This window comes from Citrus sinensis, chromosome 6 (genome assembly GCF_022201045.2).
Source record: "Citrus sinensis cultivar Valencia sweet orange chromosome 6, DVS_A1.0, whole genome shotgun sequence".
NCBI lineage: Eukaryota > Viridiplantae > Streptophyta > Magnoliopsida > Sapindales > Rutaceae > Citrus > Citrus sinensis.
In genome coordinates, this window is record NC_068561.1 from 15,063,615 (window position 1) to 15,124,562 (window position 60,948).

General features: G+C 34.1%; 3 protein-coding genes across 4 annotated transcripts; all 3 read left to right on the forward strand.

Moving 5' to 3' along the window:
- The first annotated feature begins 2,055 nt into the window (after positions 1 to 2,055).
- LOC127903112 (uncharacterized) lies at positions 2,056 to 2,865 on the forward strand. Its single transcript, XM_052443778.1, has one exon. It carries the CDS (start codon positions 2,056 to 2,058, stop codon positions 2,863 to 2,865), a length of 810 nt encoding a protein of 269 aa, XP_052299738.1.
- Positions 2,866 to 37,906: 35,041 nt separating this feature from the next.
- LOC102620885 (uracil phosphoribosyltransferase) lies at positions 37,907 to 41,835 on the forward strand. Of its 2 annotated transcripts, XM_006493527.4 has the most exons (12): positions 37,913 to 38,203; positions 38,299 to 38,394; positions 38,463 to 38,541; positions 38,628 to 38,686; positions 38,994 to 39,071; positions 39,332 to 39,413; positions 39,776 to 39,824; positions 40,091 to 40,152; positions 40,571 to 40,638; positions 41,216 to 41,271; positions 41,354 to 41,401; positions 41,530 to 41,835. In XM_006493527.4, the coding sequence occupies exons 1-12, from the start codon at positions 37,946 to 37,948 to the stop codon at positions 41,579 to 41,581; spliced, it is 987 nt and encodes a 328-aa protein (XP_006493590.1). In that variant the 5' UTR covers positions 37,913 to 37,945; the 3' UTR covers positions 41,582 to 41,835. The 2 variants fall into 2 exon arrangements, with proteins under 2 accessions (XP_024949367.1, XP_006493590.1); XM_025093599.2 differs by lacking the exons at positions 40,571 to 40,638; positions 41,216 to 41,271; positions 41,354 to 41,401; positions 41,530 to 41,835 and adding an exon at positions 40,372 to 40,564 and having other exon boundaries at positions 37,907 to 38,203.
- Positions 41,836 to 45,359: 3,524 nt separating this feature from the next.
- Positions 45,360 to 46,316, forward strand: LOC107174655 (uncharacterized). The gene has a single exon (XM_015525719.1). The coding sequence runs from the start codon at positions 45,360 to 45,362 to the stop codon at positions 46,314 to 46,316; it is 957 nt and encodes a 318-aa protein (XP_015381205.1).
- Positions 46,317 to 60,948: the final 14,632 nt, after the last annotated feature.

Here is a 60,948-nt window from a genome sequence, read left to right on the forward strand (position 1 = left end):
ACAAGACTTCTCAAATAGTTTTGATTAAATAAAAGAAATTAAGAGCTTGTTCGGTATCATTTTTAGAGGCTTAATTTCATTTTGGTTTTAAGAGTACATATGTAATTCACGTTTGGTGGGATGGATTCAAAAAATGAATTATAAAACAAATAATTCATATTCTCTTTTATCGTTACAAAACTGAGAACGTCTTTAACATGTTTTCAACGAATCACAAATTAAATCATTAAAAAAATTGCAAAAAAAACCTAAGCCTTATCTCTTTATTCTAATCGAAAGTCACATCTCTCTCTCCATCGTAGTTCTTCAACCGTAATTCGTCACGGCCCTCTCTCTCTTCATCATAGTTCTACAACCAAGATCGATTGTTGCTGTCTCCCTTCTCCATCTCGACTGCTGCTGCTGCTGCTGCTACGGCGTCTTTGTTAAGGATGGACTGGTGTTACGGCTACTGCTGCGTCTCAACACCTATAAATTCAATTAGAAAATTCTTCATCTAGAAACCCAAGGTTTAGTTTGTGTTGGACACGGAGGCAAAGATTTAGATATACAGTGAAGATGAATTGATACTCTGTGATAGTTTTGAGCGTTTTGATTTGTGGGTTTATTAAATTGGGTCTTTGCAGAGAAGGTAATTTCATTCAGATGAGACCCGGAGGCGTTTATGATTATGGGAGCAATCAAATGAGTGCTAAGATCGAAGCCCTCGTCCGTTTCGCAGTTCAAGAACATAACAAGAAAGATGCCATTTTTATTTTTTTTCCATTTTGTGTTTCATTTTGTTTTAATGATTCTTCTTGAGTAGTTAATCAAATCAATTAATTACATAAATCATGATGATTTATATGTTGGTTTAAAAATTTGTTTGAAACTTAGATGTTTTTCCATAATTTACATAAATTTTGGATTATGTAGAATGCCCTTCTCGACTTTTCAAGGGTGTTGAAGGCCAAGGAACAGGTGGTTGCTGGCAAGTTATACTATATTACATTGCAAGTGATTGATACTGGCAAGAAGAAGATATATAAAGCTAAAATTTGCTGGCAAGCTAAGGAGGGGAAGCGAAGAAGAGAAGCACCGGGTTGAAATAATTAAGAACAGTGATAGAAAGTTTTATTTGAAGTAGATGGAGTGCTATAACTTAGCAATTATATTAGTATATTAAATAGTGTTGTTTGAGGCTGCTATGTTCAATGATACGATCAGAAATTTCATAACAATATCAGCCATAATTTTTTTTTTATTAATGCTAATATTAAAACTTTATCATAATTTAATTTTTTATAATTATTTTGTTTAAATTATTTATGATATGTATTAGTTAAACAATTATTTTCTAATTATGATTTAAATGTTTGGTAAAAATTATTTTTGAAAATGGTATTACGGAACACATATTCTCTATTTTCATCATTTTCAATTGTGTCTACCAAACGCATATTATTGTTTTCAGTTTTAGAATACAAGATATAGAAAATAATATCAAACGCATATTTAAATTTAAAATACAACAACTCCAAAACACCATTTTTATTCTCATTTTTATTTTCAAAAAATACAAATTCAGAAATAATACCGAACAATTATAATTTTTTTTACTTTTTATTGAATAGGACCAACTAATTTTTAATGTTATTAATATTCCCATCCAAATCACTCTATCTCTTTTGTTTTCTTTCACTTTTTAGTTTGTATATAGTCTTTCTCTTTTCTTTTTTAATCACAGAATTTTTTTGATATTTTTCTTAGCAACCTACAAATTACCAAATTACAAGTTTCTTTTATTCTCCTAATTCATCGGAAATGCCAGCCCTACTAAAATCCTATTCAAAGTCCACCCATTAACAAGCAACAAATCTTAAACAAGACTTGTACAATCAGAGCCGTTGAAAAATGCTCTCAACCTAAAACTCTCTCGACAAGACCAACCCCCCTCCCCTTGAGGATGATCGATCGGCCAAGAAAACCAAATTCAGAGCACAAGGGGAGGATGGAGATAATCCATCTATGCTATCCTTTCGAGATAAACTAATGGAACAACAAAGGGGGTGATTGATGCTGAAGTTGGTAGAGAAGAATTCATGGGGAGGGAAAATGATATTGAAATGGAAAAAGGAGGATGTGGTCATTGAACAGGAAGGCTTTTTACCTTCAATTTCTTTTTCACAAAAAGTCCATGAGCAACTCATAAAACCATGGCAATCTACTGTGGTGGTGAAACTTCTTGGCCGCATGATTGGATACAAAGCGCTTTGCTCACGGCTAGAAATCTTGTGGCCTAATATTGGCAGATACTCTGTTATAAATTTGGACAATGGCTATTTTCTCGTTAAGTTCAGGAAGGAAGGTGATGCTGATTTTGTTCTTACACAAGGGCCATGGATTGTTTCGGGGCATTACCTGACCGTTCAGCTATGGTCGCCTCATTTCGATAGTTCGAATGAAAAGATTGATAAAATCACTGCATTGATAAGGCTTCCAAGTATGCCTCTACATTATTACCATAAAAAGATCATTAGAATGTTGGGGCATGTTATTGGAAAGATAATCAAAATTGATTGTAATACGGAATTGGCGACGAGAGGTAAGTTTGCCCATATTGCAGTGGAAGTATCCCTTGAGAGTCCTTTAATCTCTCAATTTTTACTGGATGGAAGAATCCAAAGGGTTGAATATGAAGCACTTCCAACAATATGCTTTGGATGTGCAAAGTATAGACACACCTCTTCCTCATGCCTGGATAAATTGATTTTGGAAGCAAGAGGGGAAAAGATGAATGATATGGCTTCAGGTGAAACTACCAAGGGAAATTCAGATGTCTCGCCAGCGGTGGTTACTCCGGACAATCCAAGATTTGGTCCTTAGATGATCGTGGCTAGGAAAGAAAATTATAGAGTAAATAAGGAAAGAGCAAATGCAAAGGAGCCTACTCAAAATAGTTTTAGGAAACAGAGTATAGGTTCCAGATTCGGTGTCTTACGACAGGAAAGTAAGTTAGACAATGATTCTGGGGAAATTTCAAACGCGGCTATCACCATGGATAATCACGAGAAGACCATTGCTCCTCCTAAAAACAAGGAAAAGATGATCTCATGTGACTCCAAAGGCTCCATCCAAATGATGTTGTTTGGAAGCAAGGGAAACCCCGTGACAAGAAACAAGAATGCTGCCACGTCTGAACACACTACCCTCAAACCTTCACGTGAAATACACAATATACCCCCACAAGTGGTCCTAGCTCATCAAGTCAACACCCTATTGAGTCCATGGAAAAAAATATCTCACGTAACAAGTCCAAGTCATCTATAACTCATTCTCCTGAACCAACTTTAATCCCAACTTCTTTGGATCCTAAAGATCATTCTGCAGTAATATTAAAAAACAATTGAGAAAATAGGACCATTCAGGGCCCCCCATCCGGTTCCTCCCAAACCAAACCCCAATGAGGAGCCTCTTGATATAGGCGATAGGGATATGGATAAGGTAGATGAGGACTCATCAGATGGTGAATATATGGAGGAATTAGAGGATGACGAATCTGAGACATCAGATGAGTCTCAATTCTTTGTTGAGGAGGATAATATGGATGTCAATCAGCAAGGCGTTGAGCCTTTGGAGTAAGTTTGTCCTTTATTTCAATTTTTTGCTAATGAATCTGTCGTTCTTGTTTTGGAATTGCCATGGGGCGGCCTCGCAGTTCTTTAGACGAACGTTCAAGATGTTTGTTCAAAACTATAAACCCAAACTTGTGGCTCTTTGTGAACCTCGGATTAGTGGAATTAAAGCTGATGACTTTATTCATTTTAGTGGTTATGATCATTCCCATCGAGTTAAGGCGACTGGTTTCTCAGGTAGAATTTAGTTATTATGGAGAGCGGGTTTAGATGTCACCATCCTTATTAATCATAAGCAATATATTCACTTTCAAGTGTCTAATTCAAGGGGTTTAACTACCTGGGTCATCGCGATTTATGCCAACTCAGTTCATTCTCTGCGAAAATTTCTTTGGAAGGATTTAACTTATTTGGTTGAGACAATTCATGGTCCATGGATGCTAGCAGGTGACTTTAATGCCATTCTTTCAACCTCAGAGAGTAAATGAAGTACTAATAGTGGTAGCGGACCTTGTAAAAATTTTCAAAATTGGTTCCACAAACACGAATTTTGCGATCTCCATGTTACTAGACCAAAATTTACTTGGGAAAGGGGATCGCTTTATAAACGCTTGGATAGAGTCATTTGCAATGATATTTAGTTCAACACTTCTAACAAGGCACGAGTGTTTCACTTACCAAGATTGGGGTCTGACCATCGACCTATCCTTCTTAGTTTGAATAATGAGGGTACTGGGAACAAAGGTTTGAAACCATTTAGATTCCTTTCATCTTGGCTTACTGATAATCGTTACTCTGGTTTTGTGTCTTAAGTATGGAAGAAGGATGTTGATTATAATGTTTCAGTAAAGAAGTTTACTGAAAAATTTGATCATTGGAACAAGAATGAGTTTGGAAATATTTTTAAGCAAAAAAGGAAAATCTTAGATAGACTTGGTGGAATTCAAAAAGCTCTGGAGAGTCACCATTCCGATAACCTGTTAAATTTGGAGACTCATCTTAGTAAAGAGCTTAATGATATTCTCAATCAAGAAGAACTCTTGTGGCTTCAGAAATCTCGCAGCGATTGGATTCAATTTGGGGACAGAATACTTCATTTTTCCACCAGAAAACAATGACTAGGAGAACACAACCAAATCGTCTGGATGAAAGATGACAGGGGCCAGTGGATTTCGGATGAGGATGAGCTTAAGGCTCATGCTACTAATTTCTTTCACTAATTTATACACGGCTGACACTAATTCTATTGAAAGTTATTTTATTCCTAATGATTTTCCTTGCCTTGATACAAATAGGTACCATATCATGAAAAAATCTGTAGATGACGAGGAAATTCAAGACATTATTTTTAGCATGAAGCCTTTAAAGGCGCCGGGAATTGACGGCATGCATGTTATTTTTTACCAATCTCAATGGGAGGTGGTTGGCAAGTCGGTTTGCAAGTAAATCAAAGATGTTTTCAATGGAGAGACTGTTCCTGGAAATTTCTTGAAGATATTAATCATTCTTATCCCAAAAATTGACAATCCAACTAGTTTAAAGTTTTTCCGGCCTATTAGTCTTTGTACGGTTATGTATAAAACTACCATTAAAATCATCGCTAATAGATTAAAGACTGTTCTCCCTGATCTTGTATGTCCGCATCAAACTAGCTTTGTTCCAGGGCGGCACATCACCAAAAACATTATAATCGCCCAGGAGATTATTCATAGTATGAGACGGAAGACTGGCACACGAGGATTCATGGCTATCAAAGTAGATTTGGAAAACGCTTATGACAAATTAAGCTGGGATTTTATCTAGGAGACTTTGGTTTTTGTGGGTCTTCTTACGAACTTTATAAGAATAATCATGGAGTGCATCACCTTATGTTCCATGCAGATTCTTTGGAATGGCGAGCTTACAGATTCTTTCAAGACTTCTAGAGGGATTCACCAGGGGAACCCAATCTCTCCTTACATTTTTGTTCTTTGTATTGAAAGACTTAGCCACAGCATCAATTGAGAAGTGCAATAGGAGCGATGGAAACCCATAAGGCTGTCTCGGAAAGGTATACCCCTTACCCACATTTTCTTCGCTGATGACCTCCTTTTTCTTGCAAAAGCTTCCTTTGAACATGCGAAGATGGTGATCAAAACTATGAATGCTTTTTACAACATGTCGAGAGAAAAAGTTAGCAAAGAAAAAACCCGGTTATACTTCTCGAAAAATGTGGAACCTGCTCTGTCAAAGAAAATCAATTAACTAAGTGGCTTTTCAACCTCAAAAAATTTGGGGATCTAGGTATGCCGCTTCTTCATGGTTGGGTTACCAATAAAACCTATCAAGAGATTCTAGATCGAGTAGATAAATGTCTCTCAGGATGGAATGCAAAGCACCTTTCTTTTGCTAGAAGGCTTACACTTGCTCAAGCGGTAATCCAAGCCTTGCCAATTTACTCCATGCAAACCACAATGATTTCCGCGAGGCACTCAAGAAAAAATTAATCGCATTTCTCACTATTTTATATGGAGTGGGAATAGCGAGAGGAATAACATGTCCATGGCTAGCTAGGATAAAATCTGTCAACCTAAAATGGCAGGCGGTCTTGGCTTAAAAAATCTTCTCCAAATCAATGAGGCGTTATTGATGAAGATTGGGTGGAATATTATTGTTTCTCCTACAAGCCTGTGGATCAAAGTTTTATGCTCTAAATACGGCATTGAGAATGACAATCTCCCCACAGAGCTACCTATAAGACATGGTTCTTATGTGTGACGTGCAGTGGGTACGGTTTGGCAAAAAGTCTTGAATGGTATTCGTTGGCAAGTTGGAGATGGTTCAAAAATTTTTTTTTGGAAATATTATTGGGTAATGCAAAATGTCATTTTGAAGGATTATTTTGTGATGCCGATTCCGAGTAATATGCTTGACAACTCTATTAAGGAATATGTTGACAATAATGGACAATGGAATTGGGTTGCTTTCAGCAATTATCTCCCTCACAGGTTAGCGCTCACTATTGCTGTCATCATGCCTCCATGTGTCGGGGGGGTATGGATCGTATCTTTTGGGGCTTCTCGACTAAGGGCAACTTTACAGTAAAATCAGGATACCAAAGTATTTCAAGCAAATCCTCCAATCGTATCGGCTTAAGATGGGACCTTATTTGGAGCTGGAAATAACCACAAATTGTTAAAACTTTCCTTTGGTTTGCTATTCAAAATAAGTTAAAGATCAAAGCTGAGCTAGCTAGAAGACATATTTTGGTAGAAAATCAATGTGCGAGGTGCAAAGTTGGCGTGGAAGACTCTCTTCACGCCCTTAAAGATTGTGTGGCAGCCAAGCATTTTTTGTTAGCTATTGTCCCTTTTAGCCTACGAGATAGTTTTTTCTCTTTAGACTTAAAGGATTGGATTCTTACTAATTTAAAGCCTGATCGTTATGATAGTAATGGAGTGGATTGGTTTGTTATTTTTGGCATAGCAATCTGGCGCTTGTGGTTTTGGAGGAACCAAGCTCCGTTTAAGAATGTGTAGAGGAGTAATCACAACATTATTTTAGATATTATGACATAAAACTATGATGACTTTGATCAAGCCTGGAGCTTCAAAGATTGTGAAGCACTTTGGATGGAAACCACCTCCTGAAAATGCCTTCAAATTGAATACTGATGGGGCCTGCAAGAAAATGAACATGGCAGCTGTGGGTGGGTTGATAAGAAATGCTAATGGTAATTGGGTTGCTGGATTCTATGAGAGCATTGGCATTAGTTCGGTTACTCATGCTGAACTCTGGGGTTTATTCTATCGTCTTGATCTGGCTTGGAAGCTGGGGATTCAGAATTTGTTGGTTGAAGTTGATAGCAAGTGCACCATTGATCTACTTGCAAACAGGAGCAATAGGCCTAATAGTTTTTCTTCAGTGATTCAAAGCATTAGGAGGCTCTTTGATAGGGATTGGCATGTGTGCATTAACCACATTTATCGTGAAGCAAACTTTACAGCGGATTTCCTTGCAAATTTCGCAATGAGTCAAACTCTTGGCTTCCATTTCTTTCACAACCCTCCTCGTGGTGTTGTCCATTGTTTAATTCATGACATGTACGAGAATGCTTCCCCGCGTTTTGTTTCGGTTTAGTCTTGTTGGCTCCTTTTTATATAAAAATAAAATAAATCTTAAACAAGAAAATCCAAAACTTGTGGTTGACTCTTCTCCAAAAGCATATTCAGCAGATTTCTCACAAAACGCAAAAAGGGTTTACTTTGAATGCTTGAATAACCAAGCAATATGAAAATTGAGATGTTGCTCTGCTCCTTGTGTGCAGGTGCAATTTTTTAAGTTTATAGATTTTAGTAGCTACAAATTATTGACGCAATTGTCTGTTAATTGATATAATCAGTGGCATTTGTGGTGTTGGACTAGTGCAACTGAGAAATTAGGACTCAAAATTGGATCTTAATCCGCTATCTTAGAATCATTATAAGCTGAAGAAACACTACAGGTAGCACGAGTTTGATCGTATCATATTGTTTATACCACACAAGGGGCAACTAAGAGATAGTAGGTGAGCTGCAAGTAATCATCTTCACAAGCACATGCGATTAAAAGAAAAAAAGAATGATTTTCACAAAGATTTTGTTGTGAAAATTTTTAATATACTCGCAAGTATACGAATCTAGAGATAAAATAGTGGTAACGAAGTTGAACTCATAGAAATTGTTATAAATTGAAAAGTCTAATTTAAATCTAAAGTTAATATTAATTCTAACCTAGTTGAGCAAATTGAGTTTTTAAGAAAATTAAACTAATTAAATTAAGAAAATAATTAAAGTATAGGAGAATTCAATAAGACAAAAATTACCAAGGTTTCAAAATCCACCACTATTCAACTACTAATTATCTAAATATTAATTAATCCCCAATTTTACAGTGACAACTCGAAATCAATCTATGTCATCTAATGAATATAACAATTAAGCCTAATTAAAATTAATCTTGTGTAGGTTCTTTTTCTGCTTAATAGTATGACATTTAAGCATCCCATGTAAGCATATTGAATAACAAAGAATCAAAGTTTACCTAAGCACTCTGTATAAACAATTTAATAAAAGACACAGAATCAAAGATAACCATACATAAACTCTATAGACCCAAGCATATATTTAATCGACTATTGATCCTAACAATCAATAATACATGATAGAATTGAGGAAAAGATTTAATAACATCTAATTAATCATGTGAAACAAGAACTATAAACATTAAAGAACATATATAGGGAATTAATTAAATAAAAAGATAATTATTTCATTGAATAGAATTTCATTCTTAACCTCAGTATAAGAAAATTTATTAGACATACTTAAATTGGGAGCAACAAGATTAAGAAAATTAGCCATGGGAAGCCGAACTGTTACTCATTTTCTTCTCTCTGTTTTGCGGCTGCCCTTGTTTTCGTTCCTCCTTCTTGCGTCCAAAAACCAAAACCCAAAAACCAAAAACCAAAAACCAAAAACTTGCTTATATAGTCCTCAAAATGGGCCCCACCTTTCCAATTCTAAAGTCAAAAGTCTTTGGCCTCTCTCACACGCCAAATCCTTTGTATATTATTTCCTTATTAAAATTAGAAAGCTAGCCACACGTTTGACTTCCAAAGCAAAAAGCCAATTAATGATTTCTTCCTTTAATGCCCAGCACATGCATTCTAAATTGCTAAATAAAATCTTTCCTTAATTATCTTAAGCTCATGCGGAAGCTTTGGAACATAATCTTTAATTCTTCAATTCTTTCCTCTTATGGATCTTTTATGCACTTTTTGTTCATAATCTTAAATTAATTCTCTATTCAATACAATAATTCAATTAATTAAAAATAAAAAATAAAAATAACTAGCAAATATACAATAAAGGATAAAATATGTATATAAATTATGCTTATTAGATTTTCAGATGAATTTGTAAAATAAAAAAATATGTAGTTTGGTATTTTGTAGGTTGTTTGTAGTTTGGTATTTGGTAGTTCTCCATGGTGAATGATTAATAAGAGAGTAGATTCTAATTTAATTAAACCAATAAAATGTTTTAAATTTTTAATGGATGTTTAGATGAAAGTGCTGAAACTGAAATCTGATCGAGTCAGTTGGTAACTTGATACTAAATCCCTACATCAACATTAAATTATTTGGTGGAGAAGCAACTTATCAATCGTAAAAGGACATCCTGCGATCTTTAGTAAATAATATATGAATACCTGAAATTTCAAAGGACACTAAGAGGGACCATAATTTTTTCCAATGATAATCTTTTAATGCTCAAGTTAGTTCGTATGTTTATAGGAAAAATAAAATTTATAGACCTCGTTTGAACAACAAAAGCAGAGGGTTTAGGAGAATCGAATCAGAAAAAAGAAACCAAGTACCAATTAATCGGCTTAGCCCATGTGCCTTTGACAGAAACCAGTCATTGACTTGGAAATATATAGGAGAGGAGAGCCAAGAGTGACTCTGCTGCCCACTTTCTCTCCTCTTTTCTCCTTTTTCTCTCGCCTGTCCCATCCACTTTCCTTATTCTTCTCCTATTTTTTTCTCACGCCTGGCCCCTCGACTTTCCTTCGTCTCCTTTTTATCCACCAAACAGAAAGGAAGGGGCTTCGATTCCTTAAATTGGATACCGTATGTAGAGAACTCTAATCAATGAATTCAAAATCATAAGTGATTGCTTATTTATTTTTAAAAGGTAGAGAGTTAGATAAAGGATAAATCAACTATGTCTAGTTAGTTAAATAAAATTATTTAAAAATTATTAGGCTAAATTCTTAAAATATTTTTTTAAATGGCAATTATCCACCGATCACCTGTTTTGTCAAATTTTTTAAAAAATAAATAAATTTTTTTGCTGAATTTCACCTGAAATTATATTTATTTTGCACCTATTCACTTTCATCTGGAGACTGTTAAGAGAACTAACGGAATCTTGAGTAAATGATTGTTTTGTCCCCCAAATGAAAAATTACAATTTCACCCTAAATAAATACAAAAAATAATTAGATTTAATATTGCAGCCATTAGCTCTCAACGGCTACAATTTGGGTATATAAACACAAGAACCATAATACATGAACAAGTCATTCAACCATGCAAGCTACTCACAACCAACCATATAAGCTACTCACAACTAGCCATATAAACCCGCTCATACAATCTATTAAATTTTTTTTATGTAATCCATAACACATCATTATTGTACCATTCATTCAAACTCATTATCTACACATTGAAACATTACAACCAATCAACCATTCATTCATTCAAACTCAACACCTGCTCAACCATCATCCACATGTCACCTGCTCAACCATTCATTGAGACACATCATCCATACATTCAAAATGGCATCAAGTTATAACTCAAGTTCTGCAATCAGTGACAGCCACAAAGAAAAATTAAATGCATTCCCAAGTACTGTTGGTATGGCGTGCAAGCATGTGCTATGGTTACCACTACACCACAAAATCCTAATGCAGTGTTTTGGTCATGTAGGCTGAATAGATGTAAGTTTTGGCAATGGTCTACTACCGAAGCTCTCATATATCCTAGTAGTAGAGATCAAATGGTAGATAATCAAAATTTAGAGCTGAATGTAGTAAACTTTGGAGTTGATGAGATGATGAAGATAAAGAAAAGGCTTAGGCTCATTGAAGGAAAGCTTAAATATATAATAGTACTGCTAGTATGTCTCTGTGCAATTGTGTTTATTAAAATGTAATGTATCCTATAAAACACGCATTAATGAAATAAAAGCTTAATTATGACCTAATAGTCCTAGTATCTATCTTTGCAATTACATTTAAATACACCCTAAATAACATATCGTTAACCACAATAATTCAAAAACGTCATATCATAGTTATCCAAAATACAGCCAAAATAACCATTAATAATATAATCAAAATACAGCCCAAATGACCATTGATAGCCACATAATTATCCAAAATATAATCAAAATAACTGGCAATATTCCAAAATAACAACCAAAATGGCAAGTTAAAACAAGTTTAGTTTATTCCCATTCATTACAAAGAACTTGTGACAATTGAAGCTTGAGATGGATTTTTGGATTGGTTCAGTCCCGGACTTGATTCTTTTTCTTGTTCCAGGACCTCCAAAGCTAGCTTGAGCCCTTTTTTTTTCTTTGTTCTAGCATTGGAACTTTGACTTAGGCCACTAGGTATCTAAAATATATGTTATGTTAGTTTAAGAACATGAACAAAAAGAACAAAAATATACATACATACAACCAAGATAGCACATTTCTTACTGTTTCGGATGCAGTAGCTACTGGCTGGCCTGAACCAATTAACTTTGCTGCTGATGCCTATGAAATACGTTGATTTGTAAATGAATGTTATGTTATACATAAAACAAACCATATAGGCACAACAAATGAAATATAAGTGCAAGCAGTACCTGTTTTCTTCTCCGTATTGCCTACTCTGAAGCATTTAATGGCTGACTTAATATTGTTGATGCCTACAAAACATGATGATAGTATAAATATAATAAATAATAATAGTTACACATAATAAAAAATAATAAACATAATAAATAATAATAGTATATTAAATATACCTAAGAATTTTTGTTCCTAGCTCTATTTTCCCTTGCAATAGAAGGCCTTAATGGTCAAGACCTCACATTGTGATTAAAGCCATCACAAAATGAGCAAATGACAAAAAACTTTCTTTTCTCTTTTAAAGGCTCATTTGCTGCTCTTTTTTCTAGATTTTTTAGGCCTTCCAATTTTTTTTTTCAACAATTAGTGGGTCAATCAACGGTCTTCCTGTAGGCTCTCATGTACACTGATCTAGAAGGAGGCTAAACATCACTGAATATGTGTTAAGGTAAACATATCTGCTAAAACAAGCTTGAATGTACTCTTGAACTTCATGTCTTGCATATCCTATGGCAGTCATAACATGTTGACAAGGGAGATCGGTAATTTCTCAATAACTGCAATCACTTGTTCTGGACTCTAGCTTCACCATAGGCTCTATCCATGACTTTAAAATTTAGATCACCAGAAGCTTATAAAATTATTTTCTGTGCAATCTTATTTTTTTTATTCAACTTTTTCAAAACCTTAGATGTCAGCTATCTTTCCTAAGTGCCTACCTCATTTCTTCTCTTTGTAAACCGTTTCATAAGTCTACATCTAATTTCTTCGAGCATTGCCAAGAAAGGTCTGTCTCGATAAAGTAATATCTAGTTGTTGAAGCACTTCCATGCATTGTTATCAGTACAATCTACCATGTAATTTCTATTATATGTGTGTATCAACCAATTATAACTATGTAGTTCTCGTTCTAACCACTCAAATGCAACTTCTTTTTCGACTTTGATCTCTGTCATTGCCTCATCAAAATCATGCTTGTTATTGCTTTTGGTAGTTTTCTAAAACAACTATTTCAATTGTGCACCAAGAAATTACTTGGAAAGCTTAACATAAACATGCCTAGAATATGCCCCATGATAAATAGTAGAAATATGTTTGAAATTACATTAATTAGCCTCTTTTGTCTATCACTAATGAAAGTGACCTGCCTTCCACCATCCAAATAACTGTTCAAGTGCTCCATAAACCATCACCATGTCTTTGTATTCTCAATCTCACAAACACATATTACTAAAGGGACAATCTTATTATTATCATCCATGCCAATAGTAGCTAACAACACTCCACCACACTTACCTTTCAAGTGACATCTATATACTCCAACAAAAGGTCTACAACCATTAAAATTTGCATTTTTTTTGTTCAAGAAAGGCAACAAAAAACCTTTGGAATAATACCTTATTAGGAATAGAAACAATATCACATAACACCTTGCATATTGCTGTCGAATCAGCTTTGTGAATGGCAGCATCATAGTCAAATAATTTCTGATATCCCTTCGAATGATCCCCAAATATCTCAAGTCTTGCCTTTGCTATAGCCTTATACAATATCATCTTTTCAATCTTCAAACCATATGTCTATTGCACATAATTCTTCAAAATATCAATCTTCACATTAAGGTTAACAACACCCTAACCCTTTATTTTAGAAACAACCCAAAAGGAGGTAACTTTTACTGTCTTGTTAATAAGTCTACACTCATGCTTTTTGTTGTATTCTCGCAATATAAAACCAATTGCATCATTCAGTTTTGTACCAGCCACGTACCACGGACAGTTAGCTTCTTTACAAGTACCTATAAATTGTTTTGGCTCACTATATACTGTTTTAATGGCATACATTTCCTAACCATCACCTATGTAATATTTCTCTAAAATGAACAACATCTCTAACACACGTGCCCTAATGTTTAGCCTATATTTCCCATTAGCACCCATTTGGTACTCATGTTGTTATAAGTAATTAGTTAATTAGACAATGCCAAACTCAACATCACATCAGAAGAATCAACCACCATTTTTACCTCTTTATTAGCATCAGATAGATTGTCATCTGAATCGAATTCTAAGTGGCTATTTTGACCCCTTTTACAATCCTTACTATCCTCATCAACAATATTAGGTTCAGTATCATCATTAAATTTAGCTTCCATGAATTGTGTATTAACATTGTCGTCACTGCCAACTCTTTTGTCTGAATAGTCAGATAGCAATACATCCTCATCAGATTCATCAACCCCAACAACAGCTTGTCCCCAAATAGTAGCTAGTCTCCCAACAACAGCTTGTCCCCTAACAATAGGATATCCCCCAACAAAAGCATTTCCTTTAACATATTCATCCAACTAGGTAATCAGTTCATCAAGCAACACAACTCCTAGCTTAGTGAATAATGCTTGCAGTAAGGAAGAATCTTGAAACGGGGGTGAAGAATTAGTACAACTTTAATAGTAAAAGTATTGACACCCAAAATCTGATGAATTCTATGCAAAAAGTTCAGCCCAAAGTCTGAATCCAGCGCAACCTTCACCTTATTATTTGGGTTCATAACATTCAACATAATTTTTTAAGCAAAGTTTAATCCATATGGACTCGTAATATTTACATTAGCCTCTTTTATCTTTGCAACAGTACAATCAGGTTCAAGTAACCCTAAATTCTGCTTCATGCCTTGAAAAGATATCATTATCTTTAATTGTGGCATCTTGAATGTCCAAAACAAACAAACAGATTCACCATAACATAGTTAGATACATTGATGACGCATAAATGTAAGTGTATGAAGGAAATAAAATCAAACAATTAAGTTATCTCCTTATTGTATTCCAACAGCCATTATTCCTTGAATTAATAACATATTATTAACATATTTCAGGTAAGAAACTTAGAGGAAAGCCATGGAAACAAACATCCTGCAAGACTTTGTCAGATTATAAATTATAGTTTTTGAGAAATTCAAATTTCGCATGCTCATGCCAAACCTTCACCAAGGGGCTAGGGGATATGGATACATATTGATAATTTGTTTTAAAAAATCACGACCCATAGTTTAGCAACTAAAATTTTTCAAAAACCTCATATTTTGTAAACCACAGGCACATATACATGAATAAGCAATGGATAAATATGCATTCAACCAAACTAGCAACAACCTTTCATGCATGTGCTTTTCATCAACCTTAAAACACTATATTACTGCCCAATTTATCATTACCCTAAAAAGTTTACTACAAATCAACCTAATATGTACTCTAGGGTTTTAAAAAAAAAAATGATTAACAACATTATAGATACAAATCTTAAATAACATTGTTTCATATGAAAACTAAATGAAAATAAATAAATAAAACAAAACATACTTGATACTAGCCTCAAACCCTAGAAAACCTAAGTGTTGAGATTTCTAAACAGCTCATGGCTTTCCTCAATACCTTTGAATCTTTGATTTAACAAAATTTTTGAAACTCAAGCGTAGTTCATTGATGAAAATGGATGGAAATTGTAGAAAAATAAGCGGGAATTTGTTGGTTCTTCATGCATGGTGGTGGGTCACCTAATGTGTGAATAAACAATGGTTGTTTTCGTTGCTTGGTCTGCTCTGGACCACTTTGCCTTTTTCTTTTCTTTTTTCTATAATCAAAGTTGCGTTGTTTTAGGCTGTGCTGGTGAAATGACCAATTTGCCCCTATGACGTCAATAGTGTTATAACAGTCTCCAGAAGGAAGTAGATAGGTGCAAAAAAAGTAACTTCAGGTGGAATTCAGTAAAAAAAAAAAAGAATTGTATATTTTTGAAAAAGCCCCAAAAATAAGTTGTCGGTAGATAATTACCCTTTTTTAAATTTAACTTAATCTCAACCCAATCCATTCCCTAGCTGCATTACCTGCATCTATTATTAAGGCATAATATCTTCACCCATTTCTACCATTAAAAAATCTCAGAAATAGTAAAATGAGATGAAGAAATCAAAGAAACTGTTGAAAGGAGAGGGACTAAATAATAGCAAGAGAGGTATTTATTGAAGAAGATCATTCTGTTTCTATTTTTTTGGAAGAAAAAGAGGATCCAAACAAAACTGAGGGAACAAAAGAGATCCAAGTGCATGGAACAAAGGGGGAAAAAAAGCATGGTTCCACTTGCACTTTAAAGAGAATGTGATGTGAGCTAGGTTTGAACTTCAAACTTCTAGTTTTTCAACACAAAAGGTTTTAACAACTCAACTAGTTGGTCATACACAAAATCTTTTTACATTTGATTGATTTTTTTTTTTTAGAAAAAAAAGTTATTGATAATTAGTATATGCTCAACAGACTTTTAACATATTGATAATGATTGTGATTCCAACATTTTATAAATGATAAAATTAATATTCTACAAACTTTATAAATGATAAAATTAATATTTTATTGTCCATTAGATGAACTGTTATGATCCCAGATCTTTAGCATTACTATTAACATTTTTTTAAACAAATAAAAAAATCAAAGGAATATTTCACACCTCTAATTCAAATTTAAGATATACTTAACAAATAGTTTACTTTAAACATGTAAAAGCTAAAAGGAATTTAAGTCTATTACAAATAGATGTAGGCAATTTTAAAATCCTAAAACTGATCAACTTAAATAATTAAGTACAAAATTAATAAAAAAATATTTATTTTTCAAAACACAATAAAATTGTAAAAATTAAATGACACGAAGATTTTTACATGGTTCGGATTCATCAATCGTACATCCATGAGGCCACGCCTAGATGAAAAGCAATTCAGTAAGTTGAGATGTTACAACCTATGGATTTACCAAACTTAAGACTCTCACTTAAAGTTTATCACCATATAGCTTACTCAATCTTAGACTGAATCTACTTCTCTTGAATAATTGCTACCTCTCTTGATCCACGATCCTCAAGGCACTTCACAAAGTGATCAATATCAATTCTTCAATTTTTCAATGTTTAGTAATCCAGGATTAAGGATGGCAATATGGAGAGGAGGGGATCGACATCCTTTCACCCATCCCTGATATTTTGCATATATTCATATCCCCTCCCCGTCCTTGTCAGAATTGCTTGAGGGGATCCCCGTCCCCTCCCCGAATAATAAGAGGGGGTCCCCGAGGGTCCCCGATCCCCAAATAACTGATACGTTTTTAACTTCTGAACTTAATTTAATCATATTAAAATAAAATTTAAACAAAAGTAAGACTTGAAATATATCTTAGATTGATATTAATCCATTACAAAAATTACACTACAAAATACAAATCATCAGAATAATTATCTTCGTCAACCTTCATAATCCTATAATAAAAAGAAATTACTTTAATATTAATAATGAAATCAATGAAATGGGTATAGACACTGAAATTAATATTTTTAATAAAAGCATTTACTCTTACACCTCATGCTCATCATGTTCTTCCTCGAGGAATGTGGCAAATTGAGAGATAACATCAGATTTCAAATCTAAATCAATAAAAATAATATAAACAATATGACTCATAATCTAAAATAGTTTTGGGCTAAGGCCTTTGGAATAAGGTTTCGTCAAATAGTAATTCAGGATTACAACTATTTAATTAGGCTCAAACATTTTATAGTAGATTTGTATAAATATTTTGATATTTTTTATTTATACTAATATTTAACATTTTATAATTTAAATTTTATTATTCATTTATTAATAATTCTAAAAAATAAAATCAAAATTAAAAATTAAAGGAAATGGAGAAATGGGTAGGGGATGAAAATTGCACCTCATCCTTGTTCCTTCCCCGAATAAGAAATTGGGTAAAATATTATCCACATCCCTTCTCTAAATAAGAAATTTGGAATAAAACCATCCTCATACCCTCCCCAAATAGGGAAAATCCCTAAGGGTCCTTGTCCCCATAGGGATTTTTGCAATCTTTATCCAAGATCCACATATATCTCTACATAGGTAAAAAGAAATAGTCTTGTTACAAGACTTGAATGAAGAAGATAATAAAACAAATCAACACAACATTATGTGCCAAATTTGAATTCTCTAAAGGAGGATACCTCTCTTCATATAGGTACTAAGGTTTCACAAAAATTGCAAGACTTGGATTTTTTCCAAATAAGAGTTTATTTCCTCTTATAATTCCTATGAATTTGAATAGGAATAAACATGATATTTTGTCTTACTTGTCTCCCAAGAAATATCTAGAGATTTAATAAACTTCATGTTTGAATCAACTTCTTACTCTAAATAAATCTTATGCGCCAATTATGAAATCCTGTCATTAATTGATTTGCAATTTTAGACATTTAATAAAACTAGGAAAGAAATATTCCTAATAAATTGGAATATCACTAAATTAGGGAATTAATAAATTAATTCTTATTGCAAGATATGCAATAAATAAAATTCTAATTTAATTAGACTTCCCATAAGATTCCAACTGTATAACTAATGGACTTAACAAAAGTAAATTAAACTTAAAATTAATCTGACTCCATGGAGTATTTATTGAAAATTATAATAAATCTCTCCAAACTCCAAACACTTGATTGGAGAACATCACAAAACTACATTGACACGACTTAAAAGTGATTTCTAAGTTCTAAGTATAAGAGTATATTGTTATATTATAATTCAGTGAGTTCGAGGTCGATTCACAGAGAAATGATTTAATTTGTTTATTTAAGTTTATAAAAAATGAAATAAAATTTAAAAATATGCAATTTAATTTGAGAAAAACTATGAAATTGAATTGGTTAGGTTATGGATCCACTCCTAGCAATAAATACAATTTAATAAATTCTTTTTATTTTTATTTTATTTCCCAAAAGATTAATTGTATAAATTACAATTATTTTCCCATTAATTTTATTATGAATTAAGTACTTAATATGTCAAAATTAACTTGTCTACAATAAGTTAAAATATCATTTACCATACTTTATACTAAGATATTAAGAATTTATTGTACCAAACTCCCATATTTGTGTACAATAAATCAAAATTTCAAAATATAAAATATGGATAAATTAAATAAAAAATAATTTAATTTATATAATTAAAAATAGAATTTAATTAAATCATATTTTTCTACTAAAAGTTTCACCTCACCCTAACTATTACTATTTAGGTAAACATATTTGAAATAAAGGAAATTATTAAAATCGAAAAACACATAATTAAAAAAAATGATAATTGAAAATTGAAATAAAATTAATTTTATTTATTGAAAATATATTACAAAGAGAGATGAGAAGAAGAATTTGATCGGAAAGAAGAGAAGAGAATGTGTGGAGAGATGTGTTCCCCCCTCTCTATTTATACTAATACATGATTAATTTACACCACACAAATAAATAAAACTAATTACATCTTAACCTTACTTTGTCCCACTAATCAAACATAAACCTAACTTAATCCACTGAAGTACATTCAACATATTTCACTAACAATTACCATACCTAACATAGTAAAAACTTATAATTTCATAATTAACACATTTATCGTGTTAAAAACTTATAAATTTACAACAAAAGTCTCGGATCCTCCTTGACAATGACCCAATTTCTCAGACTTCTGGAATTCAAATTTGACATCCGTATATTTATTTGAAGCCTCAATTTGCGTGAAATTATTATTTTTACCTAATAAACACACAAAAATATACAAAATCAAATATTTAGAAAAATAGGTAGAAATTTGTAATATGTTACATAATTACAAATATATATTATAATATAAGCAAAAAATAATATTTTTACCCTTTAATAAATATACAATTTTTAACACTAATCATACGAAAATCTCAAACATTTCCCTGCGAAATCTTCCCCTGTGGTCAACCTACTAATGTTGATGATGTTGGAAATTGTGAGGTATTTTAAAATACTAAAATTAGTAATACACATATAGCCTTCACAAATGAGCTCACGAGCTTGGCCCATTTATTAGCCACTTGATGAAAACTTATACATTCGTTATCTTGGATTGAATAATCAGTTTTTTAAACTGTTTTGAATTGGTAAAGCTGAGCATATCCACATTCAGAGGACGTGCCTTGGTTTCAGCACTGCAGTTGCTTGATATCAGGCCTTAAAATCAGCTTCATGCACTCATTACTGGCAAAAATCAAGGAGATGATTGTTGTAATTTAAGACTATAAAAAGCCAGCTGCAGTGACTAATTGGGGGGAGGAAAAAAAAGAGAAAATTTTTTCTTATCATCTTCTCCATCTTCATCAAAGCTATACACTTTATCTGGAAAAACAAAAATATTAGTTGTTTGAATCAATTGTATTTTGGAGTGCGCCATTACAATTGGAAGAACATTGAATCCTAGAAGATCAGACTATCTTTGATTCCTTTACGCACCCAGAAATTATCCAAGAAGGCACAAAATATGTTCTTTAAGGACAGTGCTTTATTGGCACGCCTTAACTTTCTAATTTCATCACTTTCTATGTTTGTGTTTATCAATTATTGTTTTGCAGCTTCTACATTTATCAATTGGATTATTCAAAGAGTTGTTGAACTGAGGAAAAGTGAAGTTACTAGACAATTGAATTAAATTAGTTTGTTGTAGATTATTGTCAAACTTGGTGGCTTGAATTTTTTACTTAAATTTGGCTTTTAATTTATTAGTGGTGGGCCTTTCTTACAAAGTCACTTTCACTAATCTTCACTGTATTTTTTGCGGCCGTAGAAAGAGTTCTTGGTGGCTGGAGAATTTAGCTTTTAGATTTTTTTACTGTGAAATTTTACAAATATCAGAATTCATTGGTTTTTTAACAGCTTAAAGAACATACTCTTAACATCAAAATGAGTTTTGAAAATGTTCCAGCTCTTACAACAACTCCAGCCATGGCTTCCTCATCTTTCTTCTTTTGTCAAAGATAGAACCCTTTAATAGAGAACATTTCAAGCGTTGGCAAGATAAAATTCACGACCTTCTGAATGTGCACAATTTGGTTGAATACCTGACCTTTTCTCCCCCAGAAGAAGGCTGTGAAGACTTTGACAACAAAATGAAAACTTGGAATGCAAATAATAAAATCTGTAGGTACACGATTTTAAGTGCCCTTTCCAACAACCGCTATGACATATACTACACTTATAAGAATGCCTATGAAATTTGGAACCTGCTTAGTAAAAATATATTATAGAGGAGGCTAGATCCCAACAACACTTTATTAGTGACTTTCTGCATTTTAGGATGGTAGATAATAAGTCTGTTACAAATCAAATTCATGACTACCATCGATCAGTTGATAATCTTAAAAATGAAGGTATTATACTTCCTGCAAGATTTTTAGCTGGCTGATTAATTGAGAAACTTCCAGAATCATGGAATGACTATATCAAAACTGCGAAGCGTAAGAAGAAACCTATGAGCCTTGAAGATGTAGTCGTGCATATTAAGATCGAAGAGCAAAATAGGCTTAGAGACATGGCCAGAAACCTTCATTCTAATGCAAATATAATTGAGACTAAGCCTTAATCTGATCAAAGAAAGAAAAATCCCAACAAGAAATTTTTGAATAAAGGTAAAAATCCTATAGCTAAAAAGAAAGGTCAATGTTATGTTTGTGGAAAAATTGGACATTATGCCTATCAATGTAGAAATAAACCTCAGAGAAAGGGAGACAACAAAAATACTCTTAAAGCCAACCTAGCTGAAGGAGATGAAATTATTGTTGCTGTGGTTGTCTCTGAAGTGAGCATGGTTGCTGAATATAATGATTGGGTGATTGATTTTGGAGCCACCAAACACATTCGTGGTAACAGAAATTCATTTTTTTGAGTATACTCCAATGAGGGAGGGAGAAGAATTTATTTTCCTTGGTGATTCTCGATCAACTCTGGTCTTAGGCAAGGGAAAAGTTCTTCTCAAACTTACTTCTGGGAAAACCCTCTCACTGAGTAACGTTCTCCATGTTCCAGAAATTCGATACAACTTGATATATGTTTTTGTACTGGGCAAGGCTAGGGTTAAAGTGTCTTTTGAGGGTGAAAAAATTGTAATGACTAAAAATGGGGTTTTTAGTAGGAAAGGTTACTGTTCTAGGGAATAATTCAAGCTCAATGTACTGAATATTATCATTAATGAAAATGTTTCTTCTTCTACTTATATTTATTGTTTTGCTAATATTGTTGACTCTATTAATTTATGGCATAGAAGGCTTGGTCATGTGAATTTTTCTTATATTAAGAAAATAAAAGAACTTGGTTTACTGTCTAAATTGAACTTGTCAAATGACAAATGTGATGTACATGTGGAATCTACATTCACAAAGAAGACATGTAAACCAATTCAAAATAGAGAAACTGAACTTCTCAGTTTAATTCACATTGATCTTGATGACTTAAAATATACTATGACCAAAGGGGGTAAAAGGTATTATATTACCTTTATTGATGATTCTCAAGATATACAAAAATATATCTATTGAGAAATAAAGATGAAGCAGGTGAAAAATTCTTAATTTATAAAAGTGAAGTTGAAAATCAACTTAATAAAAAAAATCAAAAGATTAAGAACTGATAGAGGAGGTGAATATGATTCAAGCATGTTAAATGCTTATTGTGAGAATCATGGTATCATCTATGAAGTGACATCTCCCTATTCACCTGAATCTAATGCTGTGGCTGAAAGAAAAAATAAAACATTAAAAGAAATAGTAAATTCTATGTCAATAAGTTCTGGAGCACCGTTGAATTTGTGGGGGAAAGCAATGCTATTAGCTTGTCACATTCAAAATAGCATACCTTATAAGAAAACATGAAAGACACCTTATAAGTTATGGAGGAATTATAAGCCAAGCTTATCATACTTCAAAATATGGGGGTGCTTAGCGAAGGTTCTTAAATTAGTTCCTAAAAGAACTAGGTTGAGACTTAAAACTATTGACTGATTATTTATAAGGTATGCCTAGAACAATGCTACTTATAAATTCTTAGTATTAAGAGATGAGGGATATTCGTTTTTTAGGCAAATACCATCATTGAATCTAAGAATGCTAAGTTCTTTAAATCTATCTTTTCTAAGAAAACTAATACTAGTTGTTTACCCCATAAAGAATCAATTAGTGATCCTTCTGAGAGTTCAGATGTTAAACCAAGGAGCAGTAAAAGGATGAGAACAACCACTAATTTTGGTGAAGACTACTATGTTTTTCTTGCTGAGAATGATCCTCAAAATTTCAAAGAAGCAATGGCTTCTCGCGATGCACCTCTGTGGAGAGAGGTAATTAATAACGAGTTGGATTCTATCATGAGCAATCATGTATGGGAGTTGATTGATTTGCCTTCAGGTACTAAATCTATAGGGTGCAAATGAATTTTTAAAAGAAAATTGAAAGATAATGGATCAATTGATAAGTATAAGGCAAGATTAGCTACTGGACAATTGAATTAAATTGATTTGCTGCAGATTATTGTCAAAGTTGGTGGCTTGAATTTTTAACTTACATTTGGCTTTTTATTTATTAGTTATGGGCCTTCCTTACAAAGTCACTTTCAGAATCTTCTTTATATTTTTTGTGGCCGTAGAAAGAGTTCTTGGGGGCTGCAGAATTTAGCTTTTGGACTTTTTACAAATATCAGAATTCATTGGTTTTCTAACAGATGAGGCATCATGTTATTGTGCGGATAAAAACAAAATGGGCCGTGCACGCCGTAATTAAGGACCAAAAGACGGTGCCTACTGGTGCGGATTGGTACGGATTAGCATAATTATAAGCACCAAAGCTGGTTCTGGTTATTTATCTCAAATAATTTATGGTTTCATGTGTAAAATGCGCTATCGTTTTTTTTGGTTGCAGTGCAATGACATTTTTTTTTTCCTTCAATTTGATGCTGATTTGAAACTACAAATTAAGAGAACATTAATATGAAGAATAAGAGATATCGCATTGCAGAAAAGACTTGACTTGACTTGTTTTTTAGTGAAGTAAATAACTTCTAATCTGTGGCTGTTGAAGTTGATCTGTGTATAATGCTAAACAAGATCAACTCTACTGACCAGGTTGCTTTATAAAATCACTCAAGATTCAATACTCAATCAATTTCGATTCAAGAATTGATCAATCGATTAACAAGAACCCTAACTACCACTCTCAGGAATTGAAACAAAGATCTAGAAAACAGAAATCAAAGCAATCACTCAACAACAAATCAATTTACCCGATTCAGTCTTTTGCAAGACCTATATCCACGGGTGAAGCCATTAGAGAGTTTCATTGATGATTCAATGAAGGATTCTTTACAAAGCATGATAATCAAGTACAGTGAACAAGATTACCCTCTCTATCTCATAGATAGCCAACTGTAAATCAATCCACACGCGCCTGAAGTAAGCTAGATAACCAGCTGTAAAACTGAATCTGTAACAAACTTTTACTTCGAGATTGTACAGATGAAGGACACGTAGCTTAACGGTTTTAACCGTTCTTGAAACACTTGAGCAATCACGTGAGCAGCACATGAAATCATTTAAATGAAGCCAGCCCAAAACGCAGCCCATTTCATTTTTGCCGATGCCGTTTTAAGCACTTAAGTGACTCGCTATTAAGTCACGTGTGTATCTAAGCCAACACAACCAGCAAGAACGAAGCCGTTTCCTCAGTGTGTGTCTGCGTTCACTACATACTCAACAGTGGCAGTGCAATTTTGAGAAAATTTTTATTAGGAAAATGATAATCTTCCCGCATTTAACTCCTACCAAACTCCATTGTGGCCAATTGATTATTTATGAGGGGTGATATAATGATATTTTGAAATCTCATTGTATCTTATCAACCTTTTTTTTTTTTAATATAACCTCATTTATTTTAAAATTATCTGATTTTTATGTAAAAAAATAAAAATTAAATATTTACTACTATCAACGTGCCACCATGATTTTAAAAAGAGTTCCTTATCCAATGAACAAAGAAATCTTTTTTCTTCTCTTAAGTTCAAGTTAAATTAAAAAAAAATTAAAATAATTTAAATTAAATTGTGACCAACCGCTAAAGGCATTTGCAAGAACCTTCTGAATCAAGTAATGCGGCCATTCAAAATGTTCTCGGCATCTTATACTAACACCAAGTTTCATACCATAAAACTTATTAAGAACCTTTCGGCGTGAAAAAGGTTTGCGGCGTTGTAATAGGCCTCCAATAGGTAAGATAAACTCAAAATACCCTTCTTTTATCTCATACTATTATTTCCATACATAATCAAATATTTTGAAAAAAAAAAAACACTAACAATTTTCATATCGAATTCGAAGTGCCATGCTATTATTACTTAATATTAAGAATTCATATGGCGAAGGCATAGTCTTCTTTTTTCTCTCAAATAAAAAACTCATTGGCGCCAAGCGTGAGGGAATGCTAGACGTTTGGTACTTGAGGCAACGACCAAGCAACTGCATGCAACAGTCTTCTCTTTTTAAAAACATCACAAGCTTGATATTTACACAAAGAATACTTTGAGACATCCGAAAAAGAAAAAAAAAGTCGCAAAAACTCATTACAGATCCATATTTTGGATAAAAGCAAAGTGACGACATAGCTAGATATGGATGGAACTAAAACCACTATATAGATCTGAAAAATAAACTGCTTTCGCCCAAAAAAAAAAGAAAAAAAAGAAAGGGGGGGGGGGGGGAACTAAAAGTTATAAAGAGGATGTTCACTCGAGCAGTGGCGGATCTAGAAAAATAATTTACCAGGGGCTAAATTAGATAATAGTAAAATATAAAAAATTAAAATTTTGAATATATAAAATATTTGTTAATACATTTATAATTATTCTCTACGAAATTTCATATTTTAAAAATATTATGCAATAGACTTGTTATCAATATTATTAAATTTATTATTTCCTATATAAACAACCAAACAATCATTTATCTCATCCAATTCCAAAGATGATTATTCATGAGTTTCATTACGGAAAACGTTCTCTTTACTATTATTATAGAAAATATAAGAATTAATCTTATTTTTGAGAATAGAAAATATTTTGGGTAGAGGACTATCATTATTTTTAATTAAAATATAAGTTTTTATAATTCTTAAAAGTTAAAATTTAAATTTTATGGGGTTTATAATTTATAGTGACTATTTTAATAAATTTAATGAGGGATAATTAAAAAATAAAAATATTTTTCTCTTTTATTTTTACAATTTTTTTTTGGCCAATGGGGCCTTGAGCCCCCACATGCAGGATCCGCCCCTGCACTCAAGAACGAGAGAGCAAGAGCTCCATGAAATATGTGTGGGGGTGGGAGGGGGGGGGGGAGGGATAAACTAAAAAGAGAGTTGTGATTGATAATTAATATATTAAATCTCATGCATGCAGTTGCATTTAACATAATTTTTTCTCAAATTAATTTGAAATAATATAACCTTGAGAGAAAACAAACAAATAAAAACAAAGAGGATATATTTCAGAATTATTCTCGGAGACGGAACTTACAATGCCAACATTCAAAAAATAAGGAGTTTTAGGTAAAAGAAACAGCTTAGCGTCTAAATTCTAAAAAGCAATTTAAACTTACAGTAATGAATGTCAGATTCCATTGAGTTCTTACTGAAAATCAGAAATCTCATCCTCCAGAGCTATGTGCCCCACACTCTTAAATACTTTCCCGCGAAAACGACCCCCATGCCGCCGCCGCCGCGGCCCCCAGCCTGCTGTTGGTGTTGCTGATGAGAGAGCGGACCAAAGCCCCCTGTAAGCATTATTATAATAACCACAAAAAAAAGTAGACGATACTGCTTCTGGATAAGCACCCGGCTGCTCAACTGATCGAGATCTAGTCGTTGGCGCATCACACGGTGTCAACGAAAGACACTCGAGATGAACATCAACTCCACAAATCCAGCACCTGTAGCGCCAAGAACTGCACTCATCTCTACAAACCACATACCAAGTACAGGGGAAAAGGACACTGCAGCGTCAAGGGTTGCGCTGGGTCCTCGACGCGATGCACTTTCTTAGGTACAAGAAAAATAGTCTTTACTGACACTGAAATAGCGTTATTAAGCAATTTTAGTAATACTTCTTAATTGTGTTACTAATTTAACAATCAGTAGTTAGTGACATTAGTTTGTAGTTAGTGGCGGAGTTAGTAAGAGACAAGCAGGGGCAGCTACCCCGGTCTAGAAATTTAGAAGACATTTTCTTTTTAGCTAGTTAAATTATAAATCTGCCCCCGAAAGACTTATTAAATATATTAAATCTAAGTTCAAAGTGTGTTACAAGATTTCGCGTCTAAAATTTATTTTAAAATCACACAAATATTTACACACATGAAAAAAATGAGTGTATGTGTGTGTGTTGTTGGAGAATTTACAAATAAAACACACTATTTTATTTCTTCAACAACACTCTTCACCAATTACAACTTTTATTTTTCACTTTCTACACCTTAGAGATTTTGTTACTTCTCTTGATGCTTAAACCAAAGGGGAGAGGGGGTATTTATACATGATACAAACTAATCACAACCATTCATTTATTCAACTACTACATAAATCCTCACCATTCATTAAAACCTACCACTCACATACTTCACCAACCACACCTACCATACCTAACACAAATAATTCAAACTTCACCAATCATACCTACTCATGGAATCTTCTATGAGTTGAGCTTGAATTTATTCATTTTGGATCAAGTTTATGATCCAACACCCCCCCTTAAACTTGATCCTGCGACACCAAGCAAACTTCTGAATTTTACAAAGTCTTCTTGCTTAAGTGGCTTAGTGAAGATATCAGCTACTTGATCTTGTGATTTTACATACTTGATTTGCACTTCTTTTATTGCAATACACTCTCTTATGAAATGATAGCGAGTGTTTATGTGTTTGCTTCGATCATGAAAGACTGGATTCTTGGATAGGGCAATTGCTGATTTTTTATCAACACAAATCTCGGTTGTCTCTTCTTGTGACAAACCTAACTCTTTAAGCAAATTTCTGAGCCAAATTGCATGACAAACACTTAATGTGGCAGCTACATACTCAACTTCACAGGTAGATAGCGTGATAATTGGTTGCTTCTTTGACATCCATGTGAAAGCAGTATCTCCCATGAAGAACACAAATCTCATGTTGCTCTTTCGATCATCTACATCTCCACCCCAATCGCTATCGCTATATCCAACAAGCTTGTAGTCATTAGAAAATGAGTATAACAAGCCGAAATTAATTGTACCTTTGATGTAGCGAAGGATTCTTTTTGCAGCTTTAAAATGAGTGGTCTTTGGATTCTCCTTGTATCAACTCACAAGTCCAACGGCATAAAGGATATCTGGTCTTCTGCATGTCAAATAACGTAGGCTTCCAACCAAACTTTTAAAGAATGTTGGATTTATATCTTCGCCTTCATCATGTTTGGATAATTTAACTCTGCATTCCACTGGCGTGCTTATAGGCTTATAATCATTCATCTTGAACTTCTTGAGAATCTCCTTTGTATAACTTTCTTGGGAGATAAATATGCCTTCTTCATTTTGCTTGACTTCAATGCCGAGGTAATATGCCATTAATCCGATGTCAGTCATCTCGAACTCTTTGATCATCACTCTCTTGAACTCTTCAAACAAGCTTGGATTACTTCCAGTGAAGATGAGATCATCTACATACAGGCACACAATCAAAATATCTCCATCTTTTTCTTTGACGTAGAGAGCATGTTCATATGGGCATTTGGTGAAGCCTTTCTCTTGAAAATACTTGTCAATTCTGTTATTCCATGCCCTTGGTGCTTGCTTTAACCCGTAAAGAGCTTTCTTCAATCTCAAAACTTTGTTTTCATGTCTTTTCACCACATAACCTAATGGTTGTTCGATGTAAACTTCTTCTTCAAGGAATCCATTCAAGAAAGCAGACTTCGCATCCATTTGAAAAATTTTCCATTTATTCTGAGCAGCCAAAGAAATAATAAGTCTAATAGTTTCAAGTCGAGCTACAGGAGCAAATACCTCGTCATAGTCTACACCAGCTTTTTGACTATAGCCTTTTGCAACTAGCCTCGCCTTGTGCCTTTCAATTTCTCCCTTCGCATTTCTTTTTATTTTATACACCCATTTGACATCGATCGCCTTATGACCTTTGGGAAGAGTAGTAAGCTCCCAAGTATCATTCTTCACAATGGCTTTGATTTCTTCATCCATTGCAATTCTCCACTTCTCATCTAGTGCAGCTTCTTGGAAGTTGACTGGCTCACAATCAGTAAAGGGGTAAAAAAGAGTGAGATTATCATGTCTCTCAGTTACCTCATAGAGATCTTGAAGACTCCTTGTACGTTCTCCTATTCTTTCATTTAGGAAAAACGGCGGTGAATCTCCGCATGTGGTTGATGCTGGTGAGATAGGTGGAGTAGCAAGCTCTTGTTGTTCGTCTACTTGTTTTATCTGTGTATGATCATCTTCTTCAATGGGAAATAAGTTGAAGTCATCCACACTAGAGCCAAAATCTCATTCTCCTTCTTCATCAAAAACTACATCTCGACTGATCACGATCTTCCCGTTGTTTGGATTATAAAGCTTGTATCCTTTGAAGTTGTTGTCGTAGCCAATGAAGATGAACTTCTCACTTTTGTCATCCAGCTTGGCTCTACTTTCGTCTTGTACATGTACATGGGCAATGCTTCCGAAAACTCTTAGATGGGTGATACCAGGTTTTCTTCCACTCCAAGCTTCTTGTAGCGTCTTGCCCCACACGCTTCTTATTGGAGATTGATTGGATAAGCAGACTGCACATGCAACAGCTTCAGCCCAAAATTCTTTAGGTAGCCTCTTACTCTTAAGCATGCTTCTTGCCATGTCGAGGATGGTTCTGTTCTTCCTTTCTGCAACACCATTTTGTTGGGGGGATCTTGGAACTGTCAAAGGGAGTCAAATTCTATTTGCTTCACAAAACTCTAAAAATTCTTTGGAAGTGAACTCTCCACCTCGATCAGATTTCATGGCTTTAATCTGGTATCCACTTTCTTTTTCCACTGCAGCTTTAAACTTCTTGAAAGCTTCAAAGACTTCTAATTTTTTCTTCAAAAAATACACCCAAGTTTTTCGTGAAAAATCATCTATGAAGAGAAGGAAGTAGTTACTTTTACCAAGGGAGTTTGGCTTGAATGGACCGCACACATCAGTATGAATGAGCTCGAGTGGCTTCTGAGCTCTTGAGTTTGACTCCTTTGGAAAACTCTTTCTGAACTGCTTGCCAAGTAAACATCCTTCACAAAGTTGATCAGGGTGATTGATGTATTGTAAGCCTTTCACCATATTCTTCTTAAATAGTAGCTCCAGTCCTCCAAAGTTGAGATGCCCATATCGAAGATGCCAAGTCCAGAATTGATCTTTGTGACAGACTTTGAGATATTTTGTAACATCATTTTGAATATTTAATGGAAACATTCTATTCTTCGACATTCTCACATTTGTAATTATATTTCATTTATCATCTCTTAGGAAAAGACTATAATCTTTTAAGTGAATCTCATAGCTTTTTTCTAAAAGTTGACCCAAATTAAGGATGTTGCTTTTCATATTGGGCACATAGTAAACATTCGAAATTATTTGGTGACTATCATCTTTTGCATGAAAAAAAATGTTACCTCTACCCTTCACTGGTACTTTTGAATCATCTCCAAAAGCAACGCTGCCATTCACAGATTCACTTAGTTGCAAGAACATCCTTTTGTTTCCACTCATATAATTGCTAGCACCTGTGTCAAGATACCATATATTTTCTTGACCTCCAGTTGTGTCATTGCGTGCTAGTAAAAGTGTGTCATCTTCACCATTTTTTTCTTCAGCATAGTTCACTCTCTCCTCAATTCTGGTACTTGGAGCTCTGCATTATGAAGCATAATGCCCAAACTTTTGACAGTTATATCACTGTACTTAGGATTTGTCATACCTCGATCTTGGATTGCCTCTGCCTCGTCCTCTGGTTGAGCTTTCTCCTTTGGCATAATTGGAGTTGTTATTGTTGAAATTCCAACCTCGTCCACGACCACGACCTCTACCTCGGACATAGTGTCTTCTCTCGTTGTTGGAGCTTTCTTCTCTTTTCTTTGGATTGACTTCCATCTTGAGAAGTTGCTCTTCGATTCTTTACTTCTTTTTTTATTTTTCTTCATAGGCTTGCAACCTTCCTTGAAGTTGCTCGATCGTCATATCCTCTAGATCTCTTGTTTCTTCAATTGTCACAACAATATGGTCAAACTTCGAGTCTATTGATCGAAGTATCTTTTCAATGATCCTTACCTCTTTTAACTCCTCGCCATTTCTTTTTAATTCATTGGAAACGATCACAACCCGAGTAAAGTAGTCAGAAATTGACTCCGACGCCTTCATGTGTAAGGACTCAAATTCTCCTCGTAATGTTTGGAGACGAACCTTCTTAACTTGCTCCACTCCTTTGTAAGAGGTCTCTAATTTCTCTCATGCTTCTTTTGAGGAGTTTGTACCAGCAATCTTTTCAAAAGTATCATAATCTAATGATTGAAAGATGAGATACTTTACTTTATTCTCTTTTTTTCTTCAAGTCTTTTAAATTCTCCTTTTGTGCCGCAATTAAAGTGGCTTCATTTTCTGGCACAATAAAGTCTTTCTCCACGACATCTCATACATCATGTGCGCCCAATAGAGCCTTCATTTTAATACTCTAATTGTCAAACTTACTTCCCTTTAATTGTGGAACTTAAAATGACATCATACCACCGTTTGCCATAACTCACAAATTGAGTGAGAATTTGGAGGTTCTGAAAACACAGATGGATCTGGTACGTCGAAAAACCTTGGGGAAGACTCGAGTCAACTTTCGGTCAACGGTCAACGCTGGTCCACGGTCAACGTTCGGTCAACAATCAACGGCGGCTTGGTAGTCTTGGTTCGGTCCGGATTGGTTCAGCTAGAGTTGGCTCAGTTCGACTTGATTCGGTTCAGCTCCGCTCGGCTTCATTCAGTTCGGCCCAGCTTGGTTCAACTCAGTGAGTCGACTCAGCTTCAGGACAGAAAACTTCCGGCGGCAAGTGTGGGCGCGTTCGGTCTTGGATTGAGATGATTTTTGCGGCGTCACGTTCCTCCCGTCGAGATCTTCGATTTGATATGCTATATGACTATATATAGCATCAAGCACTAGCTCTGATACTACTTTGTTGGAGAATTTACAAATAAAACACACAAAACACACTATTTTATTTCTTCAATAACACTCCTCACTAATTATAACTCTTATTTTTCACTCTCTACACCTTAGAGATTTTGTTACTTCACTTGATGCTTAAACCAAAGGGGAGAGGGGGTATTTATATATGATACAAACTAATCACAACCATTCATTTATTCAACTACTACATAAATCTTCACCATTCATTAAAACATACCACTCACCTACTTCACCAACCACACCTACCACACCTAACACAAATAATTCAAATCTCACCAATCATACCTACTCATGGAATCTTCTATGAGTTGGGTTTAAATTTATTCATCTTGGATCAAGTTTATGATCCAACATGTGTATATATATATAACAATAAATTTTGGTATCTTATATGTTTTCTTCCTTGTTTGTATTTAATGTTGGTCATAAACTTTGTCCTCAGTTTATTTTTGGCTACACCACAGTTTGTGGTTTCAGTAATTATTGTTATTATAGTATCACCAAATTTATAAAATTATAGTGTTAACAGTTTCTTGTACATATTAAGTGTCAGTAATTTCTTTCACTATAGTATCATAATTTTTATCATACTATAACTTTGGTAATTGCTGATACATTTTTAGTGTAAACCATTTCACTCACCATTAATATAGCTTAGTTAAACTTGTATTTCGAATTATTTTTTATTTATTGTTATTTTATGTTTACCATTAGATTGTGTCATTCAAAGACAAAATTAAGCTCAACCAATTAAAAAATTAAACTCCCCAGTAATTTTATATCTCAAATCTAATATCCTACATTACATCTCAAATACATAATTTAAACAAGTACCAAAAGAAACACAAATTCAATAGATCTAAAAAATAAAAAATAAAATTTTCCCACACACAAGTGTAGCATATAGTTTCAATTAGTATGTAATGCAAATTAAGTTTTGGACATTTAGAAACAAACATGCACACATACATTACTTGATTATTGTATGCTACAAGCAACTTGACAATATACATGGCCCCATTCTTACTACGAAAGTTCAACCATAGTTTACTCATCATATCCCTTGAACTTTAAATAAGTCAATATATATTACAAGGGTCCCTTTATGGTGCCGTAATTTTTTTTACGGTATTAATAGTGTAACAAATTTGTACCATTAGATGTAATCAACGGTACACATTATTTTTAATAATGAAAATATTTAATTATTTCAAAAATGTTATAATCGGTTAACAAACCGGTTGCAAAACCTATTTTAAATTTAAAAGGAATGAAAATAGAGATACAATAAAACTCAACCTCCTTCTTTATCTCATAAAATTCGTCATCTGTTTATCTCCTATGTTGTTGTATTGAAATTGGATTCTTGGATGCTGTCTCAATTCACGAATGATTAACCGTGCAAATCGTAAACTTGTTCTTATAATTCAACTTTTTCTCCATTTATTGCCACGTCTATTTGATAGGTAGGCTTTTAAATTTATTGCTCGATGGTGACATTAAACAAGGAATCACAGATTTGATGTTCTTTGTTGTACTAAATTCATATCAAATCTTGCTTTGATGCTATAATATATTTAGTTACTACCTTACCTTTTCTTTTTTCACATTTGAAAACAAATTCTTTTTATTCATAGGATTACATAAAGTGCGCAGCCCTAAAGTTTGAACTTCAAAGGATAAAGTTGCATTGCAGCATGTTAAGCAGCAAAGCTTCTTCGCTGCATTAGATAGAAGACAAAATAACCTAAATCGGTGAATCAAGTGCAGCCAAGACTTGGCTGAGTCAGCAGTTAACCACCAATCGTTTAAGAAAGAGGGGCAAAGCAAGTTGAGGCCCACTTATTAATCTTAGCCTCTGATTCCATTCTCCTTTTCTCCGCCCTGATTTGATTATCTCCAGCAGCAACGCTAAAGGTTAAACTGGCATGATCTTGCCCACATATGAATGTAGTTTTTTTTTTTTTATTACATGGAAATGAACTAATTACTACAGCTGAAGCATGTAAAACAAGATTAGAAGCACAATACTTTTAGGATCTGAAGGGGCAAATTTTTTTTTTCAAGTTTGTTATATGTTCTTTTGTGAAGACCTGAAGATTCCAGAGTCAGATTAATAATTTTGCCTCTCTTAGGCTTTATGCGGTGGGAATAAAGTGGCTAACAAATCGTATTTGTCAAAACAAAACCATCTGTATCATGGGGTTGGCTCAATTCGGAGAAATTTCAGTGACCACCCCTATAATTTTAAATATTCTCACAATTTCACTTGAACAACATATTTTGTTTAATTCCACAAAATTCATACGTACATTTAAATACATTTTAAAATTTATTTTACTATGTATCCTACGCCATTCATTATTGGTTTTTTGTAATTTTGTCAAGTTGTAATTTTAGGCCAAACATGAAAGGGTTTCAACATTTAATTAATTTGAAAATTCAATGTGAAACTCAAAATTGCTAAAATATTACTTAAATCATATCATTAATGTTATAAGATAACTCGATTATTATCATGTAATCAAACTAATTTCAAAATCTATCGATCAGATATAGTGTGTACTGTTAGATTGTTTTATTCTAATGCATGGCCATAGAATAGCCTTTGATTTCTCATGGTATATTTATTGGTTTACAAGCTTATAAAACCATATGCAAATGTTGAAAATTGGACTACTATATGAAATATCATGTGATATATCTCATTTGACCTTAGATTAATGTATCAAATGTCCATAAAGGATGGTTTACTTCATCAGTTTGCGAATTAACTTTTAATAATATTTATATTTCACATATCAATTCATAATACATTAGGGTAAATACGATTTTAATTTCCCACATATCAATAAATAAGGATAAATAGAAGTACTGAATATGTGTACGTTTGTGTATTACGTCATATGTTTTAATAAAGAGAATCACCTCTACTAACTTTTTTTTTCCATAGGATTTTTATTACATTTTACCAGTTGTCTTTTATAATACTATTTTGTAAAAGAAAACTAAAATTGACTACTCGAAAATGTCTTTATATTTTTTTATTACATTTTACATTAAAGTTGTAGTACATTATAAATGCTAAGTTTAATTTTTAATAACATAACACCTTAATAAAATCAACATCTTAAGTGCGATGTATGATATAAAATGATATAGTACTTCAAATAGGCTACAAAATTAATAGTAAAAACACCACTCACGCCTCTAAATTTTATTTAAATGGTCATACAAAACTCCTTAAATTAAAAAATATAATACATAACATAAGATAAAATTTTATAAAATATTTTTAATTTTAAAAATTTTATTTTCAACATTATTATTTTTCATATTCTTTTATTATTAGTTTGTCATATTCTTTTTACTAATATTAAAATCTACTTGACATACTAATAAAATTAATTAATTATACCTAACATTCACAATAATTTATAAAATTAACAATATCTTATTTAATTATGTCTATATTAATATCAATCTTAAGATCAATTTTTGGATTAATAGATTTTAGTTCATTCGTCAAGATAGACTAATAATAACTTAATATTAACAAAATTTTTATTGTACATGTTATTTTATCAATTATATTTATTGTAACACTTTATTTGTATCATATGATTTTTATTTATTATTTTTATCCTATTACTATATTTATATTTATTTAGATTGATTTAGTCAAAAGGTATAATAGTCATTTACGAAATTAAGAGGGTCTATGTGACTATTTATGAAACTAAAGGAACATGTATAATTTTTTTAGCAAATCTTAGGGGTGTGAGTGGTTTTTTCGAAAATTAATATTGATTTAAAATTAAAAAATTAATATTTACCTGCAACCTGTAAGTTACCTGCTATATTTTAATTAATTATCTAATTATCTATTATATTAAATGAATGATTCAGATTAAAACTCTTATATCTAAGGGTCTGCATTAGTCCCACTATCAATACTGTAAAAATAAATACAGCATCATAAAGAAATCCATATTACAAACTTCAAAAGTAAAACAGCAATATGACCCCAATCACTCAAACATTCTCCAAAATTACAAAAAGTAGGAACAAACTAAAGATTGCAAGCATAACAAAACACACTAAATTTAGCCAATGGAGTCGCTCAGTTTGCACACACTTTGCACATATAGAGAATGCCTTCAATGGAGTCGCGGCACACGTCACAAAAATGCGAGCTCTGGCGCGTGGTTTCCTAAGCAACCAGTTGAATAAATTTATTTTTGAGTTTATATTTTAAGCTTTAGCTTTACTGATCTTAAGTTTACAAATTTTTGCCTCGACAGCCAGAAAAGTCGGGTTTTCAATGAAATCTATTCCAAGTTCAATTAGTTCAACTCTGATCCATGCTAAAGAATAAGATTCAAAATTTTCTTTTTTTTTTTAAATGGATTTTTTAGAGGATTGACCTACCGTGCACAATACCCTTTCTTTTTGTCTTTTTTGACTGCACCCCCTAATCTCTTCTGTATTTACAGTTTATTAAAGTAATTTCTTTTTCCTCTTTCTTCAACCCCTCACCTCTACATTGTTCCAATTTTTTTCCATTTTCAATTAAACCTATAATCAATCACGTGCAATCAATAAGAGAAACTTGACGTTCTCATTGAAACTACTTGTTGCCTTAAGATTCATTTGCTCTATATCACATAAGTAATAATGAATTGAACTTTTTACATAAAAGAAAATCAAATAAATATATTTTTGTACCCATAATCTATTCATCATACAATGAAATTCAGGGGTAAGTAAATTGAAATTTTTTATATTTTATTGTGTCTTCTTCCCCTCTTCGCCTCCATGCGTCTCCCCATTTTCTCCTTAAATAATCTAACTCTAGGGCTTTCTAATAATTGGATAATTATTATAATTATTTTATCAATAAAACTCCTCTTATTATGTCAATTAGTTTGTTTTCTTAGGTAAAAAGAATATTTTAGCAAATGATCAAAAGTGAGAACTTTAACATAAATTCAAAATTTGTTTTAGTTTCATGCATCTGGCATGTTTGATCTCTTGATTATAACTTGCAAAAATGGGTAATATAACACAATGGTGATGATTAGTGATTCGTACTGAGAGAATTTGGAAAAAAAAAAGATGGTTGCACAAAATTTTGTAAACTTTAACTTTTATAAATGTTTAGCAAATATCAGGGATTGCATTGTTAATAAACAAACAAGCACATCCCTGCCCTTGAAACTACTTTTGTGTAGATCCAACAGTGGCATCACAAAAAGACAAAAAGAAGGGTATGGTGTACGCGTTGCACCATAGCTAGATCCTTTTTTAGAATGAAAAAAAGTTTTAGAGAAAGATAATTTGCACCTAATAAATTGGTAGTAGCTCAATTAAGGAAGGAAATATATTTAGAATTAGATATTCTATCCATTTCTTTTTTAAAATTTAATACGACAACTTAACTTTTTATCTTTTGAGCCATTTTTAATTGAGTTTTAATACCACATGAGCAATTACAGCCCTTGAATTGAATTAAATAGTTAGATTTTAATGTCCAGATTTAAGTTAAAATGTTAAGTTGAAGTAAACCTCCCTTCACTACTTCAAGGAAAGACTTTTGCATCCAGCTACTAGCTTATTGCTTGTTGTACCAAGCGCCAACCCTTCATAATTGGCCCATTTGGCAAGTAATGGATTACATTTCATTACCAGAAATAGGCCATGGGCCAATTTCAAAAGGCACATTTCTATCTAAAGTAAATGATACTTCCATGGAATGAATATCCAATTCTCTCACACGGAAATCACATTTCGCAAACTCCCTCACACTCGCAAACTCTCCCGGAATCCGATACCATCGGATGCATGGCGTGCAACATTAATATTAGTATCCGGTGTTCCACCGATACGCCGCGTTTTGCTGCCACTTGTCAGCTCCAGCTCGATTCCCGAAACCCTCGCTCCCCTCTTCTACTAAAACTCCTTCCTTCTCGGGCTCTCACTCAGCGTCCCAATAAGGTAACGCAGCTCTGTTTTCGCCATTCCCCTTTATGTTTTTCTCCCCTTTAAATATTGTCTTAAAAACCTAAATTTCACCCTTGATTTTAATTCAGATAGCGTATTCCTCCGACACTCCGCGGCGCAGCTACGTTACCGTGAGGTCTCATATGGCCACTGAAGAGAAGTCGATTTCCGGGGACCGAATGCTTGTTAGTTCACTCTACTCTTCTTCTTTGCCAACTGAAACGGTATCGTTTTGACTGTGGATTTTTTGCAGGTGTTTGTGCCACCTCATCCATTGATTAAGCACTGGGTTTCAATTTTGAGAAACGAACAAACTCCTTGTCCTATTTTCAGTACGTTGAATTTGATTTTATTACTGTGATTATTAGTGGCATTATAAAGTTAGCTTTTGTGTTTTTTTTTTTTTTTTTTGGGGCAGGGAATGCAATGGCTGAGTTAGGGAGACTACTTATGTATGAGGCTTCGAGGGATTGGTTGGTAAGTCGTTACAATTAAATGTTAACAGACAGCTGGAGTCGTAAATGTAGTTGCACAATTTTTATATATGAGCAATTTATAAGTAAGCTTTTTGAAGTTAGTTTCACAATTTTCATTATGCATTTGAGACACTTGAATAAGTTATCAAGCTGCATGAGGTTTAATTGTCATATTCTCTGTTGCTGTATCAATATTCTAGAAATTCATTCATGATTAGAATGTCCTAGAATCAGTAGTGCTGAACCTAGTGCTTTTGATATTTCTTTAATATTTTTTGCCTAAATATCTGTGTTATTGTTGCTGTCAGCCTACTGTCTCAGGGGAAATTCAGTCACCAATGGGTGTTGCTTCAGTTGAATTTATTGATCCGAGGGAGCCTGTCGCGGTAAGTATCCACTTGTAATTTTTCTTGTTGCTACTTTACCGTACATTGCATAAGATGTATTTATCTTGCATCTGATATTTGTATAACTAGTTACATGGTTTCACTATCCATGCTTTAATTAGTTCAGCTTTAATGTTAACATTTCTATAACTATAAGTCAGTTCTGATTGAATGTAAATTTATAAAGGTTATTTTATTGGAAGTAATGCCAATTTGATGTTTTAGCCATACCTATAGCTGATTCTTGTTTAATTTTGCAGGTTATTCCAATATTGAGAGCAGGTCTTGTTCTTGTGGAGCATGCATCGTCAATCTTGCCCGCAATAAAAACATATCATCTAGGTAAAGTAGTATTGATGCATGCATGCATTGTTGATGAGGTGTCTTTGGGCCTGCGTTTTCGTTTAGTTATAACATTGGAGGTGTAAAGGAGTACTACGATTCTTAAACATAAACTGTTATTTGTAAATTGTGGTTGCTGATTTTTGCCGACTGCAGAATGTAAGTGTGCGCTTGTAATTATGGTGATCATCCGATTTGCAATTCTTTTCCTTTTCTAATTTCTAGAATTTCTGGTCACTACCCACTTTTGACCACTTCTAATATTTGTAATTTATAGTTTCAAATTGTTCTGTAATCTGGAGATCTCTCTTTCCTTTTCGGTTGAGCATTTATTTACTTAGTGCTCTGTTTTTGAAATTAAGGTATATCCAGAGATGAAGAGACGCTTCAGCCATCGATATACCTGAATAAGTAAGAATTCTCTATTACATAAATCAGGAAGGTTTATTTTCCTCTTCCTACAAAATGGCCTTCACTATTTGTTGTTTAAACAAAGATCGATAATAACTTGTCTTATTTTTCTATCATAGTGAATTTCAGAAGCAGAAAGCAGATGTTTTAGACTTTGATTTCTTACATTATTTCCCAAATTCATTTGTCAGTTTGTGTAAAGCTAACTTCTATTTAAGATCCTTTAAATTGGTTGGCCCTGATATATTGTGCTGTCACTTCTGCAGATTGCCTGAAAAATTTCCAGAGGGATCACGAATATTTGTAGTAGATCCTATGCTGGCAACAGGTATTTGTGATGTCCTATTCGCTGAAAATTCTTGTTTTCTATATACCATTTTCAGCACATAGCTTTTTCTAACTTTGCTCTTTTCTCTTACAAATGAAGAAACTTGTGATGTTGCTTGAACAAAACTTCTCTCGCAGTTTTACTGTTAACATTGCAGAACTATATTGGGGTTGAGCTTCTTCTGATTTGTATTCATTATCAATCATTTGTCATGCTTAGGTTTGTCTTTGAACAATCTCTTAGAGTAATTAGCTTACCACTGAAAGTAAGAATTCGCCGCCGCCGCCTCCAGTTTTTTTGGCCCAAAGATATGCTGCCTAAATTTTTATGCTTTCTGCATCGTGTGATATTTACTGGTTTGTTTCTTTTTATTCTTTTTCCACCAGCATAAATTGATTTTTCTGATAATTAATTTCAGGTGGTACAGTTGTGGCAGCTCTTAACCTTGTAAAGGAATGTGGGGTGGAGAACAAGCAAATTAAAGTGGTAAATAAATATTTGGGCATTCTTTGTTATTTTCTATTAAAGCTTTTATGCAGATGCAGTTTTACGTCAGCAAGTTATTAGGGATGTGCCGTGTGAGGAAAGTGTTATAATTAATACAAAAAAGTAGTTATAATATATGCCAATTTTGTAGGGATGTAGTGGTCTTTTCGTGAATTATTATAGTCCATGATTTCTTATAACAATTTTCTTGTTCTGTTAGTGGTTTTTTAAGATCCACTGATGTTTGCATATTTTGCTGTGATGCAAAGTGGGGATCAAGAGCCTTCAATAGAAAATCCTTTATATATAATCAACGTTACTAAATAGCTATGCTTCTAAGTGATTTGTTTCCATTGCTTCTGATAGATTAGATCCCAGTTGTCTAGAAGGTTTTTAAGCATTAGTAGTCTTTCTGGGCCAACTTTCGCATCGGGAAAAATCAGGCTGCCCTGTCAACATGGTGGTTTGAATTTATAAGATGACGACCTCCATTGAGTTATAATGTCACTAGTAATGATTAGTATTTATTATTTTGCTTTTTTTCATCATACCACTCAAAGATATTGCACTGTCACAGATATCTGCTGTAGCTGCTCCTCCAGCCCTCCAAAAGCTCAGCGAGAATTTCCCTGGGTAACAATAATTTCATGCTCAAATTTCAGTCTGAGAGTCGGACATTTCTAAAGCCTTTTGTATTTGGTATTTTGTTTTTCAGGCTTCATGTGTACACCGGAATTATTGATCCCACTGTCAATGACAAAGGGTTAGTAGTATTTTTGATAATCATCGTCTAGATCATCGTGTGTCTACTTTTTAACTTACAAACATGGATATTAATAACAGATGCTTTTTTTCAATTGATTCAAATCTGTGTTGAATGGGCCATTTCAGGTTTATAGTTCCTGGGCTTGGAGATGCAGGTGATCGTAGCTTCGGGACATAAAAGTTACACGAGTAATACTAGCAACAGTATGTCACCCTCATTGTGGGTGCATTCGGTTCTAGACTATTGCTTTTTATCGGCTGTAATTTTGACATATTGAGCCTATCATCAATCTCAAAGCTTTCTTGAGTTTTTAATCGTGTTGGAATCTTGATTTGTTTAGTTCAAACAATTTCTAGATTCATGTAAAATGACTGTAAATGCTAGGTGAACTGGGTAAATATTTTGTTAGTAAATTTGTTCCTTTTTTTTGACCTTTTTTTTAGGGTCTGTGCCCTTTGGTCCCAAGACCTTGGTATAAAGTCAACAACAGAGGACTTCCGATCCTTGGTTGAGTTCTGAATCTCTGCAACAACCCAGAATATTTCATCTCTGAAGTTACTCTGTGAAATTTGACTGGGTACGATGGCATAATAATTGGAATGGAATGACAGGGACATTTAACATGAACATCAATTTATTGCACCACACTAGTAGTAAATAATCATCACCACATCACAAGTATGGAGGTCGATTAACTGGGAAATTAGAAAAAGAAAGAAAAAAGTGATATTATTAAAGTGACTTAAATGATTTAGAAACGAACATAAGAATTAGACCGGAAGCTACATATCGTGAACTAGTAAATAAACAGAAGCTGAAATTAGCAACCACCGTTACCTTCACCGCAACCACCAGTGGCAGCAGCAGAAGCTACTGCAGAATGTTCAAGGACACCAGCCGCCACCATACCAAAACGAAGCTCGTACGAGAATTGAGGTCGTGAATTCTTTTGGTCTATATATCAGCCTTATATTCAGGGATGATATTCAGGGATGCAAATGATGAGCAACAAGATAATTGCACAAATGGTGAAAGCGGCAAGTAGGAATATGGCGCCTCTAAAGAAGTTGTAGCGGTATAGAGGTACGTTTCATCTCGTGAATGTGTACTAATTGTTTTGCATCTATCACCCGCTTGACTTTTTTTTTCACAAACAGAAGTTACAGAACTAACCAGTTAAGACGCTCTTCTGTTTTCTTTTTTGGTCTCAAGAAACTCCAATTACAGGGATCCTGCAAATATTTAAAATAGTGCATGTGCTCAACAGATTGTTTTCAACAATATGCATTGCCAATATTTAATTGAAGTCGTTTCAATTTCTTAAGTTGAAAAAACTGTATTTTGAAGGTTCAGAAAGAGGAATCCCACCTACTTATTCAGATCAAGCTTAGCGTTTCTCCTTTTTCTTTTTTGTATGTTGTTCCAGAGATTTTAAATGACTCACAGAAAGAGCCTTCATTGTCATTTTCTTATATGAGTAAGCCACATGTAGTGTATGAGTGAATGATATGAGCTAATATCTCTCTCTATGCACAGCTCTAATACACCATACTACATAATTATGCACTTACTCTCAAAAGCGGTAGCGCAATAAGTTTTAAGGGGCAAACTGGTAAAACTCTTCATGGCTCGAGTACAGGATCATCCTGAGTAATTGAGTAACAAGGATTCTCTCGAGTGCTGCTTCATAATGCATTTCATGAACTATGCTTATTGTGCTTATTTGCCTATGCTCTCAAAAAGGAATCAACTTCCGTTCGTTCGCGCCCTCGAGTCCCTTCACAGGAGAGGGCATTTTAAAATTACTGTATGAACATCATCAATTTGTATGAACATCAGCTCTAGTGTGATGACAAGTCATCAGCTTGGGCTGACTTGGCAGCAACTTACAAACGACAAAAGATGAGTTGGAAGGATGACTCAGCAGCTTCTCAAGAACTGTCTAGAGTGGATTGAAGATAAGAATTTATATGGAGACAATGGACATATGGTATACTACTGCAGGCACTGGCGGCCGTTAGATTAGATGAATTGTAACCATTAGATTAATATCACAGTCGCGAATGAAACAAAGCTGTCTTGTAGGGCAAGGCAAGTTAGGTTGTATATATTCAAGAAAAAGAAATGCGATCGGTAAATGCACCCGTAAAGATATTTAATAAAAACCTCCGAAGATGTCGGAAAGCTCTGAAAACCTCGAAACCCATGAAAACCCTAGTTTACTGAAAACGATTCCACCACCGCTGCCTGAGGATCGTTCTACCAAAAAGGCTCGTTTTCGTAGCCATGGTATGGATGCGGATAACCCACCGTCGCTATCTTTCAAGGATGCACTCATGCCCCGTACTCAACAGAGAAGTTTCGATGATACTGAGATGGATGACGAGTGGGACTTTGAACCAGGAGACGTAATTGTTGGGGACGATGGTGCCATGCCAACTATTAATTTTTCCCAACGAATCCATGAAAAATTAGTTAAACCGTGGCAAAACTCTGTGGTGGTAAAGTTGTTGGGGAGGAATATCGGCTATAAGGTTTTGTGCAATCGGCTGAAGGTCATGTGGCATATGATTTCGGATTTTTCAGTAATCGACCTTGAAAATAATTACTATTTAATACGACTTAACTCATCAGAGGATGTTGTTTATGCGTTAACTGAGGGGCCATGGGTAATTTTTGGACATTATCTAACAGTCCAACCTTAGACTCCCAGCTTTGATAGCACCATAACAGAGATTGATTCTGTAGTTGTTTGGATTCGGTTGCCTAGAATGGCTTTCCACTTATATGATAGGGGTGTCCTAAGAAAGATTGGACAACTTGTGGGTAATGTCATTAAGATTGATTATCGAACTGAATTGCGGGAAAAGGGGCAAATTTGCTAGGATTGCTATTCGTGTCTCTCTTACTCAGCCGTTGGTATCTCGGTTTAACTTGGATGGAAGGATTCAGAAGGTTGAATATGAAGGGCTGCCGATCATATGCTACCAATGTGGTAAGTATGGTCACAACAGCATGGCTTGCTTGCATAAACAAACTTCGAATGGGATAAACGAGACCAACCCTGAGAATAATCCATTAGAGAATGTATCATTTGAGAAGATCGGTGTACCGACTGTGGCCAACAGCAGCATTGAGAGATTTGGCCCATGGATGGTTGTGGAGCGAAAAGGGAGAGCTAGACCAGTTGTGGATAAGGAGAACATTACGGAGTCGGAAAGGAATCAGTGTAAGAACTTTAATACTACCTCTCGTTTTGCTGCCTTATCTGATGATCATGATGCACCAACTACAGAGGAGCTTGTTGCTCAGAACCCCACACACGTCCCTCCCCAGCACCCAACCACATCCATTACTGATCACTTCCACAATCGAAAAAACACTACTTTGAAATCCTCTCGCATCCTAAAACCTCATCACCATCTATCCAAAGGAAAGCAAGTGGCAAAACCACAGTTTCCAAAACCTAAACCACTGCACCCTACCGCATCCAGCTCCATGCATGAAACTTTACGTCCCCATGTCACCAAAATCCTATCTCATAATACTAATGATCCCAACCCGAGCCACTTGAGACATACTCCTAGTGATCCCGTTGAATTTACCCTCAAATTGACAACTCTTGATCCCACAAAACATACGGCTGTCACCTTACCTGTTAGAAACCAGGCCACTGTAAGACAGCCACCAAGTAAAAAATTTGTTGCCAAACCTGCACAGCAACTTCCTCCAAAGCAGCTTACGGAGCCTCCCGATGGCAAGGATGCAGGGGGTATCGACATAATGGTGAATTATGAGGGCGATTCTCAACCTGTATTTGGACATGAAGGTGAAGCCATTATGTCCGATGATGAAGACACGGTTGTACAGGAGACTCCTGGAGTGCATGGAGGAATGATGGTGGGGCTTAGTGCGTAAGCCATTCCTGCTCACCCACTTTATCCATATTTGTTTTATGACAATTTCAATATTATTCTGGAACGTTCAAGGGGCGGGGTCCCCAACTTTTAGACGAACTTTTGCTGCTTTAGTTAAGAACTACAATCCTACAGTTGTAGCAATTTTCGAGCCAAGAATAAGTGGGAAGAAAGCAGATGATTTTATAAAAAAAAGTGGTTTTGATCGCTCTCATCGCGTGGAGGCTAATGGTTTCTCTGGAGGTATTTGGGTGTTATGGCGTGATCTTTTTGAAGTTGAGGTTGCCTTAAATCATAATCAGTTTATACACTTAAAAATCAGTGCCCATAATATTACTCAAGCTTGGGTCACAGCAATCTATGCGAACCCCAACTCCATTCGCCGTCCTGAACTTTGGCATCAGTTAAATTGCATTGCGAGTTCGATGCATGATCCTTGGCTGGTGGGGGGTGATTTTAATTCAATTTTATATGCTGAGGAAAAACGTGGAGGGTCTCAACTGAGCTCGGGTATTTGTCCAATATTTAATTCATGGTTTCATGCTAATCAAATGGTTGATTTGCCTTTCAGTGGTCCTTGTTTCACTTGGGCTCGTGGGAGTTTATCCAAGCGCCTGGATCGTGCTTTGAGCAATAAGGATTGGATTCTAAAGTTCAAGAATTACTCAGTTACCAATCTTCCGAGAGTTGAATCTGATCACAGACCGGTTTTGGTTCGTTTTGAGCGCAATGGTAGAGGAGTGGGGAGTATAAAGTCGTTCCGTTTTCTAGCTGCCTGGATGATAGATAATCGGTTTGGGAATTTTCTGCAGGATAATTGGCAGGGAAATATGCCGTATGCTCAAGCAGCTTCTAACTTCACAAGTAAGGTAGCTGTTTGGAATAGGGAAATTTTTGGCAATATATTTAAACGGAAAAAAGAATTGCTGGCACGGCTTGGTGGGGTTCAAAAAGCCTTGGAAAATCGGCCGCTCAGTAGCCTGTATCGTCTGTAGGCAAGTTTAAAAAAGAAGTTGGAAGAAGTACTGTCCCAAGAGGAGTTGTTATGGTATCAAGAATCTCGCAGAGAGTGGATAAAATATGGGGATCGGAATACATCATTTTTTCACCAAAAAACCATTACAATGAGAGCTCGTAATCGCATCACTGCAATTAGGGATGATGAAGGTAATTGGCTTTATGAAGCTCAAGAAATTAAAACCCATGCTGTGAATTTTTTCTCTACTCTATATAAATCTGAACATGATACATATCAGCCGTATCACGTGCAAGGGTGTTTTCCTCAAATTGACCACACTCGCTTGGCGAGTCTTGCTATGCCGATTGATAAGGAAAAAATTCATAAGGCTATCTGTCGGATGAGTCTACTCAAAGCTCCTGGAATTAATGGTTACCCTGCAGGGTTTTATTAGGCTCAGTGGCATATTGTTGGTGAGTCTTTTAGTTCTGGTATAAAAGAAATCTTTAATTCGCACAGTATCCCTAGAGAGGTTAGTAAAACTCTCCTAGTCTTAATCCCAAAGGCTGAGCGTCCCACATCCTTTAAGATGTATCGCCCTATTAGTTTATGCACAGTTTTTTTATAAAACATTAACCAACATTATTGTGACTAGACTCCAAGCTTTACTCCATGATCTTGTTGGACCTCACCAGACAAGTTTTGTCCCCGACAGGCATATTACGGAGAATATCATCATCGCTCAAGAGGTTGTCCACTCTATGCGACGGAAGATGGGTAAAAAAAGTTTAATGGCTATTAAGATTGATTTAGAGAAAGCTTATGATATATTGAACTGGAATTTTATTCATGAGACCTTAATGGAGCTAGCTTTGCCTTTCGATCTTGTCCAGTTAATAATGGAGTGCGTTAAATCTAATATGATGAACATTTTGTGGAATGGGGAATTAACGGAGGATTTTGCCCCTAGTAAAGGTGTTCGGCAGGGTGACCCGTTATCTCCTTACATTTTTGTTCTCTGCATTGAGAGATTGAGTCATGGGATTTATCGCTCCATTCAGAAAAAACAATGGAAACCAATTCGATTAACTCAAATGGGTACTCCCCTAAGCCATTTATTTTTTGTTGATGATTTATTACTCTTTGCAGAGGCTTCTAGTGCACAAGCTTTTTTCATTAATTCGGTCTTAGAAGATTTTTGTTTGAGCTCCGACGCAAAGGTGAACAAATCTAAGACTCAAGTTTATTTTTCTAAGAATATCTCCGGGGCTGCAGCTGGTCGTTTGGGGCGTGAACTGGGGTATACAGTCACAAAAGATTTGGGTAATTACTTAGGCATGCCTCTGCTGCATCGCCGGGTTTCAAAGCAAACCTACCAGGGAATTCTAGATAAAATGAAGCAAAGACTTTCGGGTTGGGCTGCTTCTCAACTGTCGCTTGCGGGACGTATTACCCTCACCCAATCCGTCCTCCAAGCAATTCTTATTTATGCTATGCAGACTACTAATTTACCGGCTAGTATCAAGACGAAAATAGATCAAGCTTGCAGAAGATTCTTGTGGAGTGGGAATGACGAAATGCGTAAGATGAGTTTAATTAGTTGGCACATTATTTATCAACCGAAGCTAGCTAGTGGGCTAGGATTTAAGAGGTTGGAGATTATGAATGAAGCGTTATTGTTGAAGGTTGCATGGAACTTGATCACTGAACCTAGTAAACTTTGTGCCCAAGTACTAGCTACAAAGTACAGAGTGTCTCTCTCGGATATCCCACATTTTCTTCCCATTCGCCATGGCTCTCATTTGTGGAAGTCTGTGTGTCGAGTTTGGGATCATGCCAAACGGGGGTTACATTGGAATATTGGTAATGGCCTGAGAGTGAAATTTTGGTGGGACTGTTGGGCCACGGAATCTTCTCCCCTTGCGGCTTTTATTTTGAAACCAATACCTCTTGAACTTTGTGATTTATATGTGGCTGACTTTGTGACTGCAGATGGCACATGGAACTGGCCGAAGTTCAGCTACCTCTTATCTCATAATGCAGTGATGCGCATTGCTTCAGTTCATCCCCCTTCGGCGCGAAATGGTGCGGATAAAACTTACTGGGAAGCTGCAACTCATGGAAAGTTCACAGTGAAGTCAGCGTATGAACACTTGGCTCAGCCATACATGCAGGAAAGGAATATGATCTGGTGGTTGGCGTGGTCATGGAAGGGCCCGCAGAGCATAAAGACTTTCATCTGGTTGGTGCTTCACAATCGATTGAAGACACGGGGAGAATTAACATCACGACATTTACCCATTGAACCACATTGTGAGAGATGTGGGCATGAGTTAGAGAATACGATCCATGTGCTCTGTGACTGTCTTTTTTCTAGAGCGGTATGGATTCGACTTCTTCGGGACTATAATCATCATGAGTTCTTCAATACTAATCTTGCGGGGTGGATGTCAGGAAATCTACAAGCTTCAAACAAGTCTCCAGGTAGTAGCCTTTGGCGTGTCCTGTTTGGGGTGGCTATTTGGCGGATTTGGTTATGACAGAATCATTTTATTTTTACGAAGGATTATTGGGAGAGTAATACTATTGCAATGGATATTAAAGTAAGGGCTGCTGAAATTCAACGAAGTAATTCCTTCTCCTTTGCTGCTGGCACTACCCGTATCGAAAGATGGATTCGTTGGACTGCGCCTGTTTGGCCTTGGGTTAAATTAAATTCAAACGGTGCCAAGAAATCTTTGGGGATTGCAGGAGCTGGTGGGCTAATCTGTGATTTCAGAGGTGTTTGGCAGGTAAGCTACAGTGCCAATTTAGGTGTGTGCTCGGTGACTTCAGCTGAGCTCTGGGGTTTATTTCATGGATTATCTATCGCTTGGCAATATGGCTTTCGCAGAGTTTACGTGGAAGTAGATAGCATGTGTGTTATGAAGTTAATCTCCAACTCAAACCCTCCTATCAACGAGCATTTTACCCTCATTCAGGAAATTCAGGCACTCCTCCGGCGTGATTGGCTGACCAAAGTGGAGCATATCTACCGAGAAGCCAATGAAGCAGCTGATTTCCTAGCTTCATACAGTTTTTCCTTCTCCTTGGGTTTACATTGTTTTCAATCAATTCCTCCAAATATGCCGAGCATATTGATTAATGATGTTCATGGGGTTGCACACTCCCGATTAGTGTTACCTTAGCTCTCTTAAGAGCCCTTTATTGATAAAAAAAAAAGAAATACGATCGGTAGCTACGCATTTTATACACACTCTTTGTATTTGTTTAGTTCTTTAACCGTTACAAATTTAAACTTCGATTGCACTGCACATAATGAATTGCACTATACATAAAAGTGAAGGATTCAAATCTCCAGTCCCATTGGTTGTGGGAGTAGAGAAAAAAATCTTATAACTAATTAATTATTGTTTTACTTCTTGTGAAAGTGGTAACAGTATGGGTATTTAGGAGGAGTGTTGGATCGAATTTGAGGTTTATAGGAACTACACTACCACAGAAAGTTAATAGTTAGAGTAAATAGAAAAATTGTTATGGATGTCATAAAAGAGCAAGATGAACAAAATCTTGAAACAAGAAGAGTGTGAAGATTTAAAGTCACACCAAATAAGCATAAAACACATATACTTAGGTCTTGTTTGGTATTAAGCTATTGTAACTTAAACATTGCAGCTGTTTTAAAAAAAAAAACTATAAATATTGATAGCATATAGTAAATATGATTTTTAAATAATAATTTAATAAAATTAATAAAGATATTATACTACAATCACTCGACACGTGACGTTCTACTACAATCTTTTCTGTTTCTACCCAAACACTTTAGGTTAACAGTAAACATTGTTGGAAGATAGTTGATTCTTAGATTAAGGTGTTCGGTGAAAGTCCGTTTTAACTCAAGTTACTTGCATAACAAGACAAGCACAAGAATCACTCGATCAGTAAGCCCTGGAGCACTAATTTGTGCATCTGTTATATTGTATGGACTGTCGATATGCGGAGCTTGTCTATGACTCGGGGGACATCGTCGTGCTACCATAGGCCCTTTTGCTAGGATTCCTCTCTTTCTAAGTTGGGATCTTCCCGTATTATTCCATTTTTTTTTATTGTGAGTGGCCCGTGTTGAGTGCTATTAATATGTGCAATTCTAACTCTTGAAGATCCATTGGTTTTCCTAAGATTTGACATAGCCTCGATTTCACCTTTTTGTTAGCATGGTCCAAGAGTGACTCTTTTGTAATCTTTTGGTTTTTAGTAGTCTTTGGAGTAACTTAATTGGTGAGGAGTAGTTCCCAACTCCCTTGTCGTCGGTTGTTATTCAATTAATATTGGCAATGATTATCTTTGGTTGTCCTTTGGGCTTAAATCTTTGTTTGATAGTAACATTGAGTTATTGAAAGTAAACTCTTTTCTTTCTCGTGATTCTCATTCTAGTATATAAAGAAAGACATTTAGGGAATTGGTCTGATTTTATCTTCTTCGTTCCGTTTGAAGAAAAGAAGGAGAAAATAAGGGATATCTTCAATGCTTTATATTAACCCTTTTTTTCTCTTTTGTTCCTAAAGGTGTATTAAGAGGAAAAAGGGTATTCATTCAATGCCTGCATCTCCTATTTGTTAATCTAATTATTCTCCTATTCCTATTGGTTAATAAGGGAGTCAATAAGATCTTAATTTAACACAACATTAATAGTCGGAAATTAAAGGATAACATTGATAAGGGAATGACTTATCTATGAAGATGAATAGTACACTACAAGCCAACTTCAGAATGCCTGATTTAGCAACGAGCATAACAAGTTGACGGATTATAAGACAAAAAAGACTATCGTACAAAAAAAAATAATACACTTACTGCATTTTCATGGACATTGTCAATTATGTGATCAATACTTAGCCATTAAATTTTGGTTTGCAAGTTTTATAGCTTAAAAGAAAAGCTACCATCTATGGAGGATGAAGATGAGGGCTTTGTAGTCTATTAAGGACTTGAAGCTATTGGAGACACCAAAAAGGCAAGCCAAGTCAAAGAAGAAGACAGGGAAATAATCCTGGATAGAGCGCACAGACCATAATTCCCAATCTTAATGATGGAGTCCTTAGAGAATTTGGTGAACAGAAAATAGCTACTGGTCTCTGAAAAGAGCTTGAAGACTTGTATATCAAAAAAGTATTTGACAAATAGAATGTGTTAAAAAAAAAAAAACCTATACTTTAGAGATGCAAGAGGGTGGTTCAATAACAGAGTACATTAATGCCTTCAATAAGATCATTCTTGATGTATATAATGCATCCACAATAGCAACACCAACTAATCAAACTACATAACCAAATTTGCTAACTTAAAAAGAGAATTATGGCTCGCATTTGGAAAAGAAGGGGTCTTATATAATACCTACATACGTAAAATACATAGAACATTTGTTCGAAAAATTCGTGACTCTAGCATTATTGAAACTATTAAAACTAAATACAAAGAAAATTAAAAATCATATTCCGACTCTAACACAAGTTAATATCAATTGGTCAACTTCAACAGGCACTTGCTCCTCCACCAGTGCCTCCTGCTCCTCCTCCGCCGCCGCCACAACCCCCTCCACCACCACTCAAAAGTGCCACCGCCAATGCCACCAACGCCATGATGATGATGATGACCACCTGATGCAGAGCAAGAAATTGAAGAAATCCTAATTCTATTTAAATGTATAATATTTAGGAATATTTTAATTAATTTGTATTCTAGTTTAATTTGGTTTCCTATTTAGAGTCTTATTGTTTAGGTATTGCTTGTTTGGGTAATATTTCTAATTTAGGCATAAGTCTTATTAAAATAGGTTTTCTAATCATATTAGGATAAGTCTTACTTAGTATAAATAAGTGTCTTTTGTATCTTTTACAAGCAGAGAATTTTGAGTTTAATAATATTTCAATTTTCAAATTTCTTTGTGAGTATTTGAACAGTTAATTCTTGGTATTCTACGGAATCAACGAGTCTTAACCCCTAAATTCACGGTATTCTTTTGAATCAACGTGAATTTAGTTGTTCTTTTGTTCCGGTATTCTCTAGAATCAACGGAATATTTTGAACATTAAACTTCCGCTGCATCAGCTTGGTATCAGAGCCAAAACCTGGTATCACCAATCTAACTCCATCTACCACCAAACCTTTCCTTTTTTCCTTTTTTGTTTTTTTCCGTTTAGTTTAAAAAAAAAAACCCAAACAACACCAAAAAAAGCATAGGAAAAAAAAAGAAAAAAATTATATCATGAAATCACAATATAGACGTGAAGATTTCATCTTGAGAGATGTTTTAGTTAAGATGTTGAGGATTTTGCGTTCAATTTCTCAAGATTTAGAGAAAATTCGAGATAGAAAATCTTTACACATAAAGCATGCATATGGATTTGATGAAGTTGTTCATGATGATGTTTGTTATGAAGATAATGAGGAAAATTGTAACTTTGTTCCTTTCGACAATATTATTCCTTCCGAGGAGAATATTAATTGGTCATTCATGTCTACAACAAATCCTCAACACAAAGACAATATTGATTTGGATCAATCGCCGAAATTTGATGAGTATCTTGATATTGTGGGACAAGGAGAGGTAATTGTTTATCCATCTTTTGATCTTGTGGAGGAGAGAGACATAGTTATTGATACAATCTCTTATTGTTCTCTTGATTTGCCGAAAGAAGACAAAAAGAGTTGTGATATTTTTCAACAGTTAGTGGATTATAAGAAGAAATCGTTTTTCCTTAACTATGTTGAAGTTCGACACGAACAATATGAGAAGACATTATTGGAGAAGTTGTTGATAGAAGAATTTATTTTACGCCATTGGAGTGATTGGATGGACGTTATTACAAAAGTTGGAAAATTTAAAGTTCGTCGTCTATGTCAAAGCTCTGTTTTAAAAATTAATCCTTATGCACATGAAGATGTTCTTGAAGATTACAATATACAAAATTCGAGGACGAATTTTCTCCAACCTGGCGGGAATGATGCAGAGCAAGAAATTGAAGAAATCCTAATTCTATTTAAATGTATAATATTTAGGAATATTTTAATTAATTTGTATTCTAGTTTAATTTGGTTTCCTATTTAGAGTCTTATTGTTTAGGTATTGCTTATTTGGGTAATATTTCTAATTTAGGCATAAGTCTTATTAAAATAGGTTTTCTAATCATATTAGGATAAGTCTTACTTAGTATAAATAAGTGTCTTTTGTATCTTTTACAAGCAGAGAATTTCGAGTTTAATAATATTTCAATTTTCAAATATCTTTGTGAGTATTTGAACAGTTAATTCTTGGTATTCTACGGAATCAACGAGTCTTAACCCCTAAATTCACGGTATTCTTTTGAATCAACGTGAATTTAGTTGTTCTTTTGTTCCGGTATTCTCTAGAATCAACGGAATATTTTGAACATTAAACTTCCGCTGCATCACCACCACCACCGAACCTACTTCCGGGGCTAGTAAATCCAACCCTGCCACGACGACAGTAGCAACCCACAAGAATAAATACAGCAGCTACCGAAAACCAAACTATGATTATGATTTTCCAAATTTCCATCTTGATTAACGCTCATATATCAACGATTTTATATGTATATCATTATCCATAGCTTAGTTTCAATTTATAGTATTGCATGTTTGACAATTCAATCCGATTAGTTTCTTGAATTTTCTTTCCAAAGAATATTTGTATGCCTTCCTAATTTTTTTTGTAAATGTAGAAAGATTGCAATTCGGTAGGTCTAGTTGATTACGTTAAGGAACTTAGGGCTGGTTCGTTACTATTGGCAAAATTATTTTTCCTATAACTGCTTTGATTGCTATCGCAGATTACGTGTGGAGACCTATTCCTGATCGTAAAGACTATCATCACAGTCAATAATTGAGGCTCCATTGATTTGAACTGGTTAATCACCATTGAAATTGACCAGGTTCTGCAAAAATCAGAAGATACGTACAAAATAATGAGAGTGGGACAAATTAATTAACAGGTATTTGTTAGATCGATATCAGCCAAATTGTATCTCTATATATGGTGATAAAATTAAATTTTACGATTGGAATTGCGTTGAATCACAATCAGTCAAGATTTGTCTCTTGACCGTGACAATCATAAATGGTTATGTGACGGATGTATTTCATTTTAACGTTCAATATTTATTAAGTTCTTCTAAACCTCATTGATGTGTAAGAATTTATCAGAAATCGAAAAAAAAAATTCAATTTTCATTTTAATTTGCATAGTTTGGCGGCATAATTGAATTTTAATGAACCCATCTTAAATATTGTCCGTAAAAAATATTTTACATATCCATCAATATGCATGTAGAATAAGACTGAAGGCCATGAATCTCAAATAAAATTAAAGTTGAATAACATTTGTTTGTACAATTAAAGTTATACATATTGCACATACAACAGGCGGTACACTGCAATTATTACTCTTTCATCTTGGTTTGTCATAGGCTGATTTTAAAGGTCAAAGTCAAATGATTTTATATTTGCTGTTTTGCCTTGTACGTTTTCAGTCTTTTTAGATAAAGTTGAACTTCAATAAACAATTAAAATAAATTAATAAAATAATAATCCTGCATGTTACAGGATAACAAAAGTAAAAAAATAATTATTACTCTCGTAAATTAAATATTCTTGTACATAGGAAAGCACTAATATGTAAAAAAAAAAACTGACAAAATGAATTATATATAAACCATGTGGTTTTAGAAGAAAATAATAAAATAATTGATTAACATTAGCCTGTATTATCAGCCTTTAATCTCTTTAGCATTTTTCTTAAACTATATATACACGTCATAAAATTATGAACATAGTTGCCAGTAAACAACACTAGGGTTTAATACTCCTGAGTCAACAGCCACCTCCCCCTCCGCCTCCTCCAGCACCACCACTATCGAAACCCCCACCACCGCCAAAACCACCTCCTCCGCCACCATCAAAACCCCCACCACCGCCAAAACCTCCTCCTCCAGCATCGTAGCCTCCATCAAAACCACCTCCTCCAAAGTCGCCTCCACCACCACCGTCGTCACCAGTGCCTACGTCAATACGAACATCTCCGCCACCGAATTTACCACCGTCTCCGCCACCATCTCCGCCACCGAATGTACCACCGTTCGTTCCCTGATGATACCGACAGCAAATCGTGATTATAACAAAAAAGAAAAAACAAGAAAATGCTATGATTGCAGCTAGCCAAGGTTCCATTATAGTTAAATTTCCTTTTTTTTGTCCCAGTTCTCTATATCTCTAGCTATGGCTTGCTTATTGCTTTTATATATAGCTGGCTACATATACATACTGTTACGACTGATGAAAAGTCAACTCCTTCGAAACTTCAACCTTTGACCTCAATGCAAGCTTACGCGTACTTTACGAGTTTCAAATAAAAGGTGCGCTTAACGGTTCAAAATAAAAAAAGGAGGATATATATTCTTATACTGTTTCATGGCGAAGGGAGCTGACTACTTCTGACAACGAGACCATACATTGGTTTCAAGAAGTATACAGCATAGTCACTTCCAGTATTGATTAAGATAGCTTTAATAGAAAGTTAATTAATATTTAAGAATTGAGGCTATGAAAGGCAAATGAATTTTTCTTTTCCCCTCAATTGAAATACAGAGAAATGCTAAAAGTTTGCTAGTCAAAATCTATTGCTAAAAGCATCATTTACAAATTTTATACTGACACAGTTTAAGCTAGGTATATCTATTTCAATTAATACAAATGGATGAATTATTTAATAATTATTAAAAATTGAGGGATCCGAATGTCAATCATCTCATATGGTGGATCATAAGAGAGTATAAAGTGATGAAGTGATGTGAAGGGATCCCATTACTTATTTATTAGAGGATGAATATCAATATTTTTTTTCACTTGTTACGCGCAAGGTTGGTTGATTTTAATATGATTTGCCATTCATGTAGCAATGTGTTGATTTTACAAGACCTATCAATAAATGATATTCAATTCTGTCTCCTCTTATGTGAGTCTAGAAGCCTAGACCACTTATTTCACTCAAGAAATTTTAGCAAACTAACTAGCACCCATGGTACAAATTATATATTATAACAACTATTTAATATCTATAGTAGAAGGTGTTGGGGGAAAAAACAGGTTTTTAAATTTTTATAAACCTTTCAAGGACCGCTCTCATATAATATATAGGAATTTATAATCTAGAAATCGTACCTTAAAAATCCGAGTTGGCTTTTTCCACTGAAGTGATTTAGGCTCCTAGATAACGATCCGCCACCACCACTCCTGTTAGATCACGATCCGCCACCACCACTCCTGTTAGATCACGATCCGTCACCACCATGCTTGTTAGATCACGAACTATCACCAATGATCTTCCAGGTTATGACTCAGGTTCGATCTGCACTTGACGTGTGGGCGCCTTTATCACTATCAAAGCAACTAGCACGAGAAAATTTTTCTCTCAACAATAGAGAGAAAAATCTTATTCTCCGATCTGTATAAAGTGGCTTCTATCTTTTTCTTTAGAGAAAATAAGCCTTTTATATCTCCCTTTATTGAAAATCCTAGGCTCTAAATAATTAAAAATAAAACTCACGTTACTTGCTTTTTCTATAGGGGACCCACCTTGTAAAATAACATAAGACCCCTTACACACAAGCTAATTAAATGGAGCCTCCCACTAAATGATATATTTAGGCTTTTGACCAAAATAGCTAGTTATCTTACTTATTAGTCCAGTAATGGTGCAGTCAATTAAATGACCTAACCCGGGGATCATTTGGGAACATACAATAGTGGCTACAATAATTAGGCCTGTAATTAAACTAGCCCAATTATTTAATTCCAAATCTACTCCACTAAAAGATTGGAATTGACTTCCATAATTGTATGCTCGAATAATAATTCGTCCCAAGCCACATTGATTTCTTTACTGCACAATCTTTTGTACCACATCGTTAATTAAATTGATATTTCAACTGTCCAATCAATTTAATAACATCTTATTCCTTGATACTTACTGGTTTTCTCTAATGATCATTTTCAACATACTAAATATGTTGACACACTCTGGCTAGAGAATTCTATGATCAAGTGCCGAAAACCCATCAAGAGATGTGTTGTACAAATTCTATATTGTTAATCTATAACTCCAATACTCATAAATGTTTCCACCAAGATACCGGGTAATCTAGACGACAAGTATATGTCATGCCCATTGGTAACTCAAATGGAATAACAATTACAATCATGAAATCATAATTAACTCAATATTAAGATTACAGTAAAACCAATGCCTATGAGATTTAATAAGTCTGACAGTTATTACAAAGTTAATTAAATCTCATATGTGATCATGTTCAATGTAGTCGTACTACATCAATAAATTCATACATGATTAAGACAAATCATTCAATGAATTTATTACAGTCTATGCCTAAATAAAGTGCCCAACTTTATTTATCAACTGCGAACTAAATTTATTTAATCATAAGATAACTTGTATTTATGTCTTCTGTGAATCCACATGGTGATCACATAAATACATATAATATGATTAAATAGACTTTAATAAAAATATTAATGCAATTAAGATATTTGAATAAAATACCTCATTAATTTTATTAATCAGAAAAAATATTTATTACAATTAAATAAACACATATGCTTTTAAAGAGCATATTTTTTCCAACAGAAGGATCATGGGGATCATTAAAAAAAAACCACACATTATTTACTTAAAAATAGAAAAGAAAAAGGTGATGGGGGAAGTCCTTAAACAGTCGTCAATGCAAAAACAACAAGATAGATAGAAATAAAACGATAATCCATTATGTTATTAATTAACACCAAAGAAAAGGAAATAAATTAAGGAAAAAAACTACAAAAATCAATAATGTTAATATGTTATAACAATAAAACTAGATCAATAGAAATATAGGACAATTATCATGTATGCTTTGATGAACAAGAACAGCTTCAGGCTGCCTTCAGCCTCCGCCTGTGCCTCCAGCATAATCATGATAAAGCGGCCGCTGTTACTGATTCAGTTGTGGACTGTATTCGGCTCAATAAACATTCCACGAAACAACTTTTCTTTTTGCTACTTCCATCTTTGTGATCAGCAGTCATTGTTGCATATTTATTCGGCTTATTCTTACGCCTAAGCATCCTAAAACAACCCATAATTAAGTTAATTAACTAAGATTTTGATGTAGCGGCCAAAGAACGTAATGATATACAATGTTGAGGGTATAAATCGATATACAAACATATATAATTATCTCCAAATGCTATATATATATATATATATATAGGGGTGGGTTCAAGAGACACAATTTTAAACACAAATTTAGACATAATTTTATGACCATTAGATTAAAAATAATTAAAGGTTGAAACTAAATATGACATACCTTTTTTAATTCTAAAAGTCAACAAATTAATGCAGTAGGTCCCTTACAATAATAAATAATTGTCCATTCCTCTCTCTCACTTAATGTACTCCCCCTTCCTTTTTTCAATTGTTACGCCCTCTTTCTCTTTTATATTTATCTTTCTTCTATGAATCACAGTACTGGAAACCAAAAAAAAAAAAAAATTTTCATATACACAAGAGTAGATTAAATACTTTATCCTTAAATGGAGTATAATGTATGAATTAATCTTGTTAAAAATATACATTTTTGTCTTTTTTTTGAAGAAAATACATTTTTATTCTTTAGAAAAATAGAATGAATGTGCATTAATTATTATTTTAAATCATTATTATTTGGTATATACCATATAACACAATTTATTTTGATATTTTTGTAGGCATATGAAGGAGACAAAAAGAGAAAGAGGGCGTAACAATTGAAAAGAGGAAGGGGGAGTACGTTAAGTCAGAGAGAGGAATAGGCAATTATTTATGGCTAAACCTATGTTACGTGTAACATAACATACATTCAAGAATGTAAAAAATCTTTTAACACCCTTAACCTTTATGGAAACTACATTAATAGAATTGAAAGAGATCCTTTTGAATCTCAAAGAAGAAATAAAAGATATAAAACAAGAAATAGGGAAAATAAAAATAGAAATATCAGTAATGCAGAAAAGTCAAAAGAAAAATAAAAAATTAGAAAGATTAGAAATACTAAAAACAGGAATCATTGGAACAAGATTTAAAAAGCCTACACAAAGACCACAAATAAACAGTTATGATGCCTAGTTTATGGAAACACAATACCCAAAAATATTGAAAGAATCAGAAGAATTAAAAGCAGAAGTAAAGAAAGAAGAAAAAGGAAAAGAAAAATTAGAAATAAAAACTCCTACTGATTCAAATTCGGATTAATGGAAGACATCTTAGATAACATAACTAAAAAGTTTAGTGATATAAATCTAAGTGATTTAGAAGACTTTGAAAAAGAGTATAAAATAAAAATGAATACAACAGGAGGACCAGAAATGAAACCCAATGTAGCAGAACCAAGTCATAGATATACAACAAATAAAAAGAAAGGAAGACCATTTTATGAATACATACCTCAAGCTAAAAATTAATAAACTTAACAATTTGTAATATGTGTTATGTTAAAGAATATACATGCGAATTCAATAAATATTATTATGAACAATACGTAAGTCTAGAAGACCAAGAAGTATATAAAAATTTGTATTACTCTAAATTACCTTACCCTTGGAATAATTATTTTGTAAATGAATATGAAAAATATAGCACTACAAATAGACTCCCTGATACATTAGGAGCTAGAATAAGATTTTTGAATACGAGACTTAGTGATATATGTATCCAAACAAACTTAATAAAAAAAAGTAGAAATATAACAGACATATGCTGTGAAAAAACAGAAATGCCAACTCAATGGGGATGTTATGTGCCCCGTGGGCATAAGAGGAGGTATAAAAGAGAAAAAATTTATAAAAAATATAAAAATTTTAAAAGAAAATACAAGAAACCCGGAAGGAAATATTATAGAAGAAGATACAGAGACCAAAGAAAACAATTAGATAAATCTAAGTGCAAATGTTGGAATTGTGGAGAGTGTAAAATAAAGAACGGAGTTTATGAATAAAACTCTCTTCCTCTTGCATTAACGTTGCTACATATATATATAGATGTACAGCCCTAAAGAATAGAATCCTAAGTAGAAAAGCATTACAGATTCATAATATATATACAAATCTAATTGCCTTAAATATGAAACCGAATTCTATACGACTTCTATATACAAAACCGAATGCTATACGAATTCTATACGTTAATACTCCCCCTCAAGGTGGAGCGTGGAGATCAACAACGCCCAACTTGCGTATATGATGATGGAAAAGAGCATGTCCGAGAGCTTTTGTAAACACATCAGCTACTTACATAGAAGTAGGAATATGCAGTGGTAATAACAATTTGGATTGCACACGCTCTCGCACAAAATGACAATCTAACTCGATGTGCTTTGTTCGCTCATGATAGACAGGATTCTCGGCGATATATAAAGCTGATTGATTATCACAATAAACAGTCATAGGATCATGTTGAAGGTGCCCCAAATCAGCAAAAAGTGCTTTGAGCCACTGTAATTCACATGAAAGATCAGCCAAGGAGCGATACTCAGCTTCTACTGTAGATCGAGAGACCA

Bases quoted from the DNA above. Each gene is read 5' to 3' on its own strand.
- LOC127903112 (XM_052443778.1), top strand. From the start codon at position 2,056: ATGCTGAAGTTGGTAGAGAAGAATTCATGGGGAGGGAAAATGATATTG.
- LOC102620885 (XM_006493527.4), top strand. From the start codon at position 37,946: ATGATACTTCCATGGAATGAATATCCAATTCTCTCACACGGAAATCAC. The intron at 38,395-38,462 runs GTTAGTTCACTC...GATTTTTTGCAG, and splicing joins TTTCCGGGGACCGAATGCTT to GTGTTTGTGCCACCTCATCC. The intron at 38,542-38,627 runs GTACGTTGAATT...TTTTTGGGGCAG, and splicing joins AACTCCTTGTCCTATTTTCA to GGAATGCAATGGCTGAGTTA.
- LOC107174655 (XM_015525719.1), top strand. From the start codon at position 45,360: ATGACAATTTCAATATTATTCTGGAACGTTCAAGGGGCGGGGTCCCCA.